At 31.0% G+C, this 60,948-nt stretch overlaps 1 long non-coding RNA gene across 1 annotated transcript; it reads right to left on the bottom strand.

The window, feature by feature from the left end:
• Positions 1-2,139: 2,139 nt before the first annotated feature.
• LOC118185210 (uncharacterized) lies at positions 2,140-53,360 on the bottom strand. The gene is made up of 2 exons (XR_004757556.2): positions 53,114-53,360; positions 2,140-2,942 (listed from the first exon to the last, which is right to left on the bottom strand). It is a non-coding gene; the product is annotated as an uncharacterized LOC118185210 (long non-coding RNA).
• Between the last annotated feature and the right edge of the window lie 7,588 nt (positions 53,361-60,948).

Here is a 60,948-nt window from a genome sequence, read left to right as displayed (position 1 = left end):
TCGTCAATCTAATAAAATCGATATTCGTATTGAATGATTACACATCATGCACATAATCTTTTATCGTAAAAAAGAATTTTGCACTCTGAATAATTGTACATACATTTATTTGTCTCCTAATGTTATTATTCAAAAAAAAAAAAAAATCTGCTGCTGTTTCTTATTCTCAAATGGCAAGTTTCTTGGCACAAAAGTTTGGATAAAAAATTATTCAGTCACTTTAATCTCCCTTTCAATATAATAGATTACCAATGAGGAATTTAAGGTATAATTATTAACTACTTCGGATAAATTTTGCCATATTTGTGGCAATTCTGTATGGTATCAGTGATACCCAGGCAATACAATTCATTTGCTAATGGAAAGGAGGAAAAATTATTGCAGCAAGTTTTAGTGTTATAAAATAATATTGCATGAGTATGACTGCAAAACATAATAAATACATTTATGTTTCATTTCTTCATTTCTTTAAGTCTGCTATTTTGCTCAACAGATGGCACTACATGCCTGCTGTATTTAGAATGAAAACAAAGTGCATGTGCATAAATATTATTTATTCTCGAAAGAGATAGTACCCCCCCCCCGAAAAGGGTAGGTAGTTTTAGAAGAAATGGATGTCAGATGAAGTATGAAATTTGCTGTTTGTCACTAGAGCTTGTTATTCTATGTCCTATTATTCAGTTTTATAAGAAGCATCTTATAAATACTAAAATAAAGTTACATAATATATTAAGTTGTAAAGATCACTAGATGACTAGGAGAAATACTTGAGAGGCAAAAGTAGTCTTAGAAATCTTAGAACATATCGAAAGAATTTTCTTTGAAAAGATCTGCACAACCTATTAGCTGCTCTAAAAAACGCTCACTAATTAAAAATTTTTCCTTATTAATATAACATATTTTAATAGCTACCTATATGCGTGTATACTTCGTTTTATATTTGGCATTTGCGGTTATACTATATACAGGGTGGGCAAAACGAACTGGAAAAATGCTTTTAGAATGTCCCGGGAAAATGCTTTTGGAATTTGATGAAAGTGTACTCTAAAGAGTTCGTCAGAATTCGGAACAAATGTTGTTTCGATATCAGTTGAATGCAACACGAAATGTTGCTAAACAATGCGTGTTCGTTGTTGAGTACCGTGCCAAGTATAATTCGTCGAAACCGTGTACTGAACTATTTGCTCAAGATTTTAAGAATAGAAGTGTCTTGGCAAAACTTCAGCAAAATATACAATGGAATTCTTACTACCGAAATGGCGCGAAACGTACTTTGTAACGAAGGACGGTTCTCCTGTTCATTAAAAAGGGTAAGGATCTAGATTTACAGCATGATTAATTTGGCGAATATTTTTTACCAAGCTTAAATCGTAATTATTTATTTTTGCTATTACTATATTTTATTTTTACAATTAGTTATTAATGCTACAGCTCCTTAGAAGAAATGCTTTCGCCATTTAATCAGAAAATGATAAATGATGCTTTAATACGTATAATTTGTGAATCGTTGTATGAAAGTAACTTCACATATCATAAATTGCATCCGCTTTTATTTTGCTTGGGCAAAATTTGGTAACGGTATTGAATGCACTGGCTGGAAGAGTGAGTTAAATGCAGTAGCTGAGTTTGCTTATTTTATTCTTTTTGCTACAAAACGAATTAATATTATTCCCTTATAAATATAAATGAGACTAATACAAGATTAATTTGGTAGCGGTATTGAAACAGAATAACAAAATGGTTAAATGTGTGATTGCTTTATTATTCTTGATTATAAAACATAGTAATACTATTTCCCTTATAAATATAAATTAAACTAATACGAGATTAATTTAATAACGGTACTGAAAATGAGTAACAGCATGGTTAAATACACTGCAGAATTGGGTAGCTTTATTATTTTTTATTATAAAACACATTAATACTGTTGCCCAATAAATATAAATGAAACTAATACAAAAATTGTTTGGTAACGGTATTGAAAGAGAATAACAGAATGACTTAATTGCACTTGTTGAGTCTAGTTTGTTTATTTATTTATTTATTTGTTATAAAACGAATTAATACTGTTTTATTATAAAAATGAATGAGTCTAACACAAAATTAATTTAGTAGTGGTAATGAAACTAACAAAATAAGTTAAATGACCTGGAAGAGTGTGATTGCTTTATTATTTTTTACTATAAAACATAATAATACTATTCTGTTATAAATATAAATTAAAAACTAATACAAGATTAAGTTAGTAACGGTATTGGAAGGGAGTAACAAATTGGTTAAATACACTGCCAGAATTTGGTTGCTTTATTTTTTATTTTTTGTTATAAAACATATTAATACTGTTGCGCTATAAATATAAATGAAACTAATACAATGTTAATGTCTAATGTCTCTACATTAGAATATTTTTACTATACTACATTAACACTCTTTCCTCATAAATATAAATGTAACAAATATGCGATTAATTTGACAGAAATTCTAAAAAAGTGATCTATCGAAAAATTTTTAAGATTTAGTAGATAATTTTTTACTTCAAAAAAGCTATTGAAACTTTTAAAAACATTTATAAAGCCAGATTCGTGCTTGCTGTTAACATTCCACAATCTGAAATAATATTCTTCTCTTCATACCCCCTCGTTTTTAAGTCATTCGTCTGAGTACTTCACGATGAAAGAAAGTTCACGAGAGGCTATAAAACTTTACAGTCGAGGTCAAAGTTAATCAAGCACAGCTATTAAAACTGCTCATTCATAAGCTCGAAAAATATTAGAGGCCACAGTGGGTTGGACCGTGGCGCTTTTAATGAGAAAATGAAAGGACTTCATATGGTGGAATTTTTAATTTCTCTCCTCCAAACTCGGGTAGAATGAACTCCAAGGGGCGCCGTGATCCATCAGTGGGCCGACTCTTCTTTTAACTTGATTTCTTCTCAACAGAATCTAAAACGAAAATTAGAATCTTATTTTTTGAAATTCAGAGCATTTTTGTATTGTTTTCATTCATGCATAAATGAATGTTTCATTCATCTTATCACATTGTTAAGAATATTATTCATACCTAAGTCATGTGCTATGTATTAAAGAAATCTGAACTTTTCTGTATTTCATAAATAACAAAAAGGAATACTTTGTACAATAATTCATTATTATTGTATACAACAGGAATGCCTTTGTCTAAATAATATTGCATTACATTTTATTTTGATCATGAAGGGGGCCGGAAATACTTTAAGTGAATGGTCTTAATTAAACTGGCGGCCAGCGAATACAACTTTCAATTAAGTGTTGCAAAGATTTCAAGATTTTAGTTACTTGAAGTCAGCGTTTACATTCATTTCATTACCCTTAAAACAAAACATGACTGACCAAATTATCTATAAATGGAGCTAATTAATTTACAATGCGACATAAATCTTATTCAAAGATATGAAGATACAGATTTTATTAACTTTTATTTGTATTTGTCAAAAATTAAAATGGCTGCATTACGAATTTTTGCCCTCCCTACGCGTTTTATATGTGAATAACTTTTTTTAATGATGAATAAGAATAAGAAATGAACCCAATCGACCGATGAGCATCTACAATCCTTGGTGAAGATAATTTTCAGTCATTTCTTTCCAAGGTTACAAAATCAAACCGCCATCAATTATCAAGCTATAGTACACAGTAAAGAAGTTTATAACCATTCATTTACAAATATATGTGTTTTATTTGTGTGATGGAAAAAAAATTTTATTTGGCTGTCGGTATATTTGAACTACAAATTGTAACCAACAATAATGTCTTGCAGGTACCAAACTTTAGATTTCAGATAGAAAGAATATATATATTTGAATTTTTCCTCTTTGTGACGTAAGTGAAATTTAAAATTTATTTCAAATGTCTTTATTTTTACTAATAAAAATTTTCATTTTTTTATTAAAAAATTCTGTAGCGTCAGGTTTTTAGAACGTGCATTCGACCCACATGGAATTTGATTTCGAGATCACTGCCTTCTTATGTGGTAAATATTTTTATACGTATAAATATAAATAAAAATTTCCGTCTTAATTTCCTTCCCCATCTTTTTTTTTTTAAGTTACATTTTTATTTTTTTAAGTGTTTTTTCAAACATAATCGAAATGAATAAATGGAAAGAAAACAGTAAATTTCATATCTTATTGAACAATCCATATATTAAGTTCCTTATTCAGTGCCCAAAAGTAGTTTGTGGTTATTTTATGTGTGGAAGTGAATGTGGTTATTTTATGTGTGGAAGTAAATGTGGTTATTTTATGTGTGGAAATGAATTGCAACAGAGCACTTTTTGTTTCGGATATAGTGGGTGGGGGCAACACATTTTCCTTGAAACCCTTTTGATCTACTTTTTTCATTTTTTTGTAAAAAATATTCCGAACTCGACCGATATTTTAAATAAAAAATAGCATCCAAAATGAGATTTCTCCAAACATATATCGAATTTATTCATTAATTCATTACCTTTCGATAAGCCAGTGGAAAATATCCGGTCAGATACCACATATCCGACCTCTTTTGAAGCTGCATCCCGGCTTCCATTTTACCTGCATGTATTTTTGTCATATCTCGGCTAAAAAGAAGCATTCATTCGTTTCTTTCCTTTTTTCCTAACAAGACAGGTTCATTCTTAAAACTTAAAAATCTGCCTTTGCGCATAACCCAGGAAAATATTTATTCATCTTTAAAGGAAACTGAAGAAATGAAAATTTCATGTTATGTGTGTGAAGTTTCAAATTTCCAGAGTTGTAGTTTATAGGCAGACTAAGTAGCATAGAAAGAAAATGCCTTGGAAGCTCTTGGCAGTTCCAGTCCTATTATAATCTTGTCACTAAAATTTGAAAATTTCGAGGGGGGGGAAAGTAAAATTTTTTGCAGTTTTTGTTTGTTAAATCTGTATAACGTCTTCCCCCCCTGAAATTTTTGAATGAAATTTTTTTTCGTCAAATTATTTTAAATGTATCAAATTCCTCATACATACTGCAGATAAGTGTTAACCAAGTAGTCATTCAGAGTTTTGGCAGTGCATTTCAAATACGTGGCAAGTACAAGATTTACTTTGTTTCAAAGCGTAGCTTGCTCATTTACTCATAAAATCTTAATGTGTGGTTGATCCCTTGGATTCCTTTTAATAAAAGGCGGTCATACGTGCGTGTAGGTCACGTGACGCACTCACCGGTACCACCTTTCGGTTGCCATGGTAGCCGGCACCAAACAACCAGGCGACGCGCACGATAACATTCGGGAAATGACATTTCTTCATCATGGTTTTTGTGAAAGTTGCTACTTCACTGCCAAATCCACTAGACGGGATATGTCAGTAAACACGACTCTGAAAATATTTAGATGGTACAGAGGTGTGACTTTCTGCCGTAAAAATGGCAGAATCTTACAGCTCATTTTTTTACTCTTGATAGATATATTTTTACCCATTTCTAATTTAGCGGGGTTTTTTCCTTCTTGCCTTCTCCCCCCCCCGAAGTAGTTAGTGATTGGGGATTGAGAATAATGCTGTAGAGACTAAGGAAAGTAACTGATAAATCCAGAGCTTTTCATGCGGATATTTCAAGCGTGCAATTTTTTTCTCAAATACAAAAACTGTTATCACAGTTTATTTCTCCATTTTTTTAAAAAAATTATGCCATTAGACTATAAAAGACATTTCACTGGTATTAGTAACCATTATATCCTTCATTTGTTTCCCAAGATGGGAGTTGAGCATGCGCCAATCATTGAAAATTATGAGCTTAAATATCAGCGTAATTTTATTCATTCCAGAAACTAATTAATTTCAATTATAATACTTTAAATTATTATTATAATTTAATAATTTAAAGGAAATTATAATTTTATTAGTTGTATACACAAAGCCCGCAGCTCTCGGCTAAACTAATTTTGCCATTAGTCTATAAAAGACATTTCACTGGTATTAGTAACCATTATATCCTTCATTTGTTTCCCAAGATGGGAGTTGAGCATGCGCCAATCATTGAAAATTATGAGCTTAAATATCGGCGTAATTTTATTCATTCCAGAAACTAATTAATTCCAATTATAATACTTTAAATTATTATTATAATTTAAATTATAATATTATTATTATAATTTAAAGGAAATTATAATTTTATTAGATGTATACACAAAGCCCGCAGCTCTCGGCTAAACTAATTTTATTCTTATATGATAGCAAAGATTTCAAGAAAAGTTTATAGTGTTTATTAATGTGTTTATTAATAATCTGGTCATCTAAAGATCTCAAGATCGTTAGTCAACATACATTGTTGCTACTAAAACAGCTTCGAAAATTTAAATTAACAATTTATAGAATTTATAGCTACTGATTTCCTATTTCCTTACCTTCTTTTTTATGTTTGAATACTGCTTCAAAAATATCTCAAATTCGTAACACGCTGGTCGGCAAAAATTAAAGATGGGCCAGGTTTTGACATGCAACGTCCTGCAGCCATGTGTGAGATCGCTACAAAGGTACCATAACATTGTCGAGATGTAAGACTGCGGGAATTGTTGGTAAAACTTAACATCACTGACTAGAAAAGAATCAAAAGGATGCAAAGGAGCTTTATTATTCAAAAGTAGGAAACAGGTACAGCAAGGCAGAAGCAACAATGTTACAAAGCAAGTCCAGATATGACTGGTGGAAAGCAAGCAAAATGCAGTTCTCAAAAAGGGATACGATCACCTCAAGGGTTCTCAGGAAGGAACCGATTCATGTTCAGTGAGAAGTCATTAAGGAATTTTTGAGTAATCATCGGCAACGTGAGAAAAAGCCTATCGGTGCAACAGCGGTTACTAATGAATGATTTTCCTTAGAAGATGTGGAACTCCGTACGATCATCAAATATTATGCCTCTTCAAACAAGATCTCCACTTTTCAAATGGGCCTTTTGACGATATTGGAGGGGTGATTGCTTCTTCCTTGTTTTCTTCCGGTGTTTACACATCCAGGATCAGTAACAAGACTAAATCGGCTGTCATCCATAAAGACAATCGAGGTCATTGCTGAGCTTCCCAGTCTTTCTGTTCCTGGCACCACAGAAAACACTATCCCTGATAGGTAGGCACTAATTTCATAGACCTTATTGACCGCCGAGCAAACAACCATCTATGTATAGTCTCTGAGCTGTAATAAAATAAGGTTTCTGACTTTCAGTAGTGTATTACACGTGTCTTGCAATTTTATCGCTGTTTGACGTCGATTTTTCTTTGCCTATAGAAAGATACGTATTCTCTGTTCGCTATGGTTACTCATAGGTGCACTCCTGTGCATTCGGACAGTTCTTCGTAATGTTGTCCAAGTTCGCGACGCAGTACTCTGTGCGATTTCGAACTCCTATGGTCATATTAGTAGCACTTCGACCATCTTCCAGTTCCTCGCGATTCGACTCACCTTAAGTACAGAGCTATTGTAAATTATTCATCAGATTTCAAAACTCTGTGCAACAATAACTGATGCATGAAAAGAAAAGGAAACTCATTAAGCTCTCATCAAACCTTCTAGATATGCCCCATTAATTACACAACACACATCCCAAGTGGTAGCCGAACTCAGTGTAATTTGTAGCATGGCATCAAGTCTTCTGATCTATTGTCAAATGATTTTTTCCTTTGAAGACACGTGAGGTAATATATTTTCATGTATAACCTCCTAAGAGCTATGAGAATGCACCAATGTAGCTGTGATAACTATAGTTAGGGAAATGCTACAAAAATACAAAAAGTATGCACCGAACTCAGTCATGCCCTGTGACAAAGAATTGCGTACAGAATACTTGTAATGCGAAGAAAACTTGGTGACTTCTGGTTATTTTAATCTATCAATTATTATAAAGCATGCAATGTTTTTAAAAAATCCGATGAATCATTATATAGCAGCCTATATTTTGATTCTGTAGTAAATTATTTTTAATATAATTTTCCTGGTTTATTTCTGTTATTCTTTGATACAACTTAATTTTGAATTTATAAACAGTTGCAGTCTCGATATTGAAAGTTCCAAGGTCAACACCTTAAGTAACTGAAATATTTTTTATTTAATAATATATGAAGCAAAGTAGTAATTATAATTTTTAAAAAACCAATTTTGGTCTAGAAAACATCTTGCGCAATATGCTGTAAAATAAGTAAAATATAAAAATTGTAGTAATCTCGCCTAAAAGTTACCAAGAGCTGCTGCTCCAAAAGGTTCAACACGTTTTAAAAAAAATTAATACATATGAAAATCAAACCATTAGACATGTAAAACATTAAAAAAAACAGAAACAGATAAAAAGTAAGCGGAAAATGGTAAATTAGCCCAATTCGACTTCCAAACTGGCTTTTCAAGGGAAATTTCATTTATTTGAACGTCGAATCAAGCTAACCCCATTACGCGTTTCGCCGAAACAGACAATTGAAACTTTTTCGCTAAAAATTTTTTTTAAATTTAGACAAAGTGTCTTGGAAATTTTAATAGTCTCAATTCTCTGTTCCGATTTCCCGACGCGTCCGCACAGAATGACACATTAAGGTGTTAAAATATGTTAAACAATACCTAAACTTCCTAAATCTAGACTAAAATCAAAATCAAAATTAAAATCAAAATAAAAACGAAAATAAATAGCGATGAGCTATTAGTCCTAAAAATACAAAAACGTACGGGCTGGGCCTGCAAGCTTAAAGATTAACAATTTAATTTTTAAATTATAGATTTTAGAAATCTGTAATGAAAACCTGTAATTAAAATAAAATAAAACAAAAATTAAGATGAGAACAAACTAAGTGGGTCTTGCTAAGACCAAGAAAAAGTTGTAACAAAAGAAACAAAAACTGACCTGTGGCGATGCAAAGCTGTCCCTCTTAAAACTTTTTGAAAAATAGCTGCAATTCTTTCTGTGTCTTTCATTCGGATGACGTATGTAGGGTATGGATATATCGTTATCTCTAAATTTATATCAGAACTTTTGTTCTGCGTAAGATTTAAGTTTTCCCCTTTCATGTTCGATAAATTTGTACAATTGGCTTAAATAAATAAATAAATAAATAAATAATGAGGATATTCTCATCCAAAATTATTATAAAATGGTTCAACGGCTGATCATTTTGTAAAGCTTGCCTAAATTGGTCAGTGAATATAACAGACGTAGAAAAGTGCTTTCAAATGTAGCCAAATCTAACTTAAATGTTCTTTAACTCTCTATGAGAATTTATTCTTTTCTGGGAAATCTGAAGCTGATATCTGTTTCGAGCAAAAATTTATTCTACAGAGCACATTTTATTCTTAAATGAGAGAGAGAGAACAGCGTCAGTTTTCTAGAAATGTATAAAACATTTTAAATTTAATCTCTAAAATTAACGCCAATTTGAGGCTGAGTGTTACCTAATTCTGCGTTTTTAGTAGCAGTTTAAAATATATTTATTGTGCATGAATTTTGCAACCGTATTGAATCATGGAATTACAATCTTGCAATAATTTAACTGGCTACGTAATGGTGAACTTAGATTTCAAACTAAGTTGGATTATGCAAAATAATGTGCTAACTAATGCTGAGAAAGTGATCACAAAAACAGAAAAATTTCACACAACTATGAATTAGTTTCAGCTAGTATTAAACACTAAAGATCAATAAAATTATAGTTTTGTAAGTAGTTTACATTCACGATCAATATACAATTTTATGGTTGAATACTTCAAAGCATTTGCTATCAAAATGTTTCAAAAGGATTTTGATGAATCATAAGACAACCTAAAACTTTAATTCGCTTATCTTCAGCTGCTTTATTATCTTTATATATCTTCTTAGCTTAAGCAAAAATTTTAAGCTTTAAGTTATTCATACGGACCACTGGAATTACTGATTTTAACCTTGGTGGTTTTCTGATGGTTTCTTTTCTATAGCTTTATATTTTCAATAAAGAATTCACATTCAGAAATATCTTATAATTTCATTAAATTTGCCTAATTTTAAGTTCATTCACCTTTTTTTTATCGTACCAGAGACGCGTCTTTGGAAAACCAAAAAGTTTCACCAAATCACTAAAGTCTCGACAAGTAGAGTTCCTTAAGTTAATTAGAAATTACTTTAATAACCCATGCAACCCTCAAATGCGTCTTCCTGAGAGGTGAAAAACATACTTAAAATTCATGTCGGCTTTGTTCGATCTTTTCGCTCCGGAACTTTAATGCATATGCAAGAGATTTCCACCGAAATGCCGAACGATGCATACAGAAGAATGTGGTTGATGGTGCAAAAGCGTCTGGGACTGTTATTATTTGTCTACCTGTCATTAAGCTTAATAATATAATAAACTCAACTCGATGATACCTATTACTGACATTGGGATTACGATCACGTCTTGAATAGAAAAGATCTGATGGATTAGAGGGAAAGAAAAACAGAGAATGACATTGCACGGATTCCAGTGTCGCCTGCAGATCGTTTCGATGCTCCTCGGACTTCTCAACTTCTCGATGCTATTTAAATGACTCTATTGGTATCATTATGCATACGTGGATTATAGCCAAATGCTGTGTAATAGCAAAATTGTCGGATATTTCTCGGTTCATTATTGTTAAAAAAAGTGTAGGAGACTTTAAAATTGCGGGTTTGATAAATTTACCATCTACGCCCCTGTTTCTATAAACGCATTATGCAATTATATTCTTGAATTAATTAAAGTATTAAGAATTTCAAAAGAGTGCAGACGCTATCTCCAATCCTTTTATTCCCCTATTTAAGAATCAGTGTAAAACAGTTTTTCACAATCGTGTGCCCGTAATCTGTACTTCAAGCATCAGTATAATCTTGTTGTAATGTGTGTACACACCACATAAGTGATCAAATGCATGAACTGTATGTCCAGGATTGTGGAACATTCAATAATTGAATGCAAAATTCAGATTTACCTGCTCCACCTAATCCAAAAATGTCAGTATTTAAGTGTTAGTGTAATCGTATTGTAATCATTGTGGCTAAATAACATAAATAAAGTGTTATTGTAACGACCGAATGCATATTATGTATGTATGAATTATTATCTACATAACCTTTGTTCAAAATCGTAAAACATCCAATAATCTGTACGTAACTGCAGACTACAAATGCTCAATCTGTTCAAATTAACAATGGTGTAATTTGTATCTTGTAACAGCTATGTAACCATTGAATGCAAATGCTGTAACCAAAGATGTTTCATTACTGATGTAAGTCCGGACATAAGATGGAACAACAAACAGTGACACCGCCAGCAATTGCAGAGCTTGCGAAGTCGATTGCACATGACTGCAGTTGAACCTCGCCAGCAAAATGGCACTGCGAGCCTCAAGAAGACATTGTTAATCTGGATAGTGTAAGAAGCTTATATCTACTTCCTCAGAGTAAATAATAGGTGGCCTCTGCACTTATACATAATCGTTTTGTTCAGCGCTAGGTCTCCCAATGTAATTTTGCTCTATTATTTTATGAGGATTGGCTTCTTAACGAAGCTATGAAGAATATGAAAAAAAAGGGGGCTACGCACCCAGCGTGTAGACCACCACACCACGAAGGCATGCTAAGAAGGCCGGAGAAATACCTTATAAGTTAATTAAATGTGTTTTTATCTAAATATATATATATATATGTACTTAAGAACTACATCTATTTCTTTCAAATGATTTAGTTTGTTAATTAATAGCAGCTTAAACATGAAAAAATAGTGTCTTATGTTTTTCCGAATGACAACAGACTGGAAGGAAAAGTGAAATAACGCATCAAAGTGATACCACTCAAAATCGTGTTTCGAAACTAATAGCCTTTTTGGGTTTTATATATATATATATATATAAAAAAAAAAAAAAAAAAAAAGTTATTATATGGATAATGATGTCGAAACGTTCCCTTTTCTGTCTAGCCTCATATGAAATAAAAACTAAACTTCTTTTCCTACTTTTAAACACAATTTTCAATCTTGCTCTATTTCTTTTATTATACCGTATGGAAAAAAATTGCTTTCGAAAACAAACATATTGTATTTAATCATTTCACGGTTTGGCTATATTCAAAATCAAATTTTATTTCTACAGAAATTATTACGTTATTTTAAAATTTACTGACTTGAAAAATAGTGGCAGAAAATGAAAACTATATTACAGATGCTCTGAGTATTTGTAAAAAATTTTTACAGTTTTGCTTTCTGAAATTTTGAGTCATTTAACTTCTTAGAAACAGCTAAACCCCCATTGAATCAAACGTTAAACCAGCCGATAGAAACTGGAATCATCGTAACATGAATAATTTTTAAATTCTATAATTTCGAATAAATTGGAGTAGTCGGTTGTTCTTATTTAGGCACTCCTTTTAATTCTGTCATTTTGATTTTCCCATCAAAGAAAAAACTTTGCTTTTAATCTTCATAATAAGACTGCAAACTTATTCATGTTACTCGAAATGTTGTTGCTTGAACCTCATTGCTTATTTTTAAACTTTTAAATTCTGATTTATAATTAAATTCGAGTACATTACCGAAATTTAATTCATGTTGCAAAATATAAATTATCTACAATCATCGTAACGTGTCATATTTTTTGGTGATATTTCTAACCTCCTTATAACTTTCAATACCCGTCATTAATATAAACTGCATAAATATTCACCCATTCACAGCTTGTTTATTGTTTAACGGAATATGACAAAGCATAAGAAGGTTATCTGCCCAAAGATAGGGATACCTTTGTGCAGCATTTTATGAAGGAAACTAGCTCATATTCAGTCACACATGGGCATCCATCAATGGCTAACGACTTTGTAATGGCTAAAATCATTATGGCTGATGACTTTAGAAAACTATTTCAACCTTTAGTCATACTGGAATAGTTTAATTATTTTTTAACGTATCGGATTATACAAAAGACGAAGAAAAAAAAAATTGCGTGGCGTTGACCGTTGACGCACTCAGCTGATCAGTGTTTATGTTTATAAAGTTTGATCAGTGTTTATGTTTATAGAGATTATAGATTTGTCATTTTTTATATTCCTTATATTATTTATATTTGGGATGTAAATTTATGAAGGTATCGGGAGTACATTAGCAAAAACATAATGTAAAATAACATTATGAGTACATTATGTAAAAATTGTCAATGCTTGGAGATGTAAAAAAGGTTCAATATTTTTATTTGATTATTTTTGTTCTTTTAGCATGTTTATTCATAAAGTTTATGCGAACTGTTAACACACAAAAGTGATAATTCAGTATTTGAAAGCGCTGGAAAACATCAAAATGTTTAATTTAATTATTCTTTTTTGAAGCTGACGATAGCAAAGATTTGTAATGCAATTTAAAATGGAATCCTAAGTCTTATGACTTGTCTTATTTTCCTAAGTCTTATTTTGTAAAGCAGATAGAAAATTATTCCTATAATACGATGCATAGAATGTTATAAACCTCATTATTATAATATGATTTTATGATTTGCATTCTGTGAACTGTTTTGATTTTAGTTTTAAAATATTGTGAGATGAATGAACTTCAAAAACATAAGTTGTCTGCTTTAATTGTTGTTTACTTTACTTATTATTTGCTGTTACTTTGGTTATTATTTTCAACGTTAGCAATAGTATCAGCATCTTGGTAGAGTTTCATATTCGATTCCATCGACTCTAATGCCTGCATTCATAACAAAACAAAATGATAATAAAAACAAAAGAGTTATTTTCTCCTCCGTTGCGCATCTTTTTTTCACAATGTGTATTATTCTGTTACTGTGAAGCTGAATTCTATGAATAAATCTGTGTTCAGTTCAGTTGCTAATGTTGGCTTACATCGTTATTAGAATTAATTTCTTAAAATTGATATGTTTATAAAGCTTTAATCGAATAATTGGGGAGACATTATTTGTATTTAGCTTCTTAAGAGTCACTTAATTGCATGCCTGACATTAAAAATGATACAGAAAGAATACTGAACAACATCAGGAATGTTGCTGAAAGTTCAATAGCTTGTAGAGACATTATGTACTTTTTGGAAAGCAGGAGACTTGAAAAATGAGCAACGCCTTCGACAGGAATCGAACCACGGACCTCTGGAATACGCGCCTAGCGTGCTGACCACTACACTACGAAGGCATGCTAAGAAGGCGGGAGAAATACCTTATAAGCTTTCAGGAAAAATTAAAAAAAAAATTTTTTAGCAAGAATTCTTCTTCTACAGTTGATAAATTGTTATTTTTTCTTTCGCAAAAACCTAGCTCTATTACAGCATATTTGTACGTATGTATGTATGATTTGGAATCTGTCTGTGAAAACTGATAAAATTATTTCTCAAATTTCTCCTGAAAGATCTATATATCTATATCACAGCTCTGCTAACCATTTAGTTTTATTTAATGTAATCAGTAAGAAATAATAATGCATTATTCAAGTAAAATTTCAAGATTTTGCTTGAATTTAAAGCGCACTTTGAAAGCAATTAACAAGTACGTTTCGAATGACTTCGCTTCTTAACACGAGAAATAAATCATAAAATATTCTTATAATAATCTCAGGTAATAAAGTGGTAATCCAAAAAGTCTCTTAAAACTTGTTTTCATCACTCTTTCATTTGAGCTTTTTAGAAATTTTATTTTCTTCAATGAAGTCTTACTTCGTTCAAAAGTACATTTAGAATTTCCTGGATTTATTTAGAGCGAGAGAAAGATAGAGAGGAAAATGCTCTTAAAATAATCTCAGATAACCAAATGGTAATCCAAAAATCTCCCTTCATTGGCGATAAAACTTATTTTTATCACTGAAGTCAAGCTTCGATCAAAAATACATTTAAAATTCTTCTGGATTTATTCAGAGAGAGAAAGAGAGAAGAAAATAAGGACCTGTACAATACAACTGCTATAGTCTGAAAACATATGCGCTTAAAATCATTATTTAGGTTACGATACTTCTAAATTAATGTCAGAATATTTAAATACAGGAAACTACGCCTTTCCGCGCATCAAACATTCAAATGCTACTCAAGTATAATCCCCTTAAAAAGTATGGTTTATAATTAACTACACATATCCAAATTTCAAATATATTTCCGAGCAGATTGGAGCAGCGGTTACTCTTCGATTAAAAATGAATGCTATGCTTTCCTCTGAAACAAATCACTCATTTTCAGCTACTACTCATTCATAATCCTACCGCGTCGTTTATCTGCTGCAATTCGGAGCTTTCCCCCCATCAGCTACTCATAATACAGGCAATCACGCAAAAAGTCCGTCAAGTCCTATTTGTAAAACCATACGATAATGCTTGGTAAACTTTACTGTAACAGTGGTATATGTCATCTGTGCTTCTCGATCAACGTACAAGGAGGTTGTAATGCTAATAATTATAATTTTTGCATTGCAGATTCATTTCTATTTATGAAGAATGCTCATAATAACTGTACTTTTACATTATAGATCACCTTCTTATTTTCGGGGGGGGGGAAGAATTTTGCTAAAATGTCTGTAGAATTTTTAGACTGGTAGGAAAAGATTGGTTTTTCCAGTCCTCATTTTCTTTTTCTTTTTAAGGGGAAAAAAATCGGCATTTTAAAGTATTATTAAGTTTAATTCTACACAGTATCGAGAGGCAAAACTCATCCGGTCATGAGATTTTTTAATCTTTTCTTTTACATTACCTATTATTTCAATATTTTATTTTCTCATTTACTTTAGCAATCTAAATATTATTTATCTTAATGAAGGAAAGTTTACGAAAACAGAGACTAAAATAATTCTTTACACAAGTGTAATTAACAAATGCTTTTTAAATATAGTTAGCTACTCATAAGCATATCCAAAATTTCGTGACACTCGGGGGGGGGGTAAGTGTAAAAGGTAGCATTACTGATTAAAAATAAAATAAACCGAATTTTAAAAATGATTACCATATACAATCAATAAACAGACAGAAATGATTCATTCATTTAAAAAATTTTATTACTTACCTGGTTTAAAATATTGTTTTCGAAGAATTTAAGTATTTAAAATATTTGGAAACTTTAATACAGGATGCGGAAAAAATTAAGAAGAAAGCGTGTTAAATGACGAAATTCAAGAAATATCCAGATTCTATAATGACTCGAAACAGCGAACGCATGAAACTGCCAAGATGCTAATGTCACTCCTAAAAATGGAAATAATAACTGAAATAGCAATAAATAATATTTAAGGTAAGCGATAACTAAAGTAAACCTTATGACGTAAAGCTCATCAGTCTTATTAATATGACGTAAAGCTCGTCAGTCTTATTAATATCTTAAAACTAGTATCAAAACAGTTAGTAGAATGTAAATCATAAAATTAGATCATCGTAAGAAGGCTTAACATCGTATTGATTGTATTATTGGAACCTTAAATTTCACAGATTTAAATAAATAAAAATAACATCTCACATGTTTTCCAAAATAAAAGTCTTAAAACTTAAGATTCCATTTAAAATTGCTTTATAAATCGTTGCCATCCACAGCAGCTTAAAAAAAAGGGGGGGATAATTAAACTAAACATTTTGATATTTTAGAATATTTTTAAATATGGAGTTATTATGTTTGCGTGTTAGCAGTTCTTATAAACTTTATGAATAAACATGCCAGAAAAGCAAAAATGTAACCAAAAATTCGGAACATGTTTCACAACTCCAAGCAGTAACAATTTTTGAAAGTGAAAATATCCAGAGCAAATTCGGGTATCTTCTTCAATTTGCATCCCAAATATAAATAGTATAAAAAATATTTAAAAAGTATGGCAACATTTAACACTTCCTAAACGCAGACATTGATTAGCTAAGTGCGTCCACGTCAAACACGTTTTGTTTTTCCCTCTTCGGCCTTTTTTAATATAAAAGAGGCATTAGCAATGAAAATTTTAAAATGCTAACTTTCCAAAACCTATAACGATCTAAAGGCAAAAGTCTCTAAGGAGAACCAGGAAATTTAAAACAAGAAAAATTATCAAAGAAAGAGGAAAAATTCTTTTTCTTTGAAATAAAGTTCTTTACTTATCCGAAAACGGATATTTATGCAGCAGCACGTGTAAAATAATTTTTGTGGGGTAATTTACGACTTAACCTAATATATTGTTGGTACTAAAAATGACGCACAATTTTTGTTATCTGTATCACGGCTCAGAACTTGATGCCAGTTTAACCAACGGATTCGTTATTTCCATGAATGTTGTTTAACCTGTATACATGCAAACGAAAACAAACTTAGCGTATATAAAGGGGAAAATGAGACTAATGATTGGTACAGTGTTTGAATTTTAATAAGCTTATTAACGCATTCCTAATGATGAAAATCCTAATAAAAGAAAGACCTAGTGTTCTTTTCTTATCGAGAAGCAATATTTCTTTATATGTGTGTTGTTAGCAGACAAAGCTTCCTTTCTACAGGGTGTCTCAAAAGATCGTTACCAAACTTAACATGCTCCTCTCTCATACCATGACAAACAAAATTTACAAAGGAACTTGTGTCCGAAAATGCAAAGGGCGACAGGTAGAGGAGCGTATAAGGGAAGAAAGAAGGAATATGTCTTTTATTAAAGAACATGATTAAATCACAGAAGATATTAGAAATTCCTTCCGTTCGCCTCAGTGGCATGTTTCACAGCGTCAACGCATGCATTCAGGGGCACGTTAAAAATGGACAGGTATGTCACGGACACATGCTGCCGCTTCCATGATCCTGGCGACGAGCTCGATGTCCGATGTTTCTGTCGCCTCATACACCATGTACTTCATGTATACCCTCAGGTAGAAATCCAGAGGCGTCAAGTTGGAAGATCGAGATGGCCACGACTGGTCCGCCTGTGCCAATCCAGCGATCAAAAATTGTCCAATTGAGGTATTCCCGCACAGTGATGTTAAAATGTGCAGGCACTCCGTCAGGCTGAAACCAGATGTTTTGGCGTATGGCTGCTGGAAAGGTCAACCATCAGTCCAAAATGTCACATGAAATGTCCATAAAGAACTGAGTTAGTAAACCGATTCATCTTTCTCCTGTAACGTCCTCGCCTGAAAACGATCACATTTTCCACCCTCCATAAGCCTGCGAACATTGCCCTCTAGCTGTCGCTGTTCGCTGTTACAAGTTCCTATGTAAATCTTATTTGTCATGGTATGACAGACCAGCATGTTAAGTTTGGCAACTACCTTTTAAGACATCCTGTATATTAAAATATTTCCTCCGGTATCCCTCCAGCTCAGAGCTAGGTTCTGGAAATTTATTAATATTTTTCAATATCTGTCACATAGTGTAATGTTAATATTACTTTGCATTCTTATTGGAATGTGGAATTCTTTTAAACAAATAATATTTTGATTCTTACCAGAAGTTTATTCATGACTATTTTTCTTTTACTATATTCTTACTGTAACCGCGTTCTTTGGAAATTGAATAGTAAATGTATAGTGTCTGTTCGGCACGGGGGGACGGACTCTAAATATGCGGCGAGGCGAAAGTCCTCTTGCGAGGTTGATGGTAGGCGACGAGGGATGGGAGACCCAGAGACCCGTCCCCCCGGGGTGCCTGCGAGATTAGTATCAGACAAGTGAGATATCAGACAGCAACAACAACAGCACAATACATAATCTGTCTGTTATAATTAACAGTCTGAACAGAAACAGTCTAAAAGAAATAGATGCGGCTCTTAAGAATATTATTTTTTTACTTTAAATAAAAGTGATTTAATTCACGATATATCTAATTAAAAACATATTCGATAAATATTTTTTATCGAATTACATTGCATATTTTTCACTTTTTAAATATCCAGAAGATATATGACGTTCCCACGTTACTTTAAATGCATATTCATCTAATATCCTATAAAATGTTTCTCTATTCCATCTGGGCCATCTCTAACGATAATCTCTACTGATAAACTATGTTAAACTTTAAAAGAAACCTTTTGACCTATAATTAAAATCCGAACCTTTTCAGATTTATTTTACTTATTTTTTAAATTTATGCTGAATAATCTCTTATTTTTAGAAATATTTTATTAGAAATGATATGAGCATAATTTCTTTTCTCTTTTATTTTTTATTCTAAACTAAGAGGAATATTTTTGGGTATCTGGTGCATAATAACAAAACATAAAATAAAATCGTAAATGTTTTAAATCGAAGACATTATTGATTAAGTAATTTGAACCCTGTCTTAGATTTTATGAAATTAGTAAACCTCTTCTTAGTATTGCTAGCTTCAAAAGTATCAGCACCGAATAACTTTATTACAGAAACACGCATATATGGAATAATATTTCATTATCATATTTTTCTGCTTAAATAACAATTTAGACGTTGGCTGGAAAAAAATAATCTATAATAACACCTAAACGTCGAAAAGGACATAAATAATGAATAATTGGAAAAATGTCATAAGTTTTAATCGCTAAAAAAGGTGATTCAGCAATGATAATAAGGAAATTCGCACGTACTCGAAGTAATATAGTTTACAGTTGAGTTAAAATAACAGAATGCACGGGAAATGGGAATGTAATTTTATTCCTATAAAAAAGAAGTTTGCTATTAAGTTTCATTCTTACTAACGATATTCCTATTTAAAAAAAATTCTGTCATATATAACTTAGGGATTAATTATAAAATATAAAATTAATTTGCCTATCGCGAAGAAGGCAAAAACAAATGGATAGAAAATAACACAAATACCTAATGCAAACGTAAAAATAAAAAATCTGATGTGGATGACTCATGTACTGTCTATTAAATTATACGTATTTTTAACTCAACTTCATTTAAACTTATTTCTTCGAATTTCATTAGAGATATACTATTTCTCATTCAATTAATTCAGTTTGCACTTCGCAGCAAGGCAAAAACACATAAAAACTCGAAACATCTTCACTAAAAATTGTAAAAAAACTAACCACCGAATACAGCTAAAAACAGTTTAAAAAACAATTTTTACAATTAAGCTTTCTACGGCAAAACTAGCAATTCGTTCAACAGGCAGGAAGAAAAAATTTCCGATGAACAAAAATTTAAAACTAGCTTTCGGTCCCACTGGACAAAAAGGCACTGAAGTTGGTGCAACTGACTTAATTCCCTCTTCTACTAAAAGTTTCAAATGTAAAGAAATTTTGGCCTCGTTAGGCCTAGCGCCACTTAAACTTTCAAATTGTTGATTATTCTGCAATAATTGCATGCATATTAACTAAAAGCATAATATCTTTGGTTGGAACTAAAGAACAATATAATTCAATCACTTTTAAAGCTAAAAAATGCATAATTTATAAACCAATATATAAACCAGCATATTTTATAAGGATAAAAAACAAAGCTCATCTAGCAAGGTAAGAGTGTGGGTAAATATGTGTGTATAATATATTTGCCAGGTGCGGCTGATTGGAACAAGAAAGAGAGGTGCCTGTTTCTAGGCACCTCAGGCACCTCTCTTTTTTGTTCCAGTCGGCCGCACCGATGTTATAGCTGTCTCAGGTACAAAATGTGAACATTCTGCGGCTAATCCTTTTCCTTTTTGAGTTATATTACAAAATATCCCTTCTAAATCCATTTAAAATCCATTTTACAAGAAGTTTTAGGGGGAAAAATGTCCTTTATTCTGACAGTACGTACAGATATCATGCAAAATTATCGTCTAAATGGATTCGAGAGATATCAATATGGATATTTTCTTTGAAATATGATGCCCGAAATGTTTCGAAATTACAATACAACATTTACTTCGTACAAGGAAGAAGAAACACCCAAAAAGGGACTTATAAGGCATTTCTCCCGCCTTCTTAGCAAGCCTTCGCGGTGTGGTCTCCATGCTCAGCGCGTAATATATTTGTTGAGTGCGGTTTGAGAGGTCCGTGGTTCGATTCCTGGCGAAGACGTTGCTAATTTTTCATTTCTTCTGCTTCCCAAAATATCGAATGTCTCTACAGTGGCGCCCGAACTAAAAGGGTGTTGGATGATGATTCTCCTCACCCAGGATTTGGCGATTGGCTCCCCTAAAAAAACTCAGTCGCTCTTTAAAAGGGGGAGTATATAAAGTATTTCTCCCGCCTTCTTAGCGAGCCTTCGTGGTGTAGTACTCTGTAAGCTCAGCGCGTAATTGAGAGTTCCACGATTCGATTCCCGGCGAAGGCGTTGCTAATTTTTCATCTCTTCTGCTTCCAAAAATACCTAATATCTCTACAAGTTTATGTTTAATACATTATGAAGATCACTGAGTTTTAACACTTAACAAAATACACAATTTTGAACATAATCATACTATAAATAAAGAAACGCTGAACATTAACTTGACGTTATGATTTCTAATTATTATAACATTGATAGTTATAAATATTACAGCGCTTATAAATAATAACTGGGAGCTGAAAGAAATTGTATCAACAATTATATGAATTTGTTTTAACCCTTGATGAAATTTATAGTCAATAGTTAACGTATATAATGGGATTTCATACGGAAAAGTTTCCACTTTAAACATCTAGAAGTGAAGAACTTCTTCTTAATAATAAAGCACAAACTAACGTATTTATTATCTCAATTCATCTTAGAGTTTTTATTATCAATCTAAACAAACCTGTTAGCATGCAAGATGAGGATGCGTGATAATGAACGTCTATGAGGAAGTTGGTTTTGAATGAAGTGGCGCAATTGGTAGGGAATAAAGGAAGTAAATTTAACTGAAATTATGATTAATCTCTGGATGTGCAGAGAAAAACAGTTTCTGAATTCTGAAGCAAAAGCGACTGACTTTCAGAGTTTATAAAACAATATCCCAGATTTAAAATGCATATATTTTAAACCAGAGGGAAATTTATAGTTTCAGAGGAATGAGAATGCAGTCAGACTTTTATTTAGCTGTTAAGTATTTAGTTTTATAGTTATGAATATAAAAAAAAAAAAAAACTATTTTTATACCAATTTTTGTATTTACCAACATTTTCTATGCTTTTTTTTTTATTTTATAAAGCATATTAAAAATAATCTTATTCTAAATAAATGTATATACGTATTTTTGACGTTTTGAAAAGGAAGGGGTGATCTTTTAGCAATGAGTACATGAATGAGTACAGTGAAATGAGTACATGAAGCAAAAAAAAAGTTGAGAACCACAATTTAAATATTTTGATTTTTGTAAAAACAAGACATTAAAAGCAGTATAAATAAAAATTAAAGTGTGCTGTCTTTAAAATTAGAGCCACAAGAAAAATTCAAATAATGACTTAATTATTGTCATGATAGGAACAATCGCTAAAATAAAAATTTACCTAGACAAGCGCTCAGATATATTTTATAATCAGGCCCTATCTTCTAAGTGTTCAGACAAACAAACGATGAGCCGTTTTATGTGATCATGTTTCTCCACCGCTATTTAGATAACATTAACAAATGATACTATTAAACGGTAAGAAAAAGCTTGTTAATAAACTAACTGTTCATACCGTCTTTAATGGAAAAGTTCATTTATGAACTATTCAACGTTTCTAGAAATTACGTGACCGATGCTTTACTCCTAAATTTAATACTTTCAGTACATACCAAACTAGAACAGAACTTGCCAATGTAAAATATAAAATTAGGCAAAAAAGAAACCTTTGTTCGGTGTAGATATAGGGAACTTTTTTGCTCCTGAAGCGAAGGACTTGTGTCTGATCCTCTCAAAATCGATAGACTAATTGAAAAATCTATGTCAAACTAAGTTTTTTTTTAGTTATAAATGGCTGCCTAAAATCAAAGCTAAGATGTTTGGCGACTTAATTTCTAACTTGGCGACATTTCTCTATGACTTGGCGATTTTTATGCCTTTTTAACTTACGGCAACTTTATCTTTTACTTGAGAACTTAGTTAAAAAATTTATTATATGATATTTTGATCATATTAAATCGACTTGCTGATCACAAGAAGCTATGTATTTTCCATGTTGTCGAGTAGCAATATCCGAACGATAATATTAACCGTGATCGCATTAAGCGGCGTCTACCGTATAAACAAATAATTAGTCCCTACAGAAATATTCTACTGAATTCTACGTATGATTATATGAATAAAAAGCGTCATGTTTGACAATGACTTTGCTTTTTAATAACCAAGCTGTGGATTTAAAAAACCAACTTCAACATTTCTTTCCTATCAGAATTTTAATCAGGCTGTGCTTGTTTTTAAATCTATTTCTTGTAATTGTTAATAAATTAGTAATTTAATTCTGTTTTTTTTTTTTCAAACTGCACCTCAAGGTACTTAAAAAATAATTGCATATCATCATCCTATAACAAAAATAATATAGTGTAATGATCATTTTTTAAATATTCTCTATTGGAGGTAATCCTTCGAATATAAATTGTAATCGTATTTACTACGCCATATTATTTCATTTTGAGAACGTACATTTTTGCAAATAATATGCTTCTAATCAGAAAAATTTATGTATTTGGGAGTCAATTTTTGAAGTACTACTTTTATAGACTGAAAAGCTAACTAACCACGTTTGATCCATCCACTCTTGGGACGTAATGCATACGTAACAGTAGCAAAAACCAGTTGAACAGATTTTTCTTGCTCAATTCCGTGAGACTTGCGTCACTTCTGTTCTGAGCCATTCAATTGACCGTGTCTTTCCAAGTTAATGGACCCAGTATAGCATTTACGACAGCCCGAGAACTTAGATTGGCTCAAAACTACTGCATGGTTTTATAAACCTAGCCACTAGTCTTCCCCCCTCAAGACCTAATGACAGTGTGCGTTCGGAGCCAATTTACTTTTTTACTTTTTTTTTTTTTTTTTTTTTTTTTTTTTTTTTGTGTGTGTGTGTGTGTATGTGTGTGTGTGCTGCCAAACTAGGAGTAAAAAAAATCTCCTTCCCTCTATGCTCGAATAAAAAAAAATATTTTTTTAGCCATTTGTTTGAAAACATATCCCATTTCTCAACTTATAATATAAAATACTTAATAACGATCAAAAATAATGATGAATTCAGCATTTTTACTAAGTACAATTATGACTGTATTTTGGACAGAATTTCGCTTTTTCAGATTACAGAATTACATAAATAGTTTCTTACATTAAATTTCACTTAAAATAGCGTAATTTTAATTCCACGACTCCAATAATTGCTTTTTACCTTAAGATATGTAATTATGAGATCCGAAAATATGTTTTAAGCAGAAATATTGGATTTATTAATATCTAGCAAAGGGAATGCTGTAAATATATGTAAATATTTGTGTTTGTTTGATTGTGTCTTTTTCTTCTTGCGTATTTTTAAAGTGTTATATGAAACTTTTATTTATTTAGCTGTTTCTTTGGTGCATTTTATGTAATAATTGGGTATTTTTATTTAAGCGCATTTGTGGCCATTTGCTATGTTTGCAAATGTATACTTTCTTCATTTGTAAGTACTATACATTCTTAATTTTCTAAGTACTACATTGTGCTTCTGTAGTACGAATTTCATGTCTCTTAGTTATTAATTTTTTGCGAAATTACGGCCAAAATCATAAAAGTTCCTGAAGTTTTGCAAACAAGTGTATATTTACTTAATGATACAGAAAATTAGTGCGCTATAAATTAGTGGATTATCTTTATGATTGCATTTGATTAACAATTGTTGCACAGTAAAAGTGACAGATTAATCATCCAAAATGACATGTACAGAGATAAACTCTTACATATTTTTTACCTATCTCTTCTTACATATCTTTGTTAAAATGCTCTATCAATATCATTTAAAGATGGCACAAAATATAGAGAGATAAACATCTTATAATTATATGTTTTCTATGCTCCTAGAATTATATGTTAGTATTTTGCATAAAGATACAATAAATACTATGCAATGATGCATCGGAAGACACAAATAGACAAGGAAATATAACATAATAGTCCCGAAACTAATGCAGTAATAAAAGTGAAAAAATTTCAAACCCCATTCATAAGTCCTAAAATACAAATGTAAGAAGAAAATAAAATATTAATTTAATAACGCTATAGTGTTATTTTTAAATTTTTAAGTCATTAATAATCTGAAATATACTCTAAAATATCCGCTTATGGTGTGAGGAAATATTTCGGGGAACTTGCGATGATTTTAAGAGAATACATATTCAACCAATAATAATAATAATTTAATAATTCTATAGTATCTTGTCCAAACTGCCCACCAGCGGCCGAGCGGTAACGTCGCTGGACACTGGTAGTTCGGTCCGAGGTTCGAATCCTGCGAACGGGCTGGCTGCATGGGTGTTTTCGTGGTTTTCCCCATGTGTAACGTGTATACGAGCCAGTTTCCCTTAAAAAGTCCTCAAAGAAGGCATCCCTCCCTTAAGGGCAGATAGCCCTCGAGTGCTTTGCCGTAATCTAATAAACGAAACCTTTCCAAATTATTAAGTTATTAATGCGATTCGATGAATATCACAAGTGAAGTTAAGGAATTAGATTTTTAACTAGTTATTCACTTTTTCAATGGGAAAGTAACAAGAAAACAGTTTCAACTCAATGGAAGAAACCACATTTCTAAAAATCCAAAATAAGCCACGCATGTAGAAAACAGAAGACTATTTCAATAATTCACTTAATCTATTATTTTAATTAAGGATCTGAGGTAACCGAATATCAGATTATTAATATTATTGCTTTGTAAGATTTTAAGTAGTGTTATTTTTAATTTTAAAGTGATCATTCTGGATTATAGAAATGTGTCTGTTCAACTGAATTTATACTGACTTCCAGTGTACTGTTCACGATTCAACACTTACAATTTCATATGGGACTTAATCAATATTTTCGAGTTTTTACGTTTAAGCTTATTACTACAGCTTTCTAAGTCTTTGTTATATTTTAATCTAGCTTTGATTTAGACTTCCTGTTAAGCAATTATTGCACATCTTGATTTCATTTCTAACTAAAACAGAAAAATGTTGTCCCATTTAACAGTATTCGCTGAAAAACTTCTCAAATTAATTCTACGTATTTCTTTTAAATTAAATTTATATCTCTATTTCAGAAAAGAGCATGTGATAATAAGCATAATTTATGTTTTTAAGATTTAGATAATTAATGTTGTTTGTTATTATATAATTAATTTGTTTAAAATTAATGGTATGGTTTGCGGTATATTCTGATATTCTGCAATAATAAAATTTGTATACTCATATTCATGAGCACCGAAATCTAACGTTTATTTAATATTCATTTCAAAATAGAAAGCTTATTGCATTGCTAGAGAGCACACATTTATCTCTCAGAAGGAAAAAAAAAAAAAAAAATTCAAACAAAGACTGAGCTTTTCAAGTCAGTTCAAAGTGAATAACTAGTTAAAAATCTAATTCTTTAATTTAGCAACGTTCTCTGAAACATTTTTTAAATTAATTCTGAAAATCAGTCTCAGATCTCTATGGAAGACCATCAGACTATATCTTCAAGCCCAAAAGAAGTTATTAGTCTCGAAATTAGATTGTGCATTGGTTTATTATAAACGGCGTATCACTTTTCCGATTGTTCCCATCAAATATTATCGTCCTTTATTTTTATTTTAAAGAAATGAAAGGACGAAAAATCTGCCTGTATGTATGTTCCTCTCATTGTGAAAAACGACGGTATCTAGAACCATCGAATTCTGAATAAAATAGTCCTCCACCTGAACATGTGTACCGGGAAAGCCCGAATTTGAATTTCGAATTTGCTTTATTATTTTTTATTTCATATTTTGTAAAACGTTAATGAAATTTTTATTTACAGACTCAACGATTTGAAAATGAGCAGTGGCAACACTATTCGAAATAAAACATTTTTTCTCCAGAGCGAGAGACTGTTGCCATTAGGAAAAATGTAAGATCTTTCAGTTTTAATTAACAAACTCGGCTTTATGAAAATAATGTGCTGCCGCGCCCGGAAACAAAATAATTTTACGCGCCAGCGTGTTGCCATTCAGTAAAGCCTACAATACTTTGAAATTGAATCTGGAAGGCCACTGAGTAATAAACTAAGCTACTTGAAAGCAATAAATCCAAATCTTAAGAATCTTTTTCTTTTTTCTACTTTTAATGTGATTGTTTTAAATAAACATGTATTAAAATCACAAGATGCCTAATTAGAAACACTCAATATTTTTTACGAACCTATACTAGCTGGACTCATTAAAATCATTACATGTTTTTTTTTCTTTCTTTCTTCCCCCACCCTTTTTTTATGACAGCTGTTTGAGACTGCTGGCCGTGCGAACGGTTAGTTTTTAAAGAAAGAATATCGCGAATACAAAAGCATGTACAGCTACCTCTAACACTCTGTTTGGATTTCTAAAGATATGCTTCTGTTTTTAAATACTTTGGGATTTTGCTGTTAACTTAAATTTAATGCGGCGTAAGTGCAAAGAACGTGATATTTAATAAATAAAGTTCTCACATAAAAAGCTAATAATAAAGAGGCAAAAAGTGTTTTTGCTATCTATCTTATTAAGAAAACTGAATATTGATATGATAAACTCAGTAAAGGATGAAAAAATACAAAAATATTTATGCCTACACTTAACACAGCATCGGGAAATCTAAACATATGCTGCTACAAAACTTTTAGAATTTTATAATTTTATTGTTGAACTGTGTGTAGCGTAACTGCGAAGAAAATTGCACTATTTAGTACATTTAAGTGCGAAGAAACCTATACTCTGAAATACTCTTCAATTAAATCTGTAAATTAGTTTTGGATCTATATTTTAAAATAATAGCAATAGTCTTCATTATTTATTTATTTATTTGTTTGCTGTTTAATCTTTTAGTATCACAATTATTGCATTAATATGTTTTTTATGTATCACTGTATTAATGAGTTTTATCTACGTATTATTAATTTATGTATTGTATTAGGTTGTATTATACCTTTGTATTATTATTATTATTATGTATTTTTTACAGTGTTATTATAGTTTTATCCTTTAGTATTATTATTATAGTACTATTTATATGATTATATATATTCCTTATTCTCTTCAGATCTAGTTATTACGTATTATTGTATTGTACTATTGTTGTGTTATGTTTCCTTTGTATTACTGAGATTTTTACTTCCATTTTAAGCCTCGTGGCCTACCTTGTGGAACATAAGGAGTTGTGCATTTGTTTTCTTAAATAATAACAAAAAGTTACACATAATTTACGTTTTAATCGATTTAGATAATTAATATAATTTGTGAATAACTGATATCATCATCTGTTGTATATTCCGACAAACCAAAATCGTAAAAGTTTCACGCAAACTCGAATACTCATAAACGGCGAAATTTGACGTTTAATACCCGTTGACTTCAAGAGAGAAAGCTCATTACATTGCGAGAGAGACCGCGTTTTGTGTCTCAAAACTGAAAGCAACGGGAGTCTTGTGTGTGAAGGGGAGGAGACTGAATTTTACCAATCATTAATATTTTGTAATCGCGATTTTACTTAAATTGTAACGTTTAATGTGGGTTCCAATTGCTTAGCAAGGATGATTAGTCTCAATAAGTGTTACGTATGTGGCTTTGGGACGTGAATTATCATCACCATAATATCTAACCATCAAATAAACAGACACAGAATTAAAACACTTCAAGTTTATTCTATCTCACCATTTGTGTGCGTTTAAATTAAAATATATAACATAAAATTACAGCCAGACTAGACCTGGTTTCAAAACAAAGCTTCCTTTCCAAAACAATGGCTATAAATTCGCCACTTTTAATATAACGTATCCACAGATTACAAGATTTCCTAGATCACGACAGAATTTCGAACACACACTTACCAAGCAGATCTAACCTGTTTAAGCATTCCCAACAAGAACAGTCTTTTCTTGTATCGTCAGAGCAGCAGAAAAGCGTCAAAACTCTCACTCTTATTCCTAAAACTCTACACTTTGTGTCAAACTTCTCGCCATTCCAGTCTATATAAATTCTACGATGAGCGGACCTCGTAGCGAAAAGAGACCGAAAGGAAAAAGAAATAAATTAAATAACACTTCGTTAATTAAACTTAAACACAAATGTCACAAAATTTCCATCCTTAAAAATTGACATTCGCGAGATTTTTAGAAAAGAGAATTTAATATAGTAATTTAACTCAATTCCTTCAATGATTCTTTCAATGAAATATGCAGTTTCGTTGGATACTTCACAAATAACAGCCTACAAGATATTTCGGGAATATAATTCTTTAATTTTATCTTTATTTACATATTAGAAAATTAGCTCTGAGCTACCACAAAGATCCTCAATACCCGTTTATTAAGGTTTTAAGACATAGGAGAAGTGTCTGGACTTTTCCACTCTATGTAATGAAGCTCTTACATAGTACTACAGACAAGGACTTTTGTTTTATGAAGCAGCATATGCTTTCATGACCAAAAACAATTCTTGGCATATATGCCATCTATTGACTTCATTGCAATATAGACTGTAAAATATTCTCTTATGATGTGCGGAAATGTTCTGGGAAGTGATAAAAATGTTTTTCTGTCTCGATAAGAACACCGAACGAGAGATATAAACCACGATTTAATAACATCACCTCCTACTGGCTTAAAAAACAAATTTGTTGATGGTTTGTATATCCGCACGATAAAGACCTTCCTATAAAGAAAAGTGCTATTAAGTGAGTTAACCACCCGTCCAAAGCTCTTTCGCCTTTTCTCAATGACAAACTAGAAGGGTAGAAGTAGGGAGGGAAGGTACTTCCATTTTTTCCTGTTTAATAATTCTATTGCAGTTTTTATTATTGTTATCATTAGGACTCCTCTCTCTTCCAGTTTCCTGCCCCCTTCTGATTCGAACAGCGGATTCACAATGTCATTCGTTAAGCTGTGGGCCTGTCTCTTTCGTTTTCCCGCAGGGCGGGAAACACCTGCAATCAGATGACACCCCTCTTTTCTCCCCTCCTTTACTTCTGCGATTGGCCAGATATGAGATAGGTAGAGGTTTCTTCACTCTAGAAGGAAAAAACGCATTAAAAAACGAGCGCTTTCTTATCTACCTTCTTGTTTACCTATATGTATCTATTATGCAGTTATCTATATATCTACCTACTTTTGGTTATGTAGATTTCTTTGCAGCTACTCCTGCTATAGTTCATGCTCTACAGTTACCCTTGCTTCTCTACAGTTATGCACTAATTAAAATATATATCCATAAAGACGGAATGATTTTGAAAATGGTAGAAAATCAAGGAAAATATTAAAATGACTGCTGGAAATATTAAGAGATGCAGATCCGGGGTTTCAAACTGGTGGCCTGCGGGTAGCATGTGGCCTCCGAAGCAATTTTATTCGCCCCTCGAATCTATTTCAGTTGTGCATTGTTTGCAAATCCGCTGTTGCGAAGATTTCAAGATTTTAGTTATTTGAAGTTTTAGTTTAGATTATTTCCATATCCAATAAAAAGTCAACAAGAATAACGAACTAGAAATTCTATAAATGGAGTTAATTCATTCACACTGTGATATACTTTATCTTATTCGAAGCTTTGAAGGCACAGAATTTATCGACTTTTATTCTTACATGGCAAAAAATAAGGGAGCTCATTTACGAATTTTTGCACTGATAAGACTAATCGTTTTGTTCTGAAATACATTTACACGCGCTTTTTCACAGTTGAAAGTTAATGAGAAAAGGATTCGATTAACCAACGAGCATCTACAGTCTATGACTAACATAATTTGTTATAATTTTTCTCCAAGGTTGCAAACTTTATCAAAATCGAAATGCTATTAAGTGTTAAGCCGCACATTTTTCACTATAAAATGAATATAAATGCAATTTGCAGTTTGAAATAAAAGATGTTTATAATTATTTACATACAAATATAAGCAGTTTTATTTATACGTTGAGGAAAAATTTTACCAATAAGAGAATGTGACTACGTTGTTATTATTTATTCTCAAGTTCTATCCACTTGGAAAATCTCTGAAAACTTAGAAAGTTATCATAATTAGTTCATTTTTAGCTTGAATTGATATAAGTTAATGATTAATTAAACGTGTTAGAATTATTGGAAACAAACATCAGTACGAAAATGTCATATTTATCTGTCACTATATTTGAATTATAAAGTGCAAGGAAAAAATGTCTCGCAGGTACCAAAATTTAGATTTCAGATAGAAAATAAACATGAATTTGAATTTTTTCTTCGGATATTATTATTATTATTTACGTATGTTTTGATAAATATTTAGTAAGGAAACTTTTTAATTTACTTAAAATAGTTTTTATTTTGTTAATAAAATATCTAATTTTCTTTTTTAAAAAATTCTGGCTCGTCATTTGCTTTCAGACTGAGCATTTGGTTTGACACCACTATACTATGTTTTCTGGCGGTGTAAATTTAATGCTTTTTTCCACAGGGTTTCTTTCCTCTCACTATTTTATATATATAATATATAAATATATATAATTGAACAAATGCAATAAAGAAATGAAAGGAACTAAACTAAAATAGTCACCAGAATTGCATTTTCATGCATTTGCATAACACCTGATGTAAAATGATAATTACTGATTTCTTCAAAATGGATATTTTACAGTTTACCCATCCTGTAGTTGCAAAACGTTCATATAAAATGAAAGATATGGACGAAACAAAAATTGCAACTCGTTAACTTTTAACGAATAAATTTTAATCGAAAATTTATAAACTTTATTGTTTACTTTAAACTTTTAAGAAAACTGATTACTGAAACTAAGGCAATTAATGAAAAAAAACATACCAAATTTTTGGAATGATTTATATGATATATTTAGCTTAAATTCGTTTGCCAAGCTTAAAGAGAAAAAAAAAAAAAAAAAAAAAAAAGAGTAGAAATGTTGCATTACTTCAAATGTTTATGATTTAATAAAATTCTGAAATATGAAAAATATGGAATAGAATAATAATATTGAAAACATAAAAATATTTCCTTTTCATCGCGGAGAATCTCAACAGTAGCAAAAGAAAATTGAATTATAATCTCTACATGCTATTTTGTATTCTTTTTATAGTTACACCGTACTAACGACGAAGAAAGTACGTGGATTCAAGATTATATTTGGCACTTCTTTTACTTTTAAGGAGTAATTGTGATTCAAGAATGACTTTATGTATATATATATATATATATATATAAATCCATATATATACAGACACGAAGGTTAATGATACTGATAAAAAATAATATGATAACTTAAAAAAACATTCTGCTAAAGGTGGAAAAAAGGTAGATCAATGCTTTTTTGCTTGTTAGCTGAGTAACGAACATAGTCACGAGATCAGGAAATTTTCGTAGGTTAGTTAAAAAAAAAGCACCAAATGGGCTATGAAACAGATTCCACAGTTCAAATATCAGAAAAATTTCTTTTTACCCTAACAACTCTTTGTATCTGTTTTATATCATAATACCTGAACTTTTAGAGTTCATACTAACATAGAGAAATATGAGTAATGATAGTAAGCACGAAAATGGCACATTTCTAAAAATTCTTCTAAACCGTGATGATGTTCTGACTTTTCAGTTTTAATTTCCAAAAGTACATAAAACATTGCAAATATTACATGTACGTGTAATACATGTTCCTAATACATATATTATTTACATATAAATGTTGTATGATCTTAAACTCATTTAGGGCGAAAACAAGTTACTACTACTTGCGCAATTGCTGCAAAGTAAGTTAATAATAATTTATTTGCTAAATAATGATTAATTGATTATATTATCTCCTAAGTTTAATTAAAGTAGAATTATCTTAAAAGAGTGAATCCACACTAGTAATTAAATTTTGTTCTTCATGATGATTTAATTCCAGTCCTCTTTAAAACATTATTAACATTTTACTTTCAAGTTACTTCAAAACATCTTTCAAAATATAACTTACTAGTATGGATTCACTCTTTTAAGATAATTCTACTTTAATTAAACTTAGGAGATAATATAATCAATTAATCAATATTATTTAGTAAATATATTATTTACATATATATATATATAGTACACAAATAAGTTTTTTACATATATATATGTAAACTCATTCGAAAACTCGGAAACATTGAAAATAACATATAAATAAGAAAATAAAAATTTAAAAAGTATTCTTTATTCCTTTTACATGGTTATCTAATGCAACAACTTGAATTAATCATATTCATATATTAGACAGAAATGTTAGCATGTTTGTCTTGTTTCATTATAAACTATGATGCCCATGCTAATCAACAAAACTGAAGACATAGTTTCTAAAATTAGTGATTGGCAGAATGCTAAATTGAGTACATCAAATAATACTTTTTATTTATTTGTTAGGCTCCTTTATTACGTAAGGAAAACAAAAACAGTGCGTTGATTAATGCAAAATTGTTATAAAATTAGCTTTTGATTTTTTTTTTTTTTAATTTTATTTCTGAAATACAGTTCTTCATATGTCAGAATGTGCTATGTTCATATATGGACTTGTGAATATTACTTACGGACTTATTTACTACAGTCAGATATGTAACACAGATCCACAAATAAAATATCCATTTGAAAAATTCTCCACTCGTGGAAAGTTTTTACAAAAATTTCTATCAAAATGCTAACAGTATACAATAAAACAAAAAGTTTACAATAAAACCGTAGGATCAAATTGAAGAAGTAAAGAAGCATAGATTTTTGATCAAATTAAATTAAACTGACTTCCAATTCATTAATATATTTAACAGCATCTTATTTTATGGATATAGTTTATATAATTTTTTTTTTAATCAAACAGAAATTTCCTAAATTTCCCATTTTTATCTTTCTTTTCTTTAATTTTCTTCTAATGTAGATGAAATTTTTAGGAATTTTACTGTAAAAATCTACATATTGTGCAAAAACACGTAAAATAAATATATGTAAAATACATATGTACAAACAAATACCTGAAGAACAAAATATATGTACAATAATTCTCCATCTCTTACAAAATAGACACGTATTATTTATTCATTACGAATCTATTAAAATCTATTTGCTTGCAGAAGTACTTTGTTTTGACACTAGATGACACTACTATATCAAGTTTCTGACATTGTCAAACATTTCGCAATGACGCGTCTCTTGTAAACAACATAAGTCTTCTTTTTACTGTTATTTAAATGCTGCTTTTCTATTGTTTATGTATGAGTTTTCATTTTTTATGCTACTAGCGTATTCTATTGCGGTTACATACTTATTATTCAACAGGGAGAAGAAATATGGAAATGAAATCAGATATCAGCATTTATGTTTTCTTTTACAATAAAACTTTTGTTCATACCTTTGGTGAACTAACATTATAACTTTTTCGTTCGTCTTTCATTTTTCCCACACTACTACAGTAGTACTTTTCTGCCTGTTTTTAATTCAGTCACTTCTTTTGAAATCATTGTATTCAATGTATTCCAGCTAATTCATTCCGTAGTTAAAATTTTAAGTCTACTGTAAATGTAAAACATAACGGTGAAACCAAATATTATCCAAAATTAAGAATTATTCTAGATATTAATTCAATATACAGAAGTGTACACTCATAAAAGTAGAATTCTACTTTAATATCTCTACGCAAATTACACTTTTTGAATGGTTATAACAGGTAATTTGAAATTTTAATATCAAGAAGATCAATATAACAAAATTACTTTGTTAAGAAAAAAACATAATTTATATCTTTAAATATATGTAGTATAAACTAAAACTTTAAATAAGAGGGATAAAGAAAGACGAAACTACTTTTAAGGGGTTAAATTTATTTATCTTTGTAACAACGTAAATGTGACGTTGACAATGTAATACACAATACTGTGACAACGTTTGTGTTTTGTTTATAATAGTACATCACACTGTATTGTTTTGTATGGTTCAAAAGGTTCAGATCTTTATGCATACCTTTCTAAAATTTAGCTTGGAAAAACGGCTGGAAGCTTGGATGAATAAAAATAAGTAATTATTATTTTATTAAGTATATCTATCTTTCGCTATTTCTAAAATCTATTGGTGAGATTTTTGTAATTTACATGGATGTTAAGATTAAAGAATTTATGTTATTAGATATCACTCAAAAGCTTATATTTTTTTATATTATTACCTGTAGCTTAGAAAGATCTTTGAAGAAGTTTATCTCGAAATTGAAGAAGAATCACTGCTATCAGGAATACTAAATATTTTTCGTTTATTTATAAGATTCAAAGATTTCTTTACAACTTACTGTGCAGGATCTGTTAATAAATTTTGTGTATTAAGAATATTTATCACGAATTAAGGAAATTATAGCTTAGTTCATTAACAATGACTATATCAGAAAATTAGTTTCAATGAACTAGCAAATATTCTGACTGCAATGATTGTAATGATATGAATGAGTAATATCAAGATATTGATATAATTAATGATCTATAATGGGTCATAATTATTCATTATGTTAATTTTTACCCTTTTAAGGGTAATATTATAATAGAGGATTAAACTGGTGTTTAGTTTATGGAATAACAGCACCAGAAAATCAATTGAAAAGGACTATGTTAAGAGATTAAAGATAGGTTTAGGTGATTTGACATGACGTGCATCAGAAACATGACATGCTTGTTAAAACACACAGTATTTGAGTTAGGAGCATTTAGAAGTTATATAACTTCTTGTTGAAAATGATGAGAAATCAGTGAATAACTGTTTTAAATTGTAAATATAAGAAAAGAACAACAATGTCAGACTTTTCAACTTCTACTCCTTTAAAGGTTATTTTGTTCATAAAAATGGAAGAAAATATCAGAAAACACTTTTCTTAAATCATATAGCCTTAGCTTCTCTAATTATTTTAATCTCATTTTCTGCCTCCATATACTTTAATATAAACTTTTTGGCTTTCAATTTTTTTTTCATATTTATTTCATTGATGCTTCTTTCCTTATTTCCTATATTTAGCTGCTTTAAAATTTTTAATAATTTTATTAAATTTGACAAGAAATGCAATTTATTTTACATAATTTTATTCAAACATTTACAATTTTTTATAATAAAATTGAATATATCATATTATAATTAGGTTAATTTTTTTTTTAATATCCTATCATAACATGATTATATATAACTTAAAAAGAAAAATATTTGATTACCTTGAAAATACTTACAACAAAAATTTTACTTATTACCATTTTTATTTTAATATACGCCACCAATTATTATCTTATTCAGTTAAATGCATTAAAACAGTAAAAAGCAGATATATTGCATTGTATCTTCATGAAACTGATGAAATACATTAATAATTTCAGGCACTTAATTTATAAACCACATCCAGGCGTCATCGCCACAAAACTTCGTGTAAAAATTAAGCTACAGTAATTTAAGTAAGTTTATTGCTACATTAATTTAAGTAAAGGTGAGGGAACTAAGCCTTCTGTTTCTGTTACTTAATATATATATATATGTATGGTATGAGAAAATTTATAATGATCATTCCTTATTACATATATAAAAGATAACTGTACTGTTTTTCCTGCTGCGATGATTGTCTGTTTATTCTCGTGGAGTTTTGGAAAGCAAGATAAATAAATAAAAACTCCATGAAAAATAGATAAATGATCAAGCAATATAAAGCTTGTATTTCTCCCGCCTTCCTAGCGAGCTTTCGTGGTGCAGCACACTGAGCCGGTATTTCCGTGGTTCGATTCCTGGCGAAGGCGGTTGCTAATTTTTCAATCTCTCTTGCTTCCGAAAAATCCTCATGTCTGTACAGCATATACGAAAACAGTATTTGAATAAATAAACCTGTATTTTTTTCTGTGCAAGAAGAGGCACGTAAACAAACCGTGAATAAACGTACTATATCGTAACTACAACACCTTAACTGAGTTTTGAATTACGCCTTAATTGAAATATGTGCTCTTTTATGTAAGTCGAGATTATTATTACGAATAAATAAAAATCATCCTTAAATATTGTGTTTCTTAAAATATTTATTTGAGCAAAATTTGTTATTTTTTGTTTATTTTTGCAAATTATTGTAAAAGGCAAAGGAAAATTTTGTTAACTATTCACTTAAATGTAGATTCTACTTCCGAAGGAAAGGTGAATATTTTTTTTTTTCCCCGTTTCTCTTTTTTCCACACCCTCCTTTTTTCTTTTCCTCACCTTCCCTTTTTTTTTATAGGCAACCATTTTTTCATGTTAGTAAAATTCAGTTTTGATGGGGGGGGGGGGGGGAAATGAAAAAAAAATTAGACGCGGTTAATTTTTACGCTAATATTTAGAAGGGGGATGGGGAAAAGATTGTGAACAACACATTTGGCGATGAAATTTTGTAAGTAAAACTTTTTTCACAAATGAAGACCTTTTCGCTACCCTATTTGCTAACTAAAAAATAATGTTAAGGAAAGGGAAAAAAAAAAAAAAATGAAGGATGAAGAAAGTAAAAGAAAATTTTTTTTTTCAGCACCGTTTTCCGGACAGCCTAGGGACGCAAAATTCCGATTATTTTTCGCCGAGAACGTAACGTAAGGCTACGGGATGAATAGTTCTGCTTTGACACCGCTTTTTCGCCGTTGTTTCTTCGCGCCGTTGTTCCCGCAACGGCTAACAATCACGTAAGCGACAGGTCTAGGTAGCAAAGCATTATAAGCAGTTGAATAAACAGCGTTTTGCTGGTTTTTTGTGATACCTTTATCTACAGAAAGGGAATTTCTTTTGTTTCTTGTGTTAATAGTACTAGACTAAGTAAATATAACTTTTACGACTTTCAGATAAGAAGTGCTTGTTGTTTGTTTTAAAACTTTTTCATTTCCAAGTTAGTTAAAAGAAAATAAAAATAAATCTTGCGGAGAGCTGTAACATTATGCATTGTTACAAAATAGCTGTTGAAGAAGTAACGCTTATTTGACGATATACATTAGATTTTAATGAATTTAATAATTTTAAGTTTTGAGTAGTTATTTCTTATTGTCAAAAAGTCAATAAAAATAAATTCTACTTTCGGAGGAAATTATAAAAATATTTTTAATAATTATATTATTTATTTTCCGTAAGTTTTTGTTAAAAATTATATTTTTATGATTTGGATAAAAGTGATATCACTGGAAACTATTTTAATATTGGCATATCTTGCCTTCAAAAGCTGCACAAATCGTGATTTTTCCCCCCTTTCTTTTTTGATTTATTTTTTGTTTTACTATAAAATAAGTTAATTAAAGACACCCTATAAATATAACAGACATCGTACTTTATCTGCTGAATAGCTTTTGTTCAATATGTAATTAAAATTAATTAAAAAGGTGAAAGTATGAAAAGTTCATGTAAGATATTCCTCTCAATACAACTCATTAAGCAGTGTATCAATTAACTTGCATAATACAAATTTCCCCCACTTATCGAAGCAAAACATTGGTATGAAACCTTTCATAGTCTGAAGCGATTAAAAAAAGAAGTACTTTATTTATATTGTAAAAAAGAAAAATTAGCTTTCTTACTCCCAAAGAATATCTTCATAAACTGAATAAAACGTAAAACCCGAAATGATATTAATATGCATTATAAGCAGTAACATATGCGGAAATGTAGTGTAAATTCATAGCCTGTGGAAAATAGAACTAATTTGTTCAGTTTATTTTTAGCTTTCAGAACCAGAAAGCCTGTGCGATAATTGGGCTTTAGGGCTGCATCATTTGAGATTGGAATAGTTGGAGATACAAGAAAATGAGTTGTAAGAGAACAGAAAAGATATATGAAAGATAAAATTAATGGTTTAGTCCATCATTTAAAGCAAATCATGTTCCCAACCTAATGTTTATAAAATCTTCTGCATTTACCTACCTCGGTACCGATGATCGAGACTTGTCTCTTATGTAATGCAGAAGGCTCGAAATGCAGCAGTATGCTGCATTTCGAGCCTTCGAGTATTAATTCATTAATTTTTTGCCATATGTAAGTATTCAAAATAATTTTAAAAATATGCTCCAAACTTATGTCTCACCTCCCAGAATAATACTTTCAGCGCAATCTTTACAAATAATTTTCAACTCTTACTTTTGTAAAAGCGAAAGCCTTTGTCGGATTTCTTTCGATAAGATTTTCAGAATTCGTGAGGTTTTCTTTCATTCGAAAGAGCGAAGGCGTAAAAGAAGCTTTCGTGAAAAGGCGGATATATAGGAAAAGGAAGCATAGAGTTTTCCATTGAAGTTTTCCATTGAAGAAATCGAATATTTACATAGCATTAAGACACTACTTAATCGCATACTTAATAGTAAACTTTAAAAACTATTCTTTTTCCATTTCACGCAACAAATTATACAAATAACAAGCAATAAATGGATAGTTAAATAGTTAAATGTAATTATTTTATAAATACTGCGTAAAAAGGAAATGCATGAGATTAATTTGTACTTAAAGATATATAAACTAAAATTATATTAAAAAATCTGAAAAGGTCCAGATTTTAACGATTGTGAAAGACTCTTTTAAAGTTTAGCATGGTTTATTAGTAGAGATTTAGATCGAGATGACCCAAGTGGAATAGCGAAAAATTTTATAGCATATTAAATAATATATGCATTTAGATTAACATGAGAAAGTTATATATGTTCATATTCTGGATATTTAAAATATTAAAAAATATGTAACGTAATTTTATATTATTATTTAATGTTTTTAATTATATTTACCATGAATTAAATGCATTTTTATTTAAATCACTTAGATTCAAAAGTAAGAAAGTAGCATTAAGAACTTCATTTATAGCTTTTAAATAGTTTGGGTTGTTAATTAATACCAGATAGATTAAATACGATAATATCTTGCGTTTTTTTAAATGACAACACACTCCAATGAAAAGTGAAGCAACGCATTAAAGAGAAGCAAAGTGAAATCTTGTTCGAAATCTTGTGGGGTAAAAAATCTAGGCTTTGTAAAATTAAGAAAAATTGTGAAATTTTTAGTTATTTATGTCTTTCTGTTCGAGAAAGAATCTACTAACGTTCATGTCACTGAATTATTCCCAGTGTGTTAATCTAATAACATTCAAATCATTGAATCATTTCCATTCATTAGTGTGTTAGTTCTAAAAGCATCATTCCGTGAATTCCTACATCAGGAATTATGCTTTTTAGATGGCTGGTTACTTTATATAGGGCATATCTTAAGATGGAAGTACATTTATTATGATGTATATGAACAGTTTGTAGTCTTGTTTACTTCCGGAAGGATTGCTGGACTGGTAATATCTAGTCCTCCTCTCTCAACATTATCTTGCTTTCCCACTTTAATTCATATTTTTTATTTGTAAAATTTCTTTATGATGATTTGACTTTTTATTTTGGTGGTCTCATTATTCTTTTGCGCTGATACATGTGCTGTTTTAGAAATACCCGCCTAATATTCGAATCCTTTATGTAGGACCATGCGTTATAACCGAGGAATGTTGTACTTAAATAATTTATTAGAACTGTTATAATCCATATATCAGATGCCAGCTTAACAAGGAAATAGGAAATTAAAAAATATATTAAATTTAAACATTGAAGCTACGAAAATGATACTTATGTTAAGTTCATATCACTCAGGCAAACTCAGATTCTAATTATTCTTACGTTAATCATAAAGAAAAGAGATCTGATTGATGCATAAGCTGATGACTCTATTTCTCAAAGTGCCTGTTCTAAAAATTAAAGCATGAGATGCTTCAATGCTTAAAACTGGTGCTTTGAGAAATTAATACGGCAAATAGTGTTAGACAGGATGAACAATTAGAGTCTAAGCTTGGCTATGAGAAAGCTAACAATCTGCGTGGGACTATCAGAATGGATGATCTGAATTAACTTCAATTCCACGTATTAAAAAAAATCTAGAAAATTAAGGGAATAATAATAGAAATAGGTTTCTATTTATTTAGACTCCAAATTATCTTAATCACAGCAGTTCATCAATAAATAAGCAAAAGGGAATTATTTATAAATTATTTCAAACAAATCTTTCAGAATGTTCTAAAACATTATATAAAATCAAAGGTAATGAATGCAATAAATAAAAACATATAATTTCAGATATGAGTTAATAGTAAGCCTTATTTGAAATTATATTATATATGTGTGTGTGTGTGTGTGTAAGATAAAAAAAAATATGTGAATCAAATTTATAATTTAAACTAACGGTAAAGAATTAATTCTCCCTCTCTCTATTCTAAAAATCGCAATAACTTCTCTGGATTGCATCATTTCTAGATCATTCTATGGCCTGCGCAGCTCTGATGACGTAATAATTGGGAACTGAAACTACCTTTGTAAACCAAAACTTTTAGCGTGCTTCCATCTTTCATAACTATGCATTTCAGCTTCTGTCTGTGCTGTGCCTGGACGCAATTTTGCTATGCTGCTTCCTATTGCAAAAATATCGATAATGTAAATGTTCTTGAACAAGCACGATTAGGGTGTCAAAGTATTTGTGGCCACAAATATCAGTTGGAAATAAAAATGGAATTAATACTGCCTCGACCGCCAAGTTCTTTAGATATTACCAAGTTAACATTATTAGCATACTACGCAATCAAAAATTCTTCTTCAATATGGATCTAAGTACACATCGACACTGCCTCGGCTTTTTCTTGTGCTTATGATATTACAAAACTAACATTATGTGGCCACAGATCACTTGGCACCCTAGTCGTGCCTGTTCAAGAACATTTACATTATTGATATTTTTGCAGTACGAAGCAGAATAGCAAAATTGCGTCCAAGCATAGCACAGACAGAAGCTGAAGTGCGTAGTTATGAAAGATGGAAGCACGCGAAGAGAAAAGTTTTGGTTTACAATGGTAGTTTCAGTTCCCAATTATTACGTCATCAGAGCTGCTCAGGCCATAGAATGATCTAGAAATGACGCAATCCAGAGAAGTTATTGCGAATTTTTATAATAGAGAGGGAGAATTAATGTTTTACCGTTAGTTTAAATTATAATTTTGATTCACATATTTTTTTATCTTACATACACGCACACACACACGCACATATATATATATATATATATATATATATATATATATATATATATATATTCAGTTGACGGATTCAGTTGTTTATTACCATGGCATTAAGAAAATCTAACGTCTTAATCATTGATTTAAAAATTATTTCGCCAGATCAAATATATAAATAAGATTTCTGAAATGAAAAAGCATTTATAATATACACACATTTAAGAATGGACGTCAAAGTTTGTAAAGAGATGAAAAATTTAGAAACTTAAGAATGTTGTAAATTTTGTGTGATGTTGAAAATTTCGTCTTTTTTAAGAAATCACTAAATATAAAAATTTGAATAACGCAAAAATAGTCTTTAATTTGGAATATATGAGACATGTCGTCGGAACTTAAAACCGAGCTAATAACTCACGCTTCATTAAAAAATTTCAATAGTTTTTACTAATTTTATTATAATAATTTTGAGAAATTTTAGAATTTCCACGGTTAAGAAATATTTTAACATTGTACAGAAATATTTTTTATAAATGAAAAATTGAAAGGAAGATTTCCATTCACAATTTTTTAATGGTAAAACAAAAGTTATATATGAATAAATACATATTCGAAAGTGCTGAAGTAGGTCATGTGTCAAAAAAAATTTCATTCTTAAATTAAGGTTTTGTTTGATACAAAATAGCGATATCTAATCAGCAGAGCGTTGCATTATAATCTTCATAAGCGTATTATGTTTTTATAGTAAAAATGACAAAGATTTGAAAGGTGTCTATGGAATAGCATAATTACATAAAGCAATTCCAGTTCTAAAATTGACAGCATTTCATAATTATGCTTTTCTTCTTAACGAAAACAAAACATTAAAAACAAAGAAATTTATGTTTTATTTCTATTATTGTTTTTAACCTCCTGTGAACCTATATACATAGGTAAGGGAGGTAATGTTTTCGATTCAAAAATCTTATAGCAAGATTTTAGCGAATTAGCACGAATTAGGTTTCCCACAAAAAGTTTTGACTGTTTTTACATTGATGTCTTGGTGTCTATGTGTACGTGTATGACGATTTTTTCATCCATGATAAATCTTAAATGAAACTTCCAATAATTTTCTTTTTTCCGTAATTAAGCTTTATCACTTCGTATATAGATTTTGAGTAAAATTGTACAAACGGAAATGGTACAGAACAGTAAGCTAATAACAGTTTTTAAGGAAAAACTATATTGAAATATAATACAAAACTTTTCAGTTTTAGTTTTTAAGACATTTATATTAATGGGAACAGCGTATTAGTTTTTAGCTAAAATGGAAAAAACGGAATTGATAACTTGACTTAAAAGTCTGAGCAAACTTTTTGAAAAATATATTTTGAGGTAATACAAAGCCTCTCAGGTTTAGTATTTAAAATAGGTAGGATACTGAGAACAATATATTATATTTATAGTATTAAATGTATTCTTGGAATTAAGTTAAATTCAACTAGAATAAGACCATTATGAAGACGAGGTCTCATTATGAAGCTGTTAAATGTTCTCAATCCTTCAATCCTCAATTTTGTGTTCGTTTCACTTCTGTGTCGAATCGTTTTTCAAATAAAAGGATGCTGCCACCAAATGTTATCGCTATAAATTGTTTTTAAAGAAACAACACAGCGAACATAAAAGGAAATGTATGACAACACTTAGCAGAATTCTAAAGATAAGTAGCATTTTAAAAATTTTGTCATTTGTTAAATCATTTGATTTGTGAATCTGAAACACACTATGATCAGAGCACATATTACGATCGATGCGATATTTTTGAAATCAAAGTATAAAGTATAGTTACATATAGTTATCATTGTTCATTATATGGGGAAGGGCTAGAATAATAAAGACTTAGTAGTGTTTATAATTAACACCGAGACATAAAATTTATAAATGCGTTAGATTTTATTTTCAACGGGATCAACTGGAACTATCAAACGATCATCCGGAAGCAATAGTTGTTGCTGTTCCGCCAGTTCCTGCCTTAACATGGAAGCGGCCGAGCGGTAAAGTCGCTGAACACTGGTAGTTCGGTCTGAAGTTCGAATCCCGCGAACGGGCTGGCTGCATGGGCGTTTTCGTGGTTTTCCCCGTGTGTAACGTGTATACAAGCCAGTTTGCCTTAAGAAGTCCTCCACGAAGGCATCCCTCCCTTTAGGCAGATAGCCCTCGTGTGCTTTGCCATAATTAAATACACCACCACACACCACCGCCTTAACATGGAATTGGCGGAGGTCATGTGCTGGCCATATTAAACTTTTTTTTCTTTGATTCGAGTTAAAATTGCAGTTTTTGTTCCTTCAGCACATATGTTAATATTTTCAAAAATATGAAGAGTTTGTTCTAAACATTTCAAGAAAGACAGATATACGAATGTTAGCGGTATGAAATACACACCACCGTGTTGAAGCCTATTCTGTTCTTTAAATGTGTGATGTTTTAATTTCAGCAACAGTAATGCCATTTTTATTACCCTCGCGTGCCTAACAGCGTCTGACTTGAACAAAAAGCATTTTGTTCAAAAGAGTGCAGTTAATATTTTCATCCGAATATTCGATAACAGAGTGTCAAAGAAATGAATGATTGCTGTGAGGTCTTCGAGGTGTTACGATGAAAATTTGTGACATTTCGATCTAGATCTTGGCATGCACGAAAGAAGTTTGCAAACTTATTTCCCGAGCGAAATTTGAATATCGTATTTTTGTTATCATCTGCCTTGTAACCACTTTTATGACATGAATATTGATCAGCTATACTACACTGCTTGGGTGAAGCTATTTTTACTTTATTTTATTTCATTTTATTTATTTATTTTTTCGTGTGTGATTGCTTAAAGTAGTTATTTGGGAATAAGTAAACTCAACACTATGTACCGATTAATTCTAAAACACAAAAGAACTTGTTCTTATTTTCCTTGCTGATAACAAATTGAGATCGAAAATGAATTTATTAAGTTCGTAAGAGAATGACAGAGCTTTTTTCTTTACTGAATATTAAAAGCTGTTTATTTGCATTGTTTACAAATTCTATTCTTTTAACAAAGCATTTACTTAGTTTTACGCATCTAATATGTTTGCAGGTAAAAAATTTAGATATGTTTACAATTAAAAAATTTAGATATGTTTACAGGTAAGTACTAAATATGTTTAAAATTAGATAAGTTTGCAAGTAAAATACTCTGCTAGACATTAAAATTGCTACACCAGGAAGGCGACATGCAACAAACCTCAAATTTGCATGAATGTTACTACATGCTCAGATATGCAAATAATTAGCATTCCAGCGTATGCACACAAAGCAAATATGAGTAACGCCATCTACATTGTTTAAAAATAGGAAGATTGCAAAGCGGGTTTCTCATTTGGAAATCGTATTTATACGTTGGTTGTTTGTGTTATGCCTCGTGCAAAAAGGAGAAATTCCTACCAGGCGGGCCCACCAACGGCCGAAAGGTAATGTCACTGAACACTGGTAGTTCGGTTCGAGGTAGGTACGCATCTCGTGAACGGGATGGCTGCATGGGACTTTTCATGGCTTTCCCTATATGTAATGTGTATACGAGTCAGTTTTTCGTAGAAAGCCCTCCACGAAGAGATTCCTTCTCTCAGGCAGATAGCCCTGGAATGCTTTGTCATAATCAAATAAACCAAACCTACTACCAGACGTATTGGAATTCTACATGGCCTATTAGAAACGCGAGTTATCGTGCCGCAGTGTTGCTGCTTGTTTTGATCGGGATTCCATAAGACGAATGTGGATCCCTGTCAGGCGAATATGGAATTCATGGATCCAGAAGGGACATGCAGGGTCACAGAGCAATCCCGGGTCACTAACGCCCAAGAGGACAGATATGTTGCGCTGTCGAACTTACAGGATCGTACAACCACGTCACAGCCCTTAGTTAGAAACTTAGATCTTATGCTGGACGGCAAGTGTGTCCGCAAGGACAGTGTGCGTCAACGTCTGCACCTCGAACTGTGAGCACGGCGACCGATTGTTATGGCTTCCCTTGATACTAATGCAGAAATAGGCACCCCTACTATGGTGCTGCGAATTACAACAATGAACGCCAGGAGTGGGACTACGTCGCCTTTTCACCTTTTCAGACGAATACCGGTTCTGCGTGCAGCAGCATGCATGCAGATCATGTGTGGAGGCACGTAGGAGAACGAATGTTGCTAGCTTGTATTCGTCATCTTCATACGAATGACAAAAACCTGACATCGTCATACAATATCTGAGATGCTGCAATTGGGTGGGTGCCATTGGGTAAATAATCATGGCCACCTTTTTCTTTTCTTCCTTTTCTTTCCTTCTTTCTCTCTTTTTTTTTTTTTTTTCTTTTCATAGTTGGTAATGTGGACGGACAACCGTCATTACATTTCTGATGTGTTAAGGTCTTTGGTTGTGAACTATCTCCAATGCCTACGTAAAGGTCTTTTTCAACAAGATAATACACGACAGCATGTTGCTTGTTCTGTCATGGTCTTCCTCGATATACGAGGTATTCGACTGTTGCCCTGGTCAACACATTCTTTAGATTTCTTATCCACTAAGAACACGTTGCCATGGATTGCCCGGAAATTGACACGCCACCACTCGCCATCTACTACGATTGATGTACTTTGACACAGAATTGAAGTCGCATGGAATAAAGAACCCATCAGTCATCCAAGCTCAGTTCGACCCGATGCTCAGCCGGATTACAGCCATTGTTGCTATTAGAGGGTAGCAGCACTATGAACTAAATTCTGTCTTCTGTGCACCCATACCACCTGCAAATTTAGTCACATCTTCCTCGCATTATACTGTATTACAGTAAATAAGATTTTGCTATTTGCTTCCTTTCCTGTTACAGCAATTTAAATGGCCAGCTGTATATTCGGAAACTCAGGGGTACTAATACGTTGATCAAATAAATTAATTGTTTTCATTTTCACCTCTTACAAAATATTCATTAGAATTACTTAAAATAGTACTGTTTAAAATACAGTAGATTTTTAATTTCCTGTTTTCACTTGTACCTTTTTCTGAGTTCTTCACATAAATTCTTCTAAATCAAATGTTTATTAAGCAGTTTAAATTTCTACTTAATGCGTGTTCTGAAAAACGTTTTAGGTATTTTAAATTCGTTCTCTAACCACAGAACAGAAAATTTCATCCATTTGATTATATCTTTGTAGATATAACAAGCTTTAAGGATGTTAAATTTATATTATTTTATGTCAGTTTTTTTTAAACCTGTGCTATTGTTTAATGCAGCAGCAATTTTTTATAAATATATAAGCTGATTTCAATTTAGGACTATTTAAAAATGTTGACGGGTATTTTTATAGATGATTTTGCTGTCACTGAAATATTTTATATAGTTTTTGAATTTATTGGAAAACGCAAATTATGGAAGTGTTTACAACATATATAAAAACATGCTTCTCACCATTTCAAAGCAGGGCAAAAATAAAACTATAACAAATTTATTTTCAAATACTTATTGTTTAAACTGTAGTTTTAAAATTTTTAAATAATGCTCCACTTTTCCTGTAGCTGTCTAGAATGTATTTTTTAAAAATGTATCTAAAAGATAAAAACGTTCTCATTGAGAATCTTTTAAATACCTTATAAATGGTTGACACATGTCAACACAACACCAAATTATAGATTATGTATAGCCATAAATGTTAAACATGCTTTGGAAGATTTGCACTGAGCTTCTGTAGGATGCTTCACTGGGTCAGTAGCATCACGAGACAGTACCTGTAGCACCAGTGTGGTAAAGTTCTGATGCTTAGTATGCTTACTCCTATGCTCCCCTGTTCTATTGTTAATTTACGAATAATAATAGAAACTGTAATAGCAATGTAATCTGTTCTAATTGTTCCCTTAAAAAGTGTATATGTTCTCCGGAATAAAATGCATTTTCGAAGCGGCCCACAAAGTTTTTTGGGTTGGGCTAGCTTGGGTTTATATGAAACTAAAAACCAATCCAAAATAGAGGGATGTGTTCCGAAAACTTTTGAAAGCAAAGTATTTTATTTTACCGGTTCTCACTGCTGTCTCCTTTAAGTTTTTGCAAAGTGAAATGCCTATTTACTCCTTTTAACAAAAAATTAAAAATTTGCATTTAATCTATAAAGAAATACGTAAATTTTCATTTAAAAGTTATTTTCTAATTTTCAGGCAGAGTTTGGGACTGAAATGCAATTTCGCAATGATTACTCTTAAAAACGACAAAGCTAATTAGTAATACATATCCAAAAAGTTTTCTAAATGTTTCTTACAAAATCCCTTTTATGTAATTTATGCAGTTTACCATTTGAAGTGTTATAAGACGGTTTACTCATATTCATTAACTTGCTTGAATGAAACAGTGTATCTGTGCTATATGAGGCTATGGAATTGCCGTGTTTTCGCAATCTTTTTATCGTGTAAGAGAGAAATCATGTTGTAAGAAGCCTTGTTATAAGAGAATATCTCGAAAGAAACCTATTTGAGTTGATTATTATTTTCAGATCGCGGATTTCGTTCTATGGAAAAACAGAAAATATAGTCACTTTAGCGAAATATTTTTACAAATGTCATATGCAGGGGATCCAGTGCAACACTGCACAGCTGCATCTTGAGTAGTTGAATCTTTTTTTAAAACAAGAGCATAATTCTCTACATAGCGTTATTAGTATAAGGTGATATCAGAGCAAACTTTTGTTTTGTTTGTTTGCCATTTTGAATTTTTGATTTCAAATATAAGGTAGTAAAATTTTATGTTTCATAACTTTGATTACTTTAGAATTTATTTTTAAACTAGTAGGTTCGTTTTAATTTATAAGCTTGAAACTGTTTCAGGCATTAAACTGAAATCTGCATGCCAAGATCAGATTACAACTTCTTATTTAAGATTTTTAATATTTTTTAATTGTATGGGATACATTTTTCAACTTATTTAGCTGTTAGCATCTCATAAATTATATTATTCAAGGTTATTTCTATGGTAATAATATAGCACATGTTTCTCTAATCTTATTAACCCTAGTGCAATGCCAAACAGGTTGGTTGTACATTATATCATGTGATAAGCGTATACAAAGTTAAAATGCTTCCTAATGGAGCTACATTATTTTACTTTAGAAAAGGTGAAGAGAAGAAAAAAATGTATGTGGCTTGGACGCACTCAGATCAATACTTACGTTTGCAGAGTATTAAGTTTTGCCATACTTTTTTTTACATTCGCTATACTATTTATATTTGCGATGTAAATTCGTGAAGATATCCAGATTTGCTCAGGATATTTTCACCTGTAAAAATTGTTACTGCTTGGAGTTGTAAAAGGTTCCAAATTTCTAGTTCATTTTTGTTTTGATCTTCGAGATGTTTATTCACAAATTTTATACGAACAATTAACTAACTTAGGATTTGAGAACACTTGAAACTAAGGATTGCAATGATTTACAAAGCAGTTTGTTATGGAATCTTAAGTTTTAAAACTTTTATTTTGGAAAATAGGTAAGATGTTATTTTTATGTATTTAAAATTAGGAATTTTAAGATTCAAATAATAACATCAATAGCATATTATAAGCCTTATTATTATGATCCAATTTTTTTCCCAATCTGCGAACGGTTTTAATGTTAATTTTAAGATATGAGATGAATGTGCTTTTAGATATGAGTTGCCTACTTTAGTCACTGTTTACTTTAGTTATTATTTATTTTTACTTTTCAGCATTAGCACTGACATCAGCAACATGGCATAGTTTTATGCCTTTGCCTATTTGATTCGTTAAAGAGTTGGACGATTACTAGTCTCTAATGAAAACAGTACGTGTATCTTCATATGTATTAATTTAAGAACATGTTTCGTATTAAGAGTTAAGAAAATTCACATTATTTATGTGAACAAAACTAACTAAACGATGCTATTAAGTTTTAGTTTTAGTTTCCATTGGTTTCCAGTTCATGAGCTGCTTGTGAAATATCTAGAATTGCAGAAAGGTTGATATTAAAGAAACAATCCATCTCTGAAATTAAGCAATTAACACTTTGATCAATGCTTTAAATCATTTAAACTGTTTTTTAATATAGTGCATGAAAAAGATAGCTGCGTGGGTCAAAAAATGAAGCAAGTTTTAACGCATAAATTGAGCAAGAGAACTGCTGAAAACCAAAAGGACTTAGTTTTATGTAAATTTTAGACTATAAACTTTTTTCTCTCTTCAAAGAGGCCCACCAGCGGCCGAGAGGTAAAGTCGCTGAACACTGGTAGTTCGGTCCGAGGTTCGAATCCCGCAATCGGGCTGGCTGCATGGGAGTTTTCGTGGTTTTTCCCATGTGTATACGAGCCAGTTTGCCTTAGAAAGTCCTCCACGAAGGCATCTCTCCCCTTAAGCAGATAGCCCTCGAGGCTTTGCTATAATCACACACTTTCTCTTCAAAGAGGAAATAAATTTGACGAAAAACTAGTAAAATATTTTCGCAAAGATAAAAACTTTTTGCCTACAGCTGAATATAAGATACCTATGCCAAAAGAATTTTAATTATTATTTTTTTTTTAATTCTAAAAACCATGTAAAAGTAGTCTAGTAAAAATAATCCAGTAAACTCAATATTTTAGCACTAGCACTAATCCTATCTCATTGGGAGATTTTATTTGACAGAAAGAAATATGATTGGCTGCTTTATCCACGTGATCAAATGCAATGATAATATCAGATAGAAAGGAGGAAAGAAAGAACGTGGACTCTTTCAATATTGATATTTAAATCATAATGAAAACTGGAAATCTAAAGACTGAAAAAAATATATGTAAAGGAATTTCTTATGAATTAAATAGTTACAGAAATACTATATGTACATATAAAACAAAACCTCTAAGTTTCTGTTTCCGAGTAAAAGACAGGCTTTCTTTCTTTTCTTTTCTCCCCCTTTTTTGCGCCTGTGTTGTAGGAATAAATAGATAGCTACAGCATTTAAAATAATACATAACAGTTTTATTAGCACTTATAAAAGTCAAATTAAATGCATATTTTATTTACCTAAATAGTTAATGCTTTGATACATATGACTGTTATTTTTTAATCTTATGTTAATGACCCGTATACTACATTAATGGAAAGAGAATATAAGTTTTTATTCAGTTTACTCGCAGGAATTACGCAGTTTAAAGTAAACTCGGAATAAATATTCAGAAGATTTGGTTTGGTTTGGTTTATGTGATTACGGCAAAGACTCGAGGGTTATCTACCTTCGTGGAGGACGTTTTAAGGGAAACTGGCTCGTATGCACGTTACACATGGGGAAAATCCCCAATGCAGCCAGCCCTCGAACCTCGGACTAAACTATCAGTGTCCAGGGACTTTACCGGTCGGCCTCTGGTGGGAAAATATTCAGAAAGTCAGTGTAATTGATTATCTAAGATAAAAAATGTCATTTCTTTTTTTACTTATTTTCACCACACAGAAGTCTTTAGTACACAAAAAGGAATTAATCTCTAAATACTTGTATATTATGTTTTCATTAAAGATTCTATTTTTCTCACAGTTGTCAATGTAAATCTGTTTAAAAATCAGTCAAAGAATCTGTTTAAAAGTGACTTTTGTCTTGTCTGATCCTATATTTATCTTTCGTTCGAGATATGAGTTGTTTCCAAAGAACTATAAAGAAATAAATCTGGCGAAAATTAGCAGAAAATGTTTTTCTATTTTACAATCGAAGCAAAAAAGGAAATATGTATATCAAAATGCATGGTTTAAGAAAAAGGAGAAAAATTTAGATTAATTATACTAAATAATTAGATTAAAGATAACATAGACATTTTCGTTTACTTTTATAGCTGCACGTACGAAGGTTCAGCTTTCTTTTCTTTTTTCTATATAAAATCTTTTCAGGAAAGTTACATTAAAATTTCTTTTTTCACTTAAGAATAAATAAGTATGTAATAACAAAAGTACAAAAAAAAAAAAAAAAAAAAAAAAAAAAAAAAAAAAAAATCCTGCAAATGAAGTGAAATGCTTTACTTAGCCTTTGGGGAGGGAGGGAGGGAGGAGAATGAAAGAAGAGAAGACCTCAACCAAGAGTATTTTCTTCCTTTCATTGTATTCGTTTGCAGGTCATAGATTAGTATCATAATTCTTATTTCTTTTAGAAAATGGAGGAAACGTTTTTAAGCGGACTTTTTTCTTAATAGGTTAAATTATATATATCACGTGCCAGATGAAAATGCCTGCAAATTAAATAAAACTATTTACCTTAAGAAAGAGCTTTATTTTTTCGAGAAACTTAGCTGATTTTCTCCTTTTGGAATATAATTGACTGGTTAAAAAAAATCAATGCTGTAATTTTCATTTGTTTTTGAAAATAGATATCAGTGACGAACACAATTACTCAGTTGTGCCAGATTTATTCTAAACATCCGATTGAAATTAATTTGTTGATCCTATCATCTATACTTCAATTGTTTTAAATTATTTGAATAAACTAAACCAAACTGAAGTTTCTAAAACAGAAAAGGAAAGGATATGATGAAAGGAAAAAATCTGCAAATGCAAAATAGAAATGAAGATAATTTGTCTCCTGTTTTCAAGAATGCATCTGAAGTAAATTTTAATTGAAGGAAATCGCTCTCTCTCTCTCTCTTTTTTTTTTTTTTTTTTTTTTTTTTTTAAAAATATGGAAATAAAGTTTCTTTTTTTCATAGAGACTGTAGAGACTGTATTTTATTACTTTGAAAACGGTTTAAATCAAATTTATCATTTGTTCACACATGCAATTAAGAAAGATCTTAACAATTTAAGAGGTATTTTTACTGCGTTTGTATTGATACAAAAAATATTTTTGTATTATTATTATTATTATTTATGCTGCTTTGTGATTTCTCATAATAAAAGAAGTACTCCATATTAAAACAGTCCAGAACGTATATTCACAAATTAAATTAATAACGCCTAAAGAGTGAAAGTTATTGCAAAATTTACGAACTTTTGTGGAAAATATGCAAATCTTAGAAAGAGTAACATTCTTTATAAAAGTATTTAAGAAGAACAATATTTTTTACAAGAGTATTTTACTAAATTAAATAAAGCGACTTGTTATTCGGAACTAATTACTTTTCTTAGAATGCAGTTAGACAGAAGTTTTATATCCAACAGTACTTACTTCCTTTTCCATTGTCTCTAGAGAATAAGATTCGGAAATGCTAATTTGAAGCAGAATATTCTCTCTTCATGAGTAATAATAAGCCAGATATTAATCCGAAAGCCAGCGTAACACTTCCTCGTACACTGGGTATCTCAACTTAAACTGTTCCAGACTATGAGGGCAGGGAAAATCAAGCGAGCTTGGTTCGTCCTTCGGAGAGAGCCAAAACAAAACAAAACAAAATTACACTTCAAATACGGTGAAAAATTACCTTCTGTCTCGGACTGCATCTACGTGTGCAAAGCCGTAAAAACTGTATAAGGCATTAATCAGGCTTCGCCGGCCGTTGTACTTTCGGATCCCTCGATAAGCTGATGTATCGGGCCCGGGGACTGTCAGAGCAACGGGAGGTCAGCGGGGCCCGAGTCACGTCGTGCGAGGGGGGCCCCTAGGGGTGTATTTCGTTTTTGGTCAACCCCGCCAGTTGGAGATTAATTGCGGGTTATCTTTACAGCAGTTTGCTCAGTTTCATTTTTCTCGCGTTCTAGTTTAGCGATTGTTGTTAATTCCCGCCCTTCCCCAGTATTCCACCCAGGTGAGCGTGCATTTTTTCAAGTGTAATCTCCGGGGGTAATCTGTTTGCTACCGTTTAAATGGTCAGGTGCTGCAAGCGTATCACGCGTGCTTAAATTTGTGGTTAGCTCGTGTGAACAAGTAATCATACCTTCACAAAACTATTCGTATCCCTGAAAAGTTATCTCCAATACATATAAAATGCTTCCAATAGAATTTATTTTAGTAAACATTCAATTTAACATCTTTATGTAAACTTTATTTTTATGAGCATCACAGGTACTAATAGTCTCGAAACTCACTTTTTGTCCGTATCACTTTTGTGCCCGAATCACTTGTCAAATTGGAGCCCACTAGCGGCTGAGAGGTAAAGTCGCTGAACACTGGTAGTTCGGTCCGAGGTTCGAATCCCGCGAACGGGCTGGCTGCATGGGCGTTTTCGTGGTTTTCCCCATGTGTAACGTGTATACGAGCCAGTTTCCCTTAGAAAGTCCTCCACGAAAGGCATCCCTCCGCTTAGGCAGATAGCCCTAGTGTGCTTTGCCATAATTAAATACACCACACCACACCACCACTTGTCAAATTGCTCTCACCAAATGTTACTGCCATGTGTTATTTAAAAAAAGTACCTAATCAAGGATCTGTATGTATATATGCTCCTCGCACTGTGGCAAAATGACGACGCCTATAACTAGCAAATTTTTAACGTACAAAAAAAATGTTCATCCACCCGAGCTTGGGATCTCAAAACTCGAATTTTGAATTTCGAGTTTGTTTTTTATTTATTTCATGCTTTGTACAAATTTAAGAATTTTTTTTTTTTTTAATAAACTCAAAGATTTGAAAGCGAAAAGTGGTAAAACTGTTCGAAACAAAATATTTTTTATCTCCAACGCGCCAAATTTTTGTCATTCAACAAACTGGAAGCTATTTATCTTTCTGTTTTATAATAATAAGTTGTCACTGCCTCCAGTAGAATATTTTTATTAGTTTTACTAGAAAGACAAAAAATATGTTGACAGGAGTGAGTCCAAGAACAAACTGATAACCTGGGATACTCAGCGAGAGCATAAATAGTCTTAACAAATCCTCTCGTGCGACATTATAATCTGAATCCTTTAAAATTTCCTTTTTTCCTTTTAGTTAAAAAAAAAAAAAAAAAAAAAAAAATTGTATGCTTTCAAAGAAACTAAAATTAGATAATAAAGAAGAAAATACGTCAATATAGGAATTTAGTACCAGAACGTTTTTATAATTCTAGAGCAGTGGTGCCTAACCTTTGGCCTATCGCGAGTTCATTTTGGCCTATCGCGAGCACATTTCCAAAACATCAACCTTTTTGTTAAACATATTTCCAATTTTATATGATACTTCTGAAATACTGATTTCGGCAAATGGGTTTGAGATGAATAATAATATTGGTTGAACTTTATGGAAATCAGAAATGCGGAGTTCAAAATTATTTTTCAGTGCATTTAGGTTTTCCTAGTATTTCTCTCTTTCAATTGCCTTGTGGTTATTAATATGGCTTGATAAATTCTAAAAATGGTTGACATTTTTTTCTTTCACCTGATTTATCCATAAATTTAACTTTATCTCAAAAGAGGTTACAGTCCCAGTCAATTGAAAAATATATTTTTCTTTTCCCTGGAGATCTTCGTTCAGTTTGTTCAGTTTAGCTGTTATATCCGTGAGAAAATACAAATCGGATAACCAATTATTATCGTCGAATTCTTTATAACTTTCGTTTCCGGATTCCGAAAACTGCTTTATTGGCAACAGAAGTTCTACAAATCGTTGAAGTACTTTTCCCCTCCTGAGCCATCTAACATCGGAATGAAGCAATAAGATTCCATGTTCGCTATCAAGTTCATCAGCTAGCAATCAATTATTTTATAACGTGTTGCAAGATATCTCTTATGACTATAAATGCTTACCATATTTTAACAATTAAGAAATATAAATGAATGGTTTTTTTAAATATTTCTTTGTTCATAGTACCTAATCGGGCTGGCGAGCACATACAAAACGATCGGCGAGCACGGTTGTGCTCGCGAGGACAAGGTTGAGCACCGCTGCTCTAGAGAATATCTCCTTATTAGCTTATAGTAGAAACATATTTATGATACAACTTGAAAGAAATTTATTCAAATTAAACTGCTGCATTATGAAGTCTTAAAGCGAAGAGTGGAAATTTACTAGAATTTAGAGATTACTTCATAAAGGGATATTTATCTTTCTTCTTTTATTATTTGGCTAATTAACTTAATTATTTGGTAATTAACTGAAAACTCTTGATAATAATAAAAAAATCCCTATGCGCTTTTATCCATTGATAAATAAAATAAAATGTAACCAGATCTTAATATCACACATTTCGGCATCAATGAATAGTTTAAGTCGACTCTTCTTTGTTGTTAGCACATCTGAGGTATGTACTGGCTGACTAACAGATTAAAATAATTCGGATAATTGGGAAAACGCAACTGTTTACATACATGTTTCAAGAAATCCGATTTCATTAATATTCATCTCTAGGCGAATAAAAAATGAGTCTGATTTTAGGAAATAAATGAAATCCGCAGTCTACCTTGTTTGTTGTTCAATAAAAGAATGCAATTAATCATTTGGTTAAGAATTAAAATTAGCATTTCATAGTATAACGAAAGTAATAGCACTTTTAAAATTACATTTTATTTTATTTTATTTTATTTTATTTTTAATTTTTAGCTCACTCAAAAGTTAAATTCTAAGAATAGAAATTTCCTTGTGTTTTCATCTATCTACAAGAAACATTATGCTTCCTTTTTACTTCCTTGTACGAAGTAAAGGAAGTATTGAAATCGCGAAAATTTTCTGGCATCATACTTCAATGAAATATCGCTTTTGCCCGATCTCAAATCCATTTGAACGATTTTTTTTTTTTTTATGATATCTGTAGATACGCACAGAACTCAGGATTCTTTTCTCCAAAAGGGACTGTAAAATGTGCTTAAAATGAATTCAGAGGGGAATTTTGTTTCGTGACGTCAGTACGTACGAAATCACGTATCTCAAAAACAATTAGCTGTAGAACGCTGAACTTTCGTATATAATATTAATAATAATAATAATAATAATAATAATAATAATAATAATAATAATATATAATATATATTCTAGTAGGTTATTATCTTCTTTCAAAAGTAGTTAGAATTCTATTGAAATGAATTTACTCATTAGCATATTTAAAATTGAATTGTTAAAACGGAATAATTCAAAGCGAAAATGCAACCAGCAAACTAAATAATTATCGTCGTTGACCGGAAATTAGTTAACTTTTCAAGGGGAACAAAGTAACTTCCGATCAATTAATAGTAATTAATAGATGCGAAAGTGTTTTGTCTTTTTTTCTCAAGCAAGAATTAAGGCAAAAGAAGTTGTTTAGTAAGATTGAGTTAAAATTATTCAAATTGCTAATTAAGAATCAGAAAGAAATTGACGGTACTGTCTAACTTGAAATGCAATCTTGTAATCCGGATATATAATTCTTATAAATGGGAGATTAATTTTCATACTTGAGAAAATTGCTCCCCGACACTTTCGTCTTTGATCATGTTAAAGCAATGCAAACTTTGTTAAAACAATTAAACAATGAAGAACAAGTGTACAAAAATATATTCTCATAAGATAAAAATGAAGTATTAAGAATGTATGAGAGAAAGAAAAGTTACATAATATACATTAAAGGCCGGAAATGAATTTAATTAACTTACGCGTTTTCTAGGTGGGAAACTAATACAATATATCCGTTACTTTCTTAGTACTCAGAATGGAATTTGGAATTCAAACCGTCATGTGTAATGGAGAGGAAGAGAGACAAAAAGAGAGCGTAGGAGGAGACGTGTTGGATTGTATTTTTAGAAGGAGGAATAAAAGTGGAGTGTGGCTAATCTGAAAGCTGTTGAGTTGAATAGTCTTCTTGTACCCACACTCTTACCGCTCTCGGTTAGCTCTGTTTTGTATTAATATATGTTATTAAATTGTGCATTTTTTGCTTTAAATATGACTAGATTATATTGTTCTTATGTTCCGATTAAAGTTTTTAGGCTTTATTTAATCTACGTGCAATAATTGTAGATTTATCAACATTTTAAAAGTGGTGCTAGACCGAACAGGTTGGCTATTAGTTTGCATCTAACACTTTTAGCAGCGTAGCGAATTAAGTCAGTTGGTGCACCAACTTCAGTGTGTTTCTGCCAGGTCAACTTAAATTTTGTGCACCAAAAATTTTTTGCCTTTCTGCCCGTTAGCCTAATTGCTTGGTTCCCCCCCCCTTACAAACTCTAGTTTTATCTTTTAAGAAAATTACCGGTTTTAAACTGTATTTGGTGTAGTATTTTACAATTTTTAATGAAGGTGTTTTGAGGTTTTATACATACTCGTATTTTTGCTTTGCCACGAAGTGAGAACTGATTTGATCGAATGAGAAATATATCTCTACTGAAATTCGAGGAAATAAGTTTAAATGAAACGCAGTAAAAAATTGTATAATTTAATAGGTTATACGAGGAAATTATGTGGTGTCCACATATTTTTTTGTGATAATCAGTGAAAACATATCTTCTTCAGCTTAAGCATCATTTCCTCAGAAATGGATGTGAGAAAGAGTATAACCGTTTAAAAATATTTGGGTATTCAGAATTTCTTTATAAAACTAATTTAAGCAGTATACCAGAATTGCATCAAGAGTAGAGCAAGTGACTGACTCACTTGTCTAAGACGAGAAATGAGAATAAATGCAAAATTAAAACTGTTATTCAATATTACTGTAAAAATAAAGAACATATAAGGAGAAGGCACACTATGCATTATAATGCTTATTTTGTATTATTTTATTTTAAAATACACATATTTTCACTTATGACTCGTCTTTAGAATGATGTAGCTATTATGATTGCTGAGAGTAATTAATTTATCTTATATCACTTTCATCTAACTGTCCTTTATATTTAATGTAAATTACTGCATATTTTCAGCATATTTTGTGATGATAATTTAATTTTAGTCCTTTTTCATCGAGGTATATGCTCTTAAAATGTACTCATAAATTGCAAGTGCCGCTGCGTTATAGAAACAAACAAACCAAAAAAAAAAAAAAAAAATTGTTTTTTGTTGCTTATGTTTTCGTATATTTATAGAAGATTTTGTTAGCTGTCAGTAGTTACTTCTTAATTACTTCTTTTAATTAATTCATATTATTTTTAACAACTTTTCCTCCTGCATATTTTTAAACCTTATATCTGTTTTTCTACCTACTTATCAATGTTCTTTTGTTGCAGTTTTTTTTTTCAAGTTTGAAAGGTGTTTTTTTTTCCATTTATATCATGTTAGATTGTACTATGTTAGGTATCTAATATTTATTTATTTATATGTATTTTCTGCGTCAAGCATATTCGTTTGCCTTGTGTCTCCAATATTTATCTGCATACTTTTCTTTGGCTGTTTTAATATTATTGAAAATCGAATTTACCATACCTCTTCCTCTTTATACATTTCCTCACTTTTACGTGCCTTTTATTTACGTGTTAAATATTTAGTTTTATTTTATGAATATAAAAAAATGCATTTATTCTAAACTTTCGGTATTTATCAACATTTTCTCTACTTTTCGTTGTTTAATTTATAAAACACATTAAAAAATAATTTAAATTTACATAAACGTTCATATATTCTTCGATTTTTGGTAAGGAGAGGGAAAGGATGAACGAATAGCAAAAGTGAAAGAGTTGCATGAAATAAAAAAGTTTGAGAATCACAGCTTTACATTCACCTTTACAGAGCTCTTTAACTGCTTGAATATCTATTCTTCTACCTACCTTCGATTTAAGGCGCTACTACCTGAGGAGAAACAAACTCGTTATAATGCCAGTATAATTAGTTTTCTTCACCCAAAAGAGAAAATTACGCACCTGAGAATTCCCTTCCCAATTTGCAGTACAAAATCATAGTAATGCATCAAGCTGATTGACAGGTAACTGCAACTGGGTTATTTATCGTGATCTCTAGGCACGTAGTACAGACTACTCGGAACAACTAACCACAGGTTGTTGCTACCTAATATTTCCGATAAGGAACGGTAATTTTTGAACTGTTTTGCTACTGGATAAGTGTAGGCTAGGCATTTACCTATTTCAGTTATCTGGAAGTCCTTCTAGAAAGCTATTAAGATATCACGATGTTTTTAAACGGATCATAAACGATATGCAGCTTAGTAATGATGGAAATAAACAACGAAATGAAGAATGGCCGTGTTAAGATACGGATGAATGTCTTGTGTTGTATTAATATATTTAAAGATGTTAGGATTTTTATTGTAGTTTTTTGGTTCTTTTTCACTCCACTTTGGTCATTGTTTTTACTTCCACGTACGAAGTAAGGGAAGTATAATCGCGAAAAATTTCTGGTATCATATTTCAACGAAAATATCCATTTCGACCGCTCTCGAAACCATTTTAACGATATTTTTGTATGACATCCGTGCGTACGGACAAAATAAAGGGCTGTTTTGCCAAAAAGGATTGCAAAATGAATTTAAAATGGATTCAGAAGAAATTTTTTGTTGCAATCGATTGCACCAGTCAAATATATATATATATATCTCTTCTCACTCTGTTCGCTGGCTCGGTGAGCTCAGCTTTTTAATTGTATATGTTGTTAGATTTTTTTTTTTTTTTGCTTTAAAAATGATTGAATTATATGGTTTTTATGTTCCGCTGAAGTTTTTTTATGCCTTTAGTCAATCTGCATACAATAGTTGTAGAATTATCAATAATTTGAAAGTTTAAGTGGCGAGTTAAGACTAACGAACCTCCATTTGTTTACATTTAAATAAATTAAATTAAAATTTAAATTTAAATTCAGAAAAATATCAAAGAAAGTCAGTTTCTGCACCTTCAATGTCTTTTTGCCGAGTGGGGCCCAAAGTGAACTTTCAGTTTTGTGCACCGAAAAATCTGCCTTTTTGCCCGCTGGCCGAATTTCTTTCTTTTGCATAGAAACTCTAATTTTAATCTTAAAAATTGTTTTTAAATCGTTTTAACTGTATTTGGTGTTTTATGGCTTTCTGTATTTTACAATTTTTAATGAAGATGTTTTGAAGCTTTATATATATTTTTGCTTTTCCGCGAAGTGAGAACTGAATTAATTGAATGAGAAATATATCTAATTTATGATATCTATAATGAAATTCGAGGAAATAAGTTTAAATGAAATGCAGGAAAAAATGCGTATAGTTTAAT

This window comes from Stegodyphus dumicola, chromosome 12 (genome assembly GCF_044657685.1).
Source record: "Stegodyphus dumicola isolate Sdum_Otavi_A_Nest chromosome 12, ASM4465768v1".
Taxonomy (NCBI): Eukaryota; Metazoa; Arthropoda; class Arachnida; order Araneae; family Eresidae; genus Stegodyphus; species Stegodyphus dumicola.
Note: the sequence above shows the minus strand (reverse complement) of the source record. Positions and strands in the feature narration are given on the sequence as shown.